General features: G+C 28.9%; 1 protein-coding gene across 1 annotated transcript; it reads right to left on the bottom strand.

Moving 5' to 3' along the window:
* Positions 1 to 14,148: 14,148 nt before the first annotated feature.
* On the bottom strand, positions 14,149 to 16,334 carry LOC112802789 (protein DETOXIFICATION 49-like). The gene has a single exon (XM_025846134.2). It carries the CDS (start codon positions 16,216 to 16,218, stop codon positions 14,572 to 14,574), a length of 1,647 nt encoding a protein of 548 aa, XP_025701919.1. The 5' UTR covers positions 16,219 to 16,334; the 3' UTR covers positions 14,149 to 14,571.
* Between the last annotated feature and the right edge of the window lie 44,614 nt (positions 16,335 to 60,948).

Raw genomic sequence — 60,948 nt, 5'->3', positions numbered from 1 at the left:
TTGGCTCAACACTTGTAAGGGAGACATTTGGCTTGACTATGTCAGCTTTACTCTTAGTGACCATTGGGTGAGAATCCACTGCTACAATTGGATGAACCGGCTCTAGATCCTAAATTGGCAGCACAATTTCAATATTGTTAATAGGAATTGGAGTTGGACTTGATGAGTCTGTTGTTGGCATTCGAGACCTGACTGGAGAGTTAGTAGAGGGGATGTCCATTGGCTGCTGAAGCATGATTGAGGAACTAACTTGAGAGGAGGTGTGATTAGCATAAGGCTATTGACTTGAAACTTGAATCCTGAGACTTGTTTGCTGAGGGTGATGCTGCCTAGCTTCAATTGAGTTTGACACAGTCCTTGAAATGGTTAGTTTTGGAATGGTTGGAATGATTGGGACATTAGGTGAGGCATCTTGATTTTCTGAGATAGTGTTACTGTGAGTGTGATTTGTTGCTTGTTGAAAGGGGAATTGATCCTCAAAGAACACAACATGAGGAGTGATAATGACTCTTCCATCTCGAGTGAGATATTTATAGCCTTTGTGAGAGATTCCATATCCAATAAAGGTGCAAGGAGAAGATCTGAAGTCCAACTTATACTTGTTATAAGCTCTATGATGAGGGAAACACAAGCAGCCAAAACTCGAAGCTGTTTATAGGAGTGCTTCTTGCCAAATAATTTTTCAATAGGATATATGCCATCTAAGACCAGTGTTGGCAGTATATTTATCAGATTTGTAGCAGTGGTGAAGGCCTCTCCCCAAAATTTTGTAGGGATAGATGGACCTGTAAGTAAGGTGAGTCCTATTTCAACCACATGACAATATTTTTTTTTAGCAGCTCCATTCTGCTGGTGAACATGAGGGCATGAAAACCTGCAAATAACTCCTTTGGCCTGCAACAGCTTTGATAAGCTCATATACTCAATAGCATTGTCACTTTGCAACATCTTTAATTTTCGTGTTTAATTGTAACTCAGCATTTTGTTAGAAGTGATTAAATACTGATTTTAATTGAGCTCTAGATTTAACTAGGTAAAGCCATATAAATTTAGAAAATTCATTAATAAATTTTACAAAATACCAGTGTTCACTATTATTAGCAATGGGAATTGGTCTCCAAATGTCAGTGTACAAGTTCTAAAGGAAGTTTGTATACAGTTTGTGAAAGGAAAAAAGGTAAATAATGAGATTTGCCAATACAGCAGGTTGAACAAGCAACTTTGGTTACAATAAGAGAAATTTGACACGTCTTTAGTATTTTTGACACAACACTATGATTGGGATGTCCTAGTCTAGCATGCTAAATTAGCAAGTCATCTTTATTTCCTACTGATGCAGTGAAAGCTTCTGGTGAGCTTTGAAGAGCTATAAACCTATAAAAACCTTGGTGAACAATGCCTTGAAGTACTGTCTCCTGAGTGTCTTTTGTTTTTATACAGCACCTATCATCATGGAATTTAAAGAATTGTCACAACAAAACTGATATACACTCAACAAATTCTTTGTAATCTCAGACACACACAACAATTTCTTAAGGTATAATATTCTAGAGGTCAAATCATATTTAATACACGAATTACCAAAAAAACAGATATGCAAACCTGTTCCATTACCAACTATAACTTGTTTATTGCCACAATACTCTTTTTTTTTTCTAACAGATTTTGCTCATTGTGAGTCATATGATGCGTAGCCCCTGAATTAGGATACCAACTTGAATTCTGAACTATGGCAGATGTTGCTAGGACATTGCAAAAATTGGCATGAGGCTGAGAAATCTGCTGAGAGACCTGATTGCTGTAGCCTGAATTGTTTATATCTCTACTAATGTATCCTTCATTGTTGTAAGCTTGGTTGTTTCCAATCTTGTATCCTTCATTATTGTATCTTCCATTTTCATAATCTCTTTCATAAGGATCTTCATTGTACCTATACCAGCAAGTCCTTACTGTATGACCTATTTTGTTGCAAACCTGACACTAAAGTATGTCATTCATATAACCTCTTGTGTTGTGCATTCTTCCTCCTCTATTGAACTGACCTCTACCAGCTGTAAATTGTCCACCATTTGACTGTTCCTGCATTGAGGGATCTTGAGCAAACCTTCCTCCATTGAAGGCACCTCTGCCTCCTCTAAACATCTTTCATCCTCTTCTTCGAAAACTGCCTCTGAAGCTTCCTCTACCATATTGAGCAATGTTTGCTTGGACAAATGCTTCTGGCTTTCTGAACTTAGAGAGCATGCTCTCATGTGCAATTAACAATGCTTCTCGCTCAGCCACTGTTATGCTTTGAGCTCTTGCTAACACAAAGGTGTATACTAAGGAATACTTTTTAGTTAATCCATGCAAAATTACATTTACATGATCACTCTCATTAATTGACTCTCCAACAGAAACTAGTGCATCAATTATGCCTTTAACCGAAAGTATATATTCTGTCATGGATGCTTTGATCTGAAGAGTACTGAACTTGTGCTTTAGCTGCATTACCTTTGCCTTGATTTGAGAGGCAAAGTGATCCTCAAATCTCTTCCACAATTGATGCATGTAGGTGCATCCAACCATTCGTATAGTGAATGGCTTGTTCATTGAGGCTAACAGCCAAGATTTGAGTAACGCATCCTGCCTTTTCCACTATTAATACTATGCATTCAACACTGCATCCGTTTCATCATCTATAACAACATACTGTTGAAGTTATTTTTTTATAAACTGTTATTGTTTCTAGCAGTTTATGACCTTAGTCAATGTTCACATAAATCTCTATACCATGTACTGATTTATATATAAATTTTGAAATTTATCTCTATATCCTATAGCGATTATATAAATTACAGAGTAAGTACAAGATCAAAATATTATGATTGGGTAATTTTAGTTTATACTTTATTTATTTATGTAATTTTTTCATTAAATTTGGCATCTTATTATATTGTATTTGTAAAAGCATTTTTATTTTTATTTCATTTTTAAGTGAATAGCTTATACCTCGGACATTATTGTCACATTTATATTATTGTAGGTCAACCCATAGGCCAACTAATAAGTAGTAGTTACTGTATATTGTTGCAGTTGACAAAATATATATTAGCCTAATAATAATGTGATCTATAATGGAGGTGACGCAATAGCTAGGATAATAATAATATTGACCAATCAATGCCACCAATGCATTCTTTTGTTGAGCTGGACAAGCCAAGCAGCGAAGTTTGTTAATGTTAAGATCATTATAATCTGTCTTAAGAACACAAGCAAGCAAGATTACTTAGGAGTATATGTTATATTCTTATTGGTGTTATCTGATTTTTTTGTGTGCAAAAAATCACACTTTACTTAGAAGTGATGAAATTAGAACGGCATGAAACCTTGATATTATTTGGAAACATAATTCACGTTTTTTTATAATAATAATAATATAACCACCTATACCAATTGTGTTAAAATAACAGAATTACTTAATTAATTAAAAGTGAAGAATTGTATATAAACAATGTAGCTTCTTTACTTCGACTTTCTAGGTAGTATCTTCATAGAGATTGCGATTATGAGGCAAGCAAATCCCTGCAATTAGCATCAACGAGATCCGTATTATTAATATTAATAATAATAATAATAATAATAATAAATTTCAAGCACAACATATACATTCGAGGTTAAATATATAACCATTTATTTGTATCTTTTTATTAATTTAAAGTTTTTGAAAAAATAGTTTTATATATGATATTAAATTTTTTTATTTAAAAGTTTAGAGTTCGATTTTTTTTAGTTTGAAAAAAAAATTAAAAAATTCAGTATAAAAACAAATAAAAAGTTTTTGTGTGAAGAGATATAATTATACATTCATATAAAACTTTAATATAAATCGAATATTTTTAGGATAAAATTAAAGCAAAATAAAATTTATAAATATTTTAAAAATTTTTAATAAATTTTAAAAATAAAAAATATTTTTTATCCAAAATAAAATAATAAATCATGCCGAAGAAACCAACAATGTACCTCAGAATTCGTTTAACACATTTTCAATGAGTGATTAAAGAGGTTTGCATATACTTATGATAAGATATCCATATTGGGACGGCTAGAGACATTTCCGTAAATTACTTTGTCCTCTTTCTCCAGTTTTATACATACTAATTAATATAACTCATTGTCTTATATGCTCTTAATTAAATTAAAACATTAAGAATGTACAATTATTTTTGTTGATGTTTAAGGATATAATTTAATATTATGTTAATAAAGCCATAAAAAAATTAATTGTTGACCGTATATAGGAGCAAGAAATGGTTAATTATTTATAAAATATTAATGGGTGCGTTCTTCCTTCAGCACGTGGGAGCTCTAAATTCCAGAATGTGAGGTTCCAAATGTTGAATTTAATACTTGAATCCTCTCTATTTTTTGGTGAGAAGTTTTATATATTAACTTGATCGTTTTAACGTTTGTTATTATTGTGATATATACAAGTAATTTTCAGTCTCTATTTTGACAAAAATTGACGGATGTAGATGTAATTTAATTATTCTCATTATTCATTACCCTTTTTCTTTTTACTGTAGAAAATATATAATTATTTAAATATTTTTTTACTAATTTAATTTTTTAATAAATATTTTTATGTATATATAAAGAAAAGAAAAGTTATGCAAAATATTAATCTGCGTAAATTCATCAAGAGAAAAAAAATATTTTGTACGAGAATATATATTTAAAATATAATCATTTTTTATGTTAACTTAAATTTTTTGAATAAATAATTTTATAAAATAATTATATTCTGAAAATTAAAAATTTATGAACTTAAAATTATTTTAAAAAATATAAAATATCTTTGTTTTAACTTTTACCAATTATTATAGTGTCATAAAATTACTTTTTTTTTCTAATTTAAACTGATAATAGTAGACATATAAATAATTATATATTTAATACGACCTTTTATACAAGCTAAAAGCCTCTTTTTTATTTTTGTAAATTTTTGTATATAGATTTTTCTTTCTCTTGTTTTTGTCTTATACCAAAATTCTTTCTTTTGTGATCATAAAAAATTAAACTCTAAATCTTTAAGTCATATAAGCTAACCCTGATATTGTATTATATAATTAATTCTTTTAATAATTTAAACTGATTAGATGAGAAATATAAATGATTATATATATCCAAAGGCAAATTTAGAGGAGGGCCATTAGTAGGGCCATTGACCCCTCAGAAAATTTTAAAATTTCTATATATTATATGATGATTTATTTAATTTTAAAATTGAGTTGTTAGTTTAGTGGCTAATTAGAATATTTCTTATCCCATAACCTAAATTTAAATCTCAATTATTATATTTTGAACATTAATAGTGTATTATATTTTTTTAAGCCAATCATTTTGATCGATAAATTTTTTTAAATTGTTCTTTCTATTCTTTGTTTTTTTATTAACCATTTATTTTTATGATTTTTTTTATTGTTCTTCTATCTTTTTAATTTGTTTCCCTTAACTTTTAAATTTATTATTGTATAAAAATATTTTAATTTTTATAACAAATTCTAATTGAATAGTAAAAAATATATACATAAAAATTAAATTATTTTAATATTTATTTTCTTATAATATTAAAATAATAGCATATTAAATAAATTATATATTAGTATGAATATTTTATTTATTTTATTTATTAATTTATTTTAAATACATATATAAAAAATATTAGAATAACTTATCTATATTATTCATGTTATATTTTTTATAATAATAATAAAAGATAAAAATCAGAATTTTAACTATTATGTATAAAATTATTACTTTTTAGTATAATTTTTTACTTTAATATAGCATTTATTAATAATTTTTATTAAAAATAATAATAAAAAACAATATCATCAATTATATAATACAATATTTAATTATATAAATATTTAATTTTTTATCCCTCTTCAAAAATTTTTTAGATCCGATCCTATATATATCAAATAGACAAATACATAATTTTTTGGTTAATAAAAATATCAAAATTTTTATTTGTATGCTAAAATTAATTATTAAAATTAATTACTAATATATTTGTGTATAAATATATATTATTTAATTTATTTTTAATATATATTTATATTTTAATATATATTTCATATTAACAACTGATTTTAATAATTAATTTTAGAATACACCTAGTATGATTGTAAAAATATATTTGCTAGCATAGTAGTATAGTATATTTATAGCAGGTAGGTCTTACATAAAATTTGTTTAATAAGTATATGCATGTGGTTGGTAAAGTGGATTTATATGCTACTAGACAAACAAACTCCAGAACAAATTATTCACAATGAATGGTTGCCAAACATCGTATCCACAATATTTGTATTTATTCAGGTTTGAGAAAGGTGTAATACCGATTTAATTATAGGTCAAAAAGGCTTTTTTTTTTTAACCTTTGAGATTGATTGAACTCTTGATATTTAGATATATTATTATTAAGAACTTGACTAATTTATTTTGATTGGTTTAAAATTTTATAGAAAAAATATGTTTCCACACAAAATGTTTTCACCCTAAGACTCAAATTATTTAAGATCATTTATAAATATATCAATGTAATTACTATATAAGTAATACATACTCATTTTAAACACTAAAGGATCAATATATATATATATATATATATATATATATATATATATATATATATTATAAGTTAGATTATTTTAGAAAAAAACAAAAAAAAATGTTGGGTATGTTGTTCTGTTTATTGGAGTTTGCATGTACTTATATTGGAGGCGAGGAATCTGGTGCTTAATTGCTGGTGGTGTTATTCAATATTGGCCAATGCAACCAGCGAGTATATTTATATTTAAAAATTTACATAAAAATGGATATATAAAATAGAAACACACACCCACCAAGAAGTCAACTGAATATAAAAACAGAAGCATTTCTATAGAATCTACAAATGATTATTAACTCTCTCTTGCATCGTACGGATACACATGCTCGTCACTCTCCAATCAGTTAATTCCACTCGGATCAGTTTCATTGACGAGGGATTTTACTATATGCTCCTCACTGTGGAATATTAATTTTATATTTTATTATATTACAACTATACATTCGTTTGTTTTTTAAATTATTACGAGGGAATACTCAATTCGGTCCCTGATAATTACTTTAAAATGGCTATGAGGTTTTTAACAAAAAAATATTTAATATAATGATTTTTAAATTTTATTTTTATGGGATTCATTAGTTTTTGTGCAAAAAAAAGAACAAAAAAAACATTAACACATAGACTAATCAGTCTCATAAAACTAAAATTCAGAGACCGAGTTGAATATTTTTTTTGTTGAAGACCTCGTTGTCTTTCAAGGTAATTGTGAGGTAATGTTTAAGATTTTTCTCAATTATTATTATTGTTTCTTTGTTTATTTTATATATATATAAAGAAATTACAAAAATAAATGGAGATGGCTTCTCTTATTATTAAACAATCTTACATTTTTATTATAATGTTAAAGGTAGGCTGCATTTGTTTTTTATTTTGATAACAAAATAGTTATAATTTAAAATTTTATAAATATATAAAATATATTTTTTGTGAGATTTTGATTATCTTTAAAAGTTATCTAATTACCAAATGTAATTTTTGAATAGAGAAAATTTATGCAGTGAATAATTCCATTTTTACTCTTCGTTGCAAAAGAAAATAAAATATATTTGAATAGTTGATTTTTTTATATTATAAAACATTTTTTTAAAAAACTTTAAGTTAATAGAAAAAATATATAAAGGATTATATTTTTAACATATTTATTTATTTATTACTAAAGATATAGAAATTCAAACTCGCAACCTCTTAAATGAATATGGAAAAACTATGCCATTTGAATTATAGCTCATTAGCATTTTAACACATTTATTTAAACAATAATTTCTTTTGACTTTGCATGAATTTTTAAACAAGAGTTTTTTTTTCGCTTTTTATTTGTTTTATACTAAAATTCTTTCTTTTGGTAAACAGAGAATGAACTCTAAAGTAAAAATAGAAATCATAAGACTTTTAGATAATTTTTACATAAAAATTTTGATGCTATATCATAAGACTTTTAGATTATAAAATCTCCGATATCATATGTCATAAAGTTATTTCTTTCAAAAATTTAATCTAAAAAAAAGACATATAAATTATTATATCTCTTATTTTTACATTAATTATAAAATTGTTAACCATATAAAATTACTCTTTTAATTTTATAAAACATCAACATAATCTCGCACCAAATAAATCTTTTTTTAGTCCAAAAACAACGGATAAGAATATGTTTCATAAGTAACAATTAAGTAATTGTTAGTTTCAAACAAGTGATGAGCTAGTTAATCTGATATAAGTCAAATCTCAATTAATTTGCTTAATCAAATTTATAACTAATTAACAATCCAACTAATGCAGAAAGCACCAAGCAAACCTAGTACAATTTTTAAAATATTACTCCTTAATATAAGAGGATAAAATGATACATGCATCACATATTTGTAATATAAAAAATTTAAATATTATTAAAAGTTTATTTTTAGAATATTTAATTTAATTTTATATTTTTTTATTTTATTTATTTAGTAAATTAGATTTTATGTTAGTGAATTTAAGATTTTTGTTATTTTATGCTAATAAGAGATTATCATTACATAGAGAAATTAGAAGCGTGTCAAAATACTTTTTAATTTCGTGATAAAATTATATTATAAACAAATAAGGTTGAATAAGTCTTTTTTCTATTGTATTAGAGAATTTGATAAAAAATTGAGTGCAGGTCTTTTCGATTTAATTTTTAAACTATAATATAGACATATTAGATAGCTTGAGAAATTTCTTTTTTATTATATCAAAAAATTAATAAAAAATAAATAGAGTGATTATTCAATTTTAATTTATTATTCTTTTTCAATTTTAATCATCATCCACAACAATAATCATTAAAACATTAAAATATATATATAATTTACATCGTACATATCCCTACGGTTTTACATATATATATATATATATATATATATATATATATATATATATATATATATATCATTTTTACAGAAAAGTCAACTCATTCCCCAGATTACTTTAAGAAAGAAATTTATTATTATTATTATTAAGTACAAAAACATATAACGTCAGAGATAAAATGTGTGATTAAATAAAATTAAAAAAATTTGAGTATATTGTTCCCCATAATGTCTACTATTAATTATATTATCATTCAATCATTTATTTAAAATTGCAAAGTATTCAATGTTATTTTATTATAATTATTGAAAGAATATGATTAATTGATAACATAAAGTATTTTACACAGATAAATTATTGATTTAGTCTCTTAGCTGTGTACCCAAAAGTTCCCTTAAGATATAAATATAAAAAGTATAACATGAATTTCAATTAAATAGTAGAAGTTATCAAGAAATAAAATAATATGCGTTTAAGCATGCATGCATTGCAGGTACTTAGTGTTGTAAACCAAACTGTGAACCAGAATTAATAAAACCTAAAATGGAAGCCTAATCAGATGACACCTAATGATTGACTTTTTTTTATAGACAATATACATTTTACTAAATACATGGCATGATTAGCTGCATGCCCAGTCTAATTAAATAGCACCTGAATTTAAGAATTATATATATATATATAGTTTGATTAATATTTTAAATTTATATATATTAATTTAATAAATGATATTATTAGATTAATTGGTGAAATAAAAAGGCATTTAGTTTAATATTGAATATTAAAAGTTGTTACAGTTCAACTTTCGATTAGGTATAAAGTTTTAGTCGGCTTAAATATTTTTTTTCAAGATATGTCAGCTCATAAAAAACATAATTTAAATCATATTTATGAGAAATCTTGTATATATTCTGTATACATCTATTTTAATTCTCTCTATCTAATTTAAAAATTGTAGTTGTCTAAATATTTTTTTCGCAAATAATGAATCACAAATAACAAAAGTATATAGCTTTATTGCTAGGGCTGCACACAGATCGGATCGGATCAAATATAGCCTAAAATTCTATCTGATTCGCATTGCAATTATCAGATCGAATCGGATACGATATCCGCAATTTTTCAAGCCGAATCCGATGCGGATCGGATCGGATCAGATATCGGGTATATCCACATAATTCAAGAAAAATGTTTTTATATTCCATTTGGCTATTTTTACAAAAGAAAAATTATTTTTCACCCGTTTAAATATATTTAATTCTAAAATATTATTAATAAAAGTACTTTTGAATAAAAAAAATAATAACACAAGATTTAAGTTTAATTATTCTAAATTGAAATACAATATAAAAAATAAAAAACAAGATATCATAAAATTCATAAAACAACACACCAAAATTCATATCACATTAGAGTTTATTTTCTTAAACTATGTTATTTATATGTGATGTGCGGATATGCGGATTTGCGGATTGGATCCGCGGATATCACTGCCAAATCCGCAATCCGATCCTATTGTAGTGCGGATTGGATCCGATCCGATCTAATGGCTCTGCGGATAGGATAATATCCACAAAATTCGGATCGGATACGATAATTACCACGGATATGCGGATATTATCCGATCCATGTGCAGCCCTATTTATTGCTGTATCTACTTTTGTCATTTATTTAGGTCCATAAATTTAATTATTCACTTAAGCATGTTTCTAATCTCTAATTAAGGTGTAGTATTTGTAGATTTCCATAGAAATTTTCCTAATTCCAAATGACACATATTCTTATCTCTCACTTAATTAATAATCATGATATGCCTATGGTATGACTCAGATCAACATGATGTGAGTCATTAACAACGAGTTAGATGAAACAAAAAAGTTATCATCATATATAATAAATAATAATAAACTTCAGTCTATTCCTTTTCAACATTATTAAAATTTCAATTAATCTTGGCTGACAAATTCTATCTGTCGGTTATGATTTATGACTTATGACTTGACAAATTATTATATAAATATATTATCCAACATCAGTTTAGTAGATAGATGAACTTATAAAAACTAAATTAAGCAACTAACTTTCTCTAAATTGTTTCTTAATCATCATCATGCAGCAGGGGATGCTCTAACAATATTATCTTGTTGACTTGGATTATTATGATTAAATGAGTAGCACTATTGTTTGATGCTAGAGCAAGCTCATATATATAAATAATATGAAAAAGAAGATTTGACCTAACTAAAAAAAAAAAAAATCAAGCCATAATAACAATGCACTTTTGGCACATATTCTTGGTCCAATAGCCTGTGTATCACTAACCAATTCGTTAATAAAAAGAAATTAAAGAAACGAGAGAGAAATTATGTCCATAGATATTTTCTGTCACCCTTTATTGAAACAAGAAATAAAAAGTGAAAAATAATCAGAACCCAAATGATAATTCAATTTATTAAAATTATCTACTTATCCTTTAGTATAAGGTCCATAGAAAAGGAATGTTGATTATATTGTAGCAGAATAATGCATACATTATTTCATCTCATTTTCATTCCCACTTTCAGAAAACAAAAGAAGGGGTCCTGGGTGGGGGACCAAAAAAAAATTTTATTTGATCCTGAAATTTCAAGCTTGTATATATTAATCTATGTACCTTAATTTTTTAAAATAAAAAAAATGAGTTGACTGATAATTAAATCCTAAACCAAACAAATATTAATTTGGTCTTTAATTTTACGATAACAAACGGTAGACATGCGATGTCTTTTTATCAATTTATTATATAAAACTTAACGGTAGTACTTATATATATTGTTATCTACTATGACGTATTTATTTATAAAAGATCGTCACGTAGATAATAAATTTTGGAACAAAATTTCACCTATTTTTTATCGGATTCGTGATAAATAGAGAACAATTGATGAACATTATATGAAAACTCAAAAGATAATAAATGTTTTACCGTCTAAAACTACGTCGTTTTGATGTCCATGTGACAGCAAAGAAACACGTACCACTGTAGATAACGAAATACATAAACAACTCTGTTTCGTTTTGCACTATCTACTAACGAAAGAATATACATATTTATCTTTTATTATCGTAAAGAATCTAATTGACACTTTTTTTTTGTCAAAAGCTAATTAATTCAAAGTCGAAATCATTGAAAATCTAATAATCACTTTACTCAGAAAAAAAAAGAAAAGGAAAAGGTGTCATCCTTATTATTACTACTTTCATTCAATTAATTAATAATGAAAGCAACAAAGCTAAGCAAAGAGGGTGAAGATTTTGTTGCCCCCCACACCTTTCAAAGTCTTAGAGCTGACTCCTCATCAGAATCTGCTTCACCCCATTAAATCAATTTTGCAACTTGTTGGGTGCAACTTGCACTACCCTTTATAATCTCCTCCTCCTCCTCCTTCTTCCTCTTTCTTTTTTTTTTTAAAAAAATCATCTGAATCTTGCATCAATTCCTCTGCTTATCCCCACTAAGAAAGTGTTTCCCTTTTCCCATTTTTTGTGCTTAACTAATGGTCATTTCTTTTATGTTGCATCATATTCTATTTAATAGTAAAAAGAACACATCATGCCCACCAAAAGTTTTGATACAGTGGTACCAAGATCAAATTAAATCCACCAAGCACATAAAAATGTCCCAATTAACCATAAAATCTGGAGAGGAGACCAAGTCAGACCACTTATGTTGCAGCCGGCCTTTAATTTTTGCAATTGCAACCAAATTAATTTTTTTTTGCTTTGATAATTATTAAAATGCTCTGCTAATTGATGATGACCTATACCAATGTGTTTGACCTAAGTTCTACTACTTCTAAACATTTTTCAATCCTATGAGAAAAAAAAATCTTAACTCTCTTGATGCTTGATTAAGACTAATACTCCCTTCATCCCTTGGTATACATTAAACAATTCAGGATTTAAAGGAGCAATAGTGTACTTGATAATTTTAAGACAAATCCCAATTCATTTTGAGTATTAAAGCATGCATTAATATATCCTTTATTTAATTTAATGTGTTCCTTGGAACAAAAAAAAAAAAAAGAATCAGTCATTACCCTTATGAGTGATCTTGTGATATAAATTGATAGCAATTCCATATATAATGCCAACTTGTAAAGATCAGAAGAGGGGAAAACCGATTTTGTTTTCTTATTTTTTGATTTTTTCTTTGCTTTATATAAGTGTAAAGAGAGGTGAATTTGATTAACATCACTGGCATGTTTCATGTTTAAGTGAAGGTGAGGACCATGAGATTAATTGTGGATAGTAAAAGGCACTTCTCTTTCAAGTTTCAAATAGTTGCCTAATCATATTCACAAAACAACCCATGTTTCATAATTTATTTGACACAAAAGGTTCAATTTGGGTTATAGTTTGAACTTTGAATTTCTGTGGGCGGTGCAGTCAAAAGACCAAAGATTTTGATTAGCAGCATGCACAATAAATTCAGAAGCTAAATAGAGACATTGGTTAGAGATTAGAGAAAGAAAGAAAAAAAATAATTCTGCTAGTAACTAGGTTTCAAATTTTAATATAGGTGGAGCAATATAACACTTTTTATTTTTTAAATAAATGAAAAGGTAGACTAAAATAGTTTAATACAAAAATATGGATAGAGAGAATTTGTTAGGAGCAAAAAGTAATTTTTTTGAGAGCAAAAAGTTCATTAATTCTGATATTATTACTCCCATATATACGTCAATTACATAGTTAGAATCATTTTTTTAGCATATACCCATGATTCTTTCATATTAAAATTTTTAGCCATGATATAGTACATTATTTTATGAACATTGATATGTAAATTTATTACATGTCCCAAAATTTTAAACAACGACTCTTGGGTCCTAAGTCCCAAAGTCAATTGATGACAATAAAAGAAATGTTTTCTGAAATCTGATTTATTTTTGAAACAATAAAAACTATTTTTCCCACTTGATAGTATTCACATAATTTGTAAAAGTAGTACAAGAAACAGATAGAGAAGATTGAAATTTAGTCAAGATGGTATATTATCTGTTTTGCAAGGCCTTGTGTTCTTGTTATAAGGGACACAAACAAAAGAGAAAGAAGAAGACAAAAACGTGAATTGTGTTGTGGTACAAAAACTAAAGGAACTAACAAATCAGCAATGATGAAGAAAATCAGTGTCTGTTCTTCTGAGTAAAGCTGAGAGCAAAAAAATAAAAGAGTACGTTACAGAAATAATTGTTACTCCCTTCCACAATCTCCTTTTACTTCTTCCCATGACATTTAATCAATGCACTGCAAAAAAATGCAGAATTTTCCCACCCTTTTTCTTTCTTCTCATCCTAAAAATAAATAAAAATAAAAATAAAATTCCATCAAATAAAAAAGTTATCCTCTGTCTCTACCTGCCACTCCCCTATACAGCTAAAGACAAATTCCCCAAATATTTTTTTTTTCTTTTTCACAATCTCTCACAAGAACCAAGCCATTGAGTTTGAAGATATCTTTAGATCTTAGTGAGCTAAATTGGTGTGGAACACCCTTAAATTCTATGTACCAAAAAAAGAAAGATAAAGGAAAACTAATTAAACCCAATAAGAGTGTTGGTGTTCATCTGAATTATTAGATGAGAAAGAATCTTCCTTGCTTTGAGGTTTGGGTAACTTGTTGTCTGCATCATAATGATGATGATAAACATCTTTGTTCTTATCATCATCATCATTGCAAACTCCTCCAACAGATGGTGATGAAGCTGTTAATTTCTTAGCCCTTTGAGCTTCTAAATCCCAATCAGTTCTAAGAAGAACAACCAACATGGACACAGCACAAGAGCCTTGAGCAGCAAGTAGGCCAAGCCACAAACCTTGAAAATCAAAGCCAGCAAAGAAGCCTAACCAAATTGCCACAGGCATTCCCACAAGATAGAAGCAACCCAAGTTGATGTTAGCACCTGTTTTAGGCCTTGCTGTCCCTCTAAGAACACCACAACCTGTGGTTTGAGGACAGTTACCAAGTTCACAAAGACCTATAATTGGTAACACCATTGATGTCAATGCTATAATCTCTTTGTCCCTTGTGAACATGCTTGCCCACATGTTCCTAACAGTTAGAGCAAAAGCCAGTGCTGATACACCGGAAATGAAGCTGCAAGAGAGTCCTACAATGGCCGAAAGTTTCGCCTTTGAAGGCTCTTGTGCTCCTAGCTTGTTCCCTACCCTTGTGGAAACACTGAAGCTCAGAGAAGATGGAAAAATGTAGAGCAGCGATGTTGTTTGGATGAGAATCCCCATTGAAGCTACGGTTGCTCTTGGATTCAATAACAGACCACACAGCAAGATCATGATCTCGTACCACCACCATTCAAGGCACACAGAAATGCAGCTTGGGATTGCCAAATTCAAGAGCTGCTTCCATTTTGTGAAGCACTCAGAAGAGAATCCACCCCATGTCTTGGAGTGAGTTCCTGAGAGGACTATATAGAGAAGCAAAGAAGCAACAAGGTTGAAATTTGTCCACACCCCACTAAGCGCAACGCCCTTGATTCCAAGGTTGAGGTGAGAAACAAGGAGATAGTTGATTGGTATGTGGAGGAGAATAGAGAAAGTGGCACAGAGTGTTAGAGGCAGAGTAATTGACTGTGTTCTGAGATAAATCCTCAAAGGGTGAAGAAAAGACTGTGCTATGAGGTCAGGGATTGAGAAGAGAAGATATGATTGTGCTTCTATGGCTATGGCCTCATCTTGGTTACAAAGAAGAAGGATTTGCTTCATGTGGAGCCAGAGGAGTGATATTGGGATTGAAGTCAAGAGAAGCAAGAGAATGGTTCTTTGTAAGGATAGGCCTAAAAGCCTGAATTTCTTGGCACCAAAGGCTTGTCCACAGATGGGTTCCATTCCCACGGCTAGGCCGGAGAGGATCGAGTAGCCGGTGATGTTGGCGAAGCCCAGTGCTAGTGAGCCTCCTGCTAAGGCTAGCTCCCCAAGTTGTCCTAAGAACAGCATGGAGATCATTGAACGGCAATACAGTAATAGCCCTGTCAGTATCATTGGAAATGCTATCTTTGATATTGATATTAATTCCTTTAATGACTCTGAGATGTTACTATTATCTGATTCTGATTCAGATTGAGATTCTTCTTCTTCTGCTGCTCCTTTGGAGATCAATGGTAGTGTCAATGTGTTGGTGTTCATGTTTGGAGAGTTGAGATCATGAGATGTTGTTACCTGACACATAGTTATACTTTTCTTTCTTGTTTCCTTTGTGAATGTGTGTAAAAGTGGGAAAAGAACGCTTTTTTGTTGGGGGGTGGGAACAAAGAAAAAGTGAGTTTTTTTGAAGAATGAATGGAGGGGGGTTTGGAAACCATTCTTTGTGGGGGGTTTTATATAGAGGGGCTTTTTGGACTCTTTCACCTCACTTCAACTCTCTTATACATATAAAAGATGCTATATTTGTATTTAAATACATATATTCTGTACTGATTTTTAATGTATTTTAATACAGTATATTATGTTATTTAAAACTTATCTGTTGCTAAAATAAATTGATTCTTTCTTAAAATTAACTGTTGGAATAGCTATTTAAGCAATTACAAATCCACACTATACACTGGAAAGAGTATTTAAGCAATTCTTTTGTTTCCCCTTTTGGAAGGGCTAAAACGTCAACAATTATACAGATATAATGAAGGGGTGTAGTGTAATATCCACTGAATAAGAGAAGAGGTAGTAATACTAATAATAAGATTAATTATAAATTATAGTATAATTACTTGTGAAGTGACTAAAATATGAGGGAGAGGGACAATATTATTAAAGTGGTAGAAACTGTAGACAAGGGTGTTGGAGTGTTTTCTCATTTCTGTTGTATTAAAGGGCCATGTTAAACACAAACACAAAGGTTGTCCTTGAACAGTTTTGTAGGTTAACCAACCAAAAAGCCAAGAAGCCCATTAGACACCATCAATGTTCATCACAACCTTAGCTTATGATATATATTATTTTTTATTGAATTGTTTTTGCTTCTTGCCAACCAACATTATTATTTGTCTCACACATACCTGGGCATGGTTGAGAGTTGAGACTATTGGGACATGGTCACTTATTATCTATAATTTGTTTGTTCAACAAATTAAAATTAAAAAAAAAAGAGTTTGTGTAACTCTTTATTTTATTGTTTTTTTATTCCTTCTATATTTATTATAAAATATAGTGTGAATAAGTGTATATGAAAGAATGAATAAAAAAATAAGTCATTTTATATCACTAATAATCTTATTAGATTAATTAAGTACGTAGTTTCTAAAAATATAGTGTGTTTTTTGTTTTGTATTTCGCCATTAGGATTAGGTGCAAATTCATGTGCGACGACTTCACGTGAAGTTGATAGTTAAGAGCGGTTAGATGATTTGATTAATTTGACTAAATTTTCATCTAACGGCTCATAACTATTAACTTCACGTGAAGTCGACTACAATTGAGTTTTCACCTTAGGATTAATCTCCAACAGACCCTCTTCACTCTTGTCCACAACACTCTACTACCTTCTTTTTCTCCAAATTAAATTTACGGATAAACTCAGGCGTATATTTGGTTTATTCCAATGTGTGATGAAAATAAAAGCCTAATATATTATTGTATTCGGTAAGTTTCTCAAAATAAAAATATACATGATTAAGATTTATGTCGGAGATAATAGTGTCTCTTCGTCTCTATCAAATAATATTATATTGGTAAAATTAATTTATATATTTTTTTAAATTTAGCAACGTATTTTACCGACACCTGAGGCGTCGCTAATATTAATTTAGTTTATCAACGGTTTTGAGCCATCGGTAAAATTTATACCAATGATCACACTTTTTTATTAATAGTTTAACTGTCGTTGGTAAATTTATTGATAATAGTCAATTTTTGTTATAGTGGAAGGTTTGTAATAAGAATAAGTACAGGGGTGAACCCATTTTTAATTAGCCATTAATATTAGTCAATTTTTTATTGTAAAACTATTTTTTTTTTACTCTCACTTTTTGAAAAGTTTAAGATTAGAATTCAAAATATAGAATAAAAATATTATGAATTATGCTACGTGTACACTAAAATCATTCACTAAAGTTAGTCATTAGTATAAAATACATACTGGAATTTAAATACACATTAAAAATAAATTAAATCATACATGTATTTTTACATAAATACATCATTAGTGACTGATTTTTGTAACTAATTTTAGTGTATAAATAACATTATTAAAATATAATTAAGAAAAGGGCTGGTATTGGCTAAAAAATAATCGATCGTCTTGTTGTACTCTTAAAATAATTGGGTCAAATACATAAATTTGTTTGTTATCTTTGTTAATTGTTTTTAGAATTCAACCCTAATCAGTCCTTACAAATTTGTTTTTTAATCGAGAGTTCAAAAATTATTACAGTGCTTTTGTCAAAGGTTGCAAAAGCTTGGAATTTGGATATGGGTCAGATACATAAATCTGTTTGTTGTTATTTTTCTTGATTGTTTTGAAAATTCAACCCTAATCACTAATCAGTCCTTACAACTTTGTTTTTTAATCTAAGAGTTCAAAAATTATTACAATGCTTTTTTCAAAGCTTGCAAAGTTTGGAATTTGGATAAGTACAACAACCCTAAAAGCTAAAAAGGTTATGCAAGTTTTGTACAAGGTACATAAAAACTAATTTAAATTTTGTTAAAAATTTCTGGCCTTTTTCGTATACGACGGTGTTACCTTGTATTATATGCTGCAAAGATACAAAAGTTATTGAGTATCTATGATTCCGAGGCATTTTATGTGTCTCATGCAAAAAAAGAAAAATAAAATGTCTAGCAAATTAAATCCCTTAGAATAGTGTGAAGCTAAATTACAACTTAATTTGCTCAAGACTCCTTTGGTTTCTTTATGTTTATAGTAACACATCTTAGTATATTCTTAAACCAATGTATGATAATAACAAGTAAAAGAAAATATATAGTGTACTAGAAATAATGTTATGCCAGGCTCAATGGTGACAACCACGTACAGAAAATGATAATGGATGGAAGAAAGCATATTTTGACGCATTACGAGGTGGAAATTGTTTGGCTTAATTACATTCTTGATTAGTATTAGGAATTTTATTAAGAGTAAAACACAAAAGGTGCTTTCAAATTATTTAAATACATATATACCTTTTATTTGTGATTATTAGAGTATAATTAAGATTAATTAGATCAATTAGTATTATTTAGTATATTTAAATATTTATTATAAGATATTACATCTTTATTATTTCAATTTTTTTAACACTTATAAATATCCTTTTATATTGTATCTTTCGATATAACTTAAATAGATACAAGTCATTTTTCTACTGTTCTCTTTTTTTTTTAACAATGATAATAAAAAAAATAGTGAAAAAAAAACATCAAAAGCTAAGACGGAAAACGATAATATTTATATAGTCGTCTCCCATCTCAGAATTTTTAAATAGTGAAATTTATATTGGATTATTTTAATATGTATATATTATGGTGGTTACAGTAGTTATGATATTTTAAAAAATATTATTAAAATTAAAATAATACTTTTTTATTATTTAATAATATTATTAAAAAAATATAATTTTAATTTTAACTATACTTATATAATGATCATAATTACCATAAATATAAGCATACTAAAAATTATTGTTTATGTTTATTTTATCAACATAAATAATCTTTTTTCACGTTCGAGCACTTTTAATACTTTTAAAATATTTTAAAAGTATTTTTATCGTTTTTATAAATTAGCGATATTTTTGCCTATGAATAAATAATTTGGAGACATTTTTTATAGCATACTATTTAATTAATTATGTGAAATTATCTGTGTGCATAAGATCACTAGTGGTGTTAAAAGGTGATTTTTACTTCTTTATAAGTAAACCAATTTAAACTCGAGTCAGATTATTAGTTAAAATCAAGTTATCTATTTGTCTAGCTAGCTGTAACCACACTTTAAACAACAATTGAGTATCATAAGAGATAATGACCATCATTATTGTACATAAGAAAGTTAATAGAGAAAGGAGAGGCTCTAGCTTTAATCAAATTTCAAATCCTATGAAGGAAAATATGTATGTTGTGCCAAACTACAAATTAAAATGTACATCTTTTTTCCATTATTAGGTATAGAATACAACAAGCATAGAATAGGCTTTGAATAGAAGTCTGTCTCAATGTAGCACTATATAGTATACCGGTAATATTAGGGAACAAAAAAAAAATCAGAATTTATTTTATTTAATATTTATTTATTATTATAATAATTAATAAATATTAAATAAAATAATTTTTTATTATTTTTAGTTTATTGTTTTAGTTACTAAATATTTCAAATAATATATAATAAAAGAGCCATTCAAATAAAAATATGTAAAACATTTTTTTAAATATTTTTTATTAATTAAAAATTTAATACATATAATCAATTAAACTTTGTTATTTTTGTCAAAATTACATTAGACAAATTGATTTAACAAAAAACCTGATAAATCAAACCTTGAACCAATTTAAATTAATATTTTTTATACAAAATAATTATAATAATTTTATTATAAAAAATAGCTAAAATATTTTTATTATATATATATATATATATTAATTTTAAAAATTCTAAATTCTAATCTTATAATAACACAAAAAAAAAGTTTACAGTTCTCAATATATATATAAAATAAAAATATTTTAATCATTTTTTATATAAAAATATTATAGTAATTTTTTATAAAAAAATATTAATTTAAATCAATTCAAAATATAATTTATTAATTTATTGGCTAAATCAATTTATATAATTTAATTTTAATAAAAATAACATAATTTAATTTATTATATATATATTTATATATTAAATTTTAATTATTTAAAAATATCTTTAATTAAAAAATATTTTAAATATCTTTATTTGATAAGTTTCTTTTTTTTTTTTGGTTTCCCACGGTATCCCCCAACCCGGCAGGTTAAGGACTAATCCGTCGCGATACTGAACTCCATTTAAAGGTTTGTCGCTGGCCAATGGATTGCTGCATGCACAAGGCGGGATAATAATTGTGAGGCACATATGAGGTTTTAGGATTTGTTGACAGAATTTTTTAGTATTTTTAAATATTTATTTTAGTATTTTAATATTTTTAAATATTTATTTTAATTTATATATATAATATTTTATTTAAAATCAATGGCTAGAATTACTAAAATATCGATACTTAAAATTTTTTTCATATTATTATTAAAAATAAAATATATTTTTTATTCTTAAATTTTGACAAAAATTTTAGAAATATTCCTAAATTTTATTTTATTTTAATTTTGTCTCAAAAATTTTTTATTTGTATCAAATATATTCCTAACGGCTAAATTTTTAAAAAATTTAAGATCAATTCAACAATAATTTCATAAGAACAACCCTCAATACAAACAAATCAAACATAATTTTCATGTATTATTGTTAGATTAGTCTTAAATTTTTTGAAAATTTAATCATTGAGAATATATTTGATGCAAATCAAAAACTTCTAGAATAAAATTGAAACAAAATAAAACTTAAAAATATTTTTAAAATTTTTGTCAAATTTTAAAAACAAAAAATATATTTTACCATTTATCAATAATTCATTTGATATTCATGAATTTAAATGTGGTGCATCGATTGTATCAATGGGATAAGGGACAAGTCAGTTCCTCATTGGTTAAGGGGTCCAGCTGGTACCACCAATTGGGAAGGTCATATATATCCATATATGGATTTCTAAAATTGGATATAAACAATAATTCAATTTCATATTTTTCCAATCTCAATAATATCTTATCTTTGATGTACAGTAGCACTGCCATTTGGCTGTGCTTTTGAGATATATCATTACTGCACATCATATCTCCAACATTATAAATATAGAATAAAATAACTACTTTGAAATCTTAAATATCTTCAATGTAAATACAAAGATTTTTTTCAGTTTTTTCGGCTATAGAAATTTGCATGCAATACACAAGGAGGTGTTTGGTATATATTGTTGTTATTTTTTAAATTATTTTTTATTTTTAAAAAATATCATAAATTATAACAGTTATTATATTTAGGGAAACAAAATAAAAATTATTTTTAGTGAGCAGAAACTATAACAATAATATTTACTAAAATTGTTTTTAAAATTCAAAATAAATATAATAAATTAGTAATTTTAATTTTTTTCTGTTCATCAACTCATAAAAATATAAATAACACATTTTTTTAATTAACATATGACTAACACACTTATCAAGAAAATATAAGAATAATTAAGGTGTAAAAGTAAATATGCACACTTCACTTTTTGTTTAATTATCCTCAAACAAAATAGGAGATAAAATAATTTTCCTCCCAACTACTAATGATCAACCTGACCTTATATATTGAATGTAGTTCACTCAAAGTGATCTTACAGCGGTGAAAAAAGCAAGTAGCCAGCCTTGTAATTATTCGATAAATATGAAAAAATAATAAAAATTAGTCAATATAATTTTTCAACTATGATAAGAGTATATTAAAATTAGTTATCAACATAAAATATATATTAAACTCTATATATATATATATATATATATATATAATTAATTTGGTGACTAATTTTTAATATACACTTAATTTTTTAATCAATTTTTTTAGATGTGTAGTTTAGATTTTAGATACGAGAGTTTTCAGTTTTAAATAAACAATCATGTTAGGTATACGTTAAAATTAATTATCAGTATAGAATATATATTAAAATATAATATATATTAAAAATAAATTAAACTACACAATACTAAAATACATAATAACTAATTTTGATAATTGATTTTAATGTGAAAATAATATTTTTATTAAATAAATATAAAATCTTTATGGTCATGCTAACAAATATAAAAAAGATATAGTCAATACGATGTTTTTTTTATCTTTTCAACACACGATTAAGATGTTAAGAAAGTATAATTTTTAATATATTTTATTAAGATGTTATAAATTGAATAAATTATTATTATTTTTAATTTGAATCAAATAAAAATAAAATCAGATATTTTATTATATTTAAATTTTAAAATTTTATAAGAATTATATCAAAATATAAATAATAATTTAAGAATTTTAGACTCTAATATATCAAAGTCCTTTGGCCATCTTTTTCTATCAAAGAAGTTGTTATTGAGTTTTATCATTGATACAAAATATTTTGATTGAGAGAGATTAAAAAGCCACAATTAATCAAAATCAGGTAAACAAATTAATACCGGAATCATCAATCTTTTGATTGTGTTTATAAATTTAGGCATGCTTCCTCAATAAAATTTATTGATAGTCTAATGCAAAAGTTAATAGCTGATTATATGAATTAATTCTATAACCTTAAGATCACAGGGATAAAATCAACTTAGCCGTAACTTTAGAACTCCCCTCAATAATTAAGGTTTTTATATGATTAGTTGCTTTCTATTGAATTAGTTGTTCTTGTAGACAATATGATTTTTTTTTAACCTATTAAAACTACTTTTAAAGGTGTATATGGTGCAGGTGCCCACAGAAAAAAAGAACTTTTCGATTCTTGACTCTACATATACAAGATTCGTTGTTCACGGGAGAATTATACCAATATCCATTTCACAAAATACCATTTCTTATATGTAAAATGCTTGATCGGTTCAAGAAAGGAATCAACTTTTCTTTTTCTAACTAGTAATCCACAAAAAAAATATTTCTAACCGACAAAAGAAAGAGAAGAAAAAAAAAGAGGAAAGGAGAAAATAACAAACCGGTTCTATTAGAGAATTAACTAGGAGGTAATTAATTAGAACCAACTAGTTGAAAAACATGAGGTCTGTTATTTAAAAAAAAAACAACTTTTTATTATTTTAATTTTTTGAATTTTAAAATTAAAAGTACAAAAAATTAGTTTGAATTGATTTATATTGTATTTGACTCCTTAGACTTTTTCATAGTTAAATTGGGTAAATCTTAGGTAAAATAATGGCTCTAAATATTTTTTAAAAAAAAATTAAACGACCTAGCATTAAAAAAATTATTTTCCTAACGACTTTACCGAATTTGGGCGAAATTATAGATTCATGAGTTTTGAATATTTGAAAAGATATTAAAAGGGGGAAAAAGCATACTACTGCTAAATAATCATTTAATACCTTACTTTGATTGACTATGACCAGATCTTTAAGTTTCCACACTGCTTTTCTTTATTGTTGAAGTAAATTAATTTGAGCACAGATTCTAATGCTACCAAGGTTTGGCATATAGTATATATATAGTAAAGATTGTATTGTATATGTTTCCACTTTTGTTTATCTTTTTTTTATTATTCTTCTTATATAAAAAAATATGTTTATAGATTAGATCTGATCTCAGCAATATTTTATTTGAATTTGATCTAAAAATTATGAATATTGAACCAATTTATAAGATTATTGGATCGAATATCCAATTCACACACTATTAAAACTAGATTGCATATTTTAAGTAGATATCCGCATATTCACGGATCTACAAAAAAATAAGTAAATAAATAAATATTTTATTTATATCTTATTTCAATTAATAATTATCATATATATTGTATTATTTTATTTTTATTATTTAAAAAAAATATGTTTAATAATATTTTAGGAATAAGCATGTTTAAAAAGATAAAAAAAGAAATCTTATATATTGATATTTTTTCAATCAAAATACATTTTTTAAAGATATTTTTTATGTTTTATGAATATATATGATATTTGATCCAATCCAAATTTAAAAAAATATAAATATTGGCCAGTCTGATAATTTTAGTACGAATTAGATCGAGATTTTGGCCATATATATCCAATCAAATTTGATTCCCATTCACCTTTGGCTACATGCTTTCGGTGTACTCTTTTATTGAAAATTAAGTTGGAAAATTCCATAATTAATGAGAAAATTAGGTATAATTGGGATTGGTTTTAAAGTTTGAAGAGCACTATACAAAATCATGACCCAAAAGAAAAGAAAAAGGAAACATAACTAAGTTGTTAAGTGTTGACGAGAAAGATACACACGAGTGGAACTTAGCTAGGTAGATAGATGGGGACATAATATATAATTGTGTGCGTGTATATATATATTATAAAATTAAGAAAACGTGATCGAGTGAAGAAATTAAAGAAGCACAACATACATAAGTTAATACATACAAATAAAGAAACAAAAAAAGAGAGGTAGATTTCTCTTTAAATAAAAAAGAAAAAAAAGAGAGAGAGAGATAGAAAAGCATGTTGAATGCCATAACTAATTCGTAAAAGACAAATTTGTGTTGTTAGTTTGAATTGAAAAGAGAGACAGAAAATATCAAAATAATGTTTGATGCATGCATGCAATATATATAAAGCATGGATCATGAGTCATGCATACCTGCGCGCTTAGGTAAGAACCATTCCGCTTTCATATCTTTCTTTCTTTTTTATTTATTTTTTCTTTCTAAATTTTTATAAGGGTTAGGTCATGCATGCATTGTTTTTCATGTAACAAAATTAGGGGAGTTCATAGCGCAGCAGCACTAATCAACTTACTAAGATCAATGAATAGTTATATACTTTTAAGTTAGGTTTTAAAATGGTCTACCAAATTAATTGTGTGTTTTAAAATAATTGTCAAGATTTTAATTTATTAGACATATAATTATTTATATATATTTTTATATCAGCTTAAATATTTTTAAAAAAATAATTTTATGACATGAATACAAAATTAAAAGATTAATATAATTATATAATACACTTTTGTTCGTAATTAATGCAATTGAAATATTGGTAGTTATTTTAGTATACTCGACCAATTTGAAAAACTACTTTGACCTTAATTAACTCTGTATACTTCTCGGTTCAACGAAGTTTTATAAAAGTGTTTATAAATCATCTATATAAAAAAAAATTCTAAACTCATATGTATTATTATTATTCTCAAACTACAATGAAACTAATAAGAAGCTGCATTTGATTTTACTTCCGGTGTTAAACTACTAAACTTTTCGGCTTGGTAGGATTTAATTAGGGATGTAAATGCTGAATTGAGACCGCCGGTAGATATAGAATCGTCAAATTCAAATTTGTATCACCAGTATTCTTCACCAGTCATATGTCTACAAAACTAATAAGAAAAAATCGAATCGATAACAATTCAAAATATAACTGAGTCAGAGTATAAAAGTGTTTATAAATATAATTACGCATATGTTAAAATAAATTACTTTGACGGATAAAGAATATATGACATTTTTTTTCTATAATATCCACCAATTTTATCTATCAAGGACAAATTCATTATCGATTTGAGTTCTATTTAAGAATTTTTGTTGTTAGTCAATAGATTATTATATGCATAAGGTAGGATTTAAATTTTCAACACTTACTTAAGCAGATGAGTGAATTGACCACTCAACTAATCTAAGTTGGATATATATGACATATTTAATTATGACGAAGGATATACCCTAATTATATACTGACCCCGCTACATATTCAAATATTTTTGTCAGCTAACCAAGTCTAACCAGATTAGTCCAAACTCACAAAAATTACATACTCACAGAAAATGCACGTGAATTATATATTTCTTTTTCGTTCACTACAAAAAAAATGCTGAGTACCGCCGGATTTATAGATGGATTTATCTTTTGAATCTGACGATAATTCGTTTACCGTCGAAATGCATTTGATAGTATAAACGAAGCCAGAAAATATTTACCGGCGGATTATTTCATCCGACGCTAATTACCGACAGATTTTGCGTCAAATTTTGTAATTAATACAACGAAAATAAGCAGTTGGTTACCGTCAAATTTTTTCAACGATAATTTTGGTGCCATATTATGTTTTGTGGCATCCATTTACCGTCGGATTTTTCTCCTAGTAAATCCGACAAAATGCAATTTTTTTTACACAATTAGTAGTCAAATTAATTTTTATTTTACAAAATTAGTGCACAAAATCTAATCTAAATACTAGAAATCAACTAATGATTTTATTAAATCTCAAGGATCTGAATATCACAAAAAGTCAAAGAAGTAAAATACAATGAAATATACATCAAATAAATTAAATCCCTAAACCCTACAGATCCTGGTAATTATCGTCGTCGTCATCTTTTCCCTACTGAGGCAACATATTAAGTGTTAATATCGGTGCCCCATCAGTAGTTCTATCACTGGTACCAGCAGTGTCGCTGCCTCCAGCGTGCATTTGATCATTGTACACTGCCATTTGGTCTCGCAAACGCTCTAGCAGCTCTAGCTTCTCCGTCAGCTCTGCCCTAATAGCAACAGTGTCTTCCATGCATGCAAGAAGCTCGTTGTACCTCTTCTCAGATTACTAAACTTGTTGGTGAAGCTCCTGTGTGAAGTTCTACACCTTCTGTCTTTCTCCTTCAAATCGACAACTTCCTCGGAATCGGTAAGGCTAGTAGCAGAGGCAGAGGCAGATGAAGTTGTCTGTGTGGAGGTGCGGAAGCCGCTGGTGAAGAACGATCCCAACCCATAGACGTGATTCTTGTAGGGCTCAGAGGCAATCTCACGCCAAACCCTATCAGGATCTACGACTGAGGCATCAGAGCCAGGGTCGTCCCCACTAGGCTGAGATTGCTGGGTCGCGACTTCCAATCTCTGCAGGTAGTCCTCCTGTGTATCATACACGTTGGTATTAGAATGACAGTCAATTGACTTTAAACCGAATACATTTTTAAACTTAGAATTAATTAAAACTCACATAATGAGTCCCAAACTATTTATCATCAAATCTCTCCATGTTGGTCTTCAACATATGGGTATACTTGAAGGTCTTCGCCAATATCCCTTCACTCTGGCTTCCAACGACTTAGACTACACGTATTGAAACCAACTAATAAAATAAATTAAGTAACAATTAATTCAAGTTATAATTAACAAAAATTAGCAAGCTACATACTGTCCTGCTCTTCGTCTTCATGAAAGTCACCGACCCACCGGTATACTTTGACAACTTCAGTGATATCTTGTTAGTTCTGTTCGTCAGACGGCAACGCTAAAACCCCTCATTAGTACTAAAATGGACGTCCAGTTTCTTCTTAATATTTGGACAAAGCCATGTCGTGAGATGGTCGTGTCCTTCATGAACGTCCTATAATATCTCCTAAAGTCACCTAGCTATCCGGTGGTCATAAATCTTCCTAATCAAGAGATCATATTTTCTATCCCATATAAAGTTTTTTCGGACAAAGTAATTCAACATTAGTTAGTAAAAAAACAATATAGTTAAAATACATTTAATTCAACAATATTGGGTTCTTACCGTCTACGTCTAAAATCATCACTCTCTAGTCTCTTAGAATGATGAGATGAGACAATATGGAGGAGATGAAGAAGAAAAAGAATAAGAAGATGACGACAAAGAAGAAGAGGAGGAAGGATGGAAAATTTTAAATTGTGCAAAATTTATCATAAAATAGTGTCAAAAATTTTTAACCGCGACACATAAAATTTCTTAGGTTAATTTTGACACAGAAATTTCTTAACCGTGACAAAAAAATTTAACCAATTAAAAATTATCAGAAACAAAAATAGCACCAAAATTTTTTAATTGTAACATAAAAAAATTTTTAACCAATTAGAATTTATCATAAAATTTCTTAGCTTGTGATTCTTTTTAAGACTTTTTGAGTCGTTTACCAAAATTTTATGTGTCATTTTTAATAAAATAATATATTTTTTTATTATTAAAGTGATTGATTGAAATTGAATTCATATATAAGATGTCTAGTCATATTCATGTATCATTTGTAATAAATTGATATATTTTTTAATTTCAAAAACATTTAACTGTATTTTATACGACGAATGAGTTAAGATTTTAGACTTATAACTTTTAAAAATTTGTTTTGCTATTTATAATTGATATATTTTTTAATTTCAAAAACATTTAACTGTATTTTATACGACGAATGAGTTAAGATTTTAGACTTATAACTTTTAAAAATTTGTTTTGCTATTTATAAAAAATTTATGTATTATTTTTAATTAAATGATGTGTTTTTATTAACATTGAGTCTATTGTGTTATATTAGACTAATATATAAGAGATGTAATATTTTGTGTCATTTGTAAGAATTTGATATATCTTTTGAATTTAAAACATATTTAAATATATCTGTTAATTGAGTGAGTCGAAGATTTAGATTTGTCAAAGATCTGGACTTATAATATTTTAAAATTTAAAAAAAAATGATGATAATTAATGATAATAAAAAAGAAAAAAAAGAAAAAAAATAACGAAAAAAAATAAAAAAGAGCAATAAGACGAAAAAAAATGAATGAAAAATAAAAAAGAAAAAAAATATTAAAAAAATACACGCATATAAATTTGACTAAGTTAGATTTAATTAAAAAAAGGTTTAATTTTCTAGTATTTTTTATTATATATTTATAATTACTAGCATTTAAAGTGGTGCATGAGTTGAGATTGTAGTTAACCACTCTCTAATTAATAAATATACACTCAATTCATCAGAAAGAATAATATTGCCTCTCCTAAAGAAGCATGAACATGAATTAGCTGCACACACAGAATCAACCAATGATGCATCGACAACAATATAATAAAATAGAAAATGAAATCATGAGTGACGAACGAGAGACCACGTGAATGTAGGTCCATAATTTAGATTATTCTGTGTCAATTATTCTTGATGGAAAAACTAGCTGAGAATTATATACAATTATACATATATAGCTATCAAGTTATATACTCTTTCTGTTTCCTGTGATACTATTATTTAGTTTGTTTTATTGACAATAATTATTGTAAAATACAATTATTTATATGTCTTTATTTATTAATTTGAATTTTCAAAATATATAGATATAGTATGAAAACTTTTGAGATAAAATATCTAGAATTTAATTTTTATTGATCTCAAAAAAATAATTTTATCAGAGCACAATAAATATTCATTCATGTTAAAAATAAGTTTCGTATATTTTAGATATGTTTAATTTTATCAGAGCACAAAGGAATTTTTTCTATTAACTCTTTTATGCAGGTCGTACAATCGGAGATTTTGGCGAACGAGATCACGAGTTATAATTTTACAAGCTCTATTTGGAGAGGAGTAGTACCACCGAGAGTTGAGCTTTTTGGATAGTTTGTGCTGATTGGTAGAGTAAATATTAAAAAAAGATTGAGTCGGTTAGGCGTAATCATTCAGACTGATAATATGTGTGTCCTATGTAACAAAGAGGTAGAGTCTATTCAGCACTTATTTCTTCGTTGTGAGTTAACTTGACAAATCTGGTGCACTCGGTTAAAGTCGTTTGGTAGGGCTTGGGCCATCCCTGCTGGAACCATGAAAGAAATGTTTGAGACATGGACTGGCTACCACTATAACAAACAAGAGAAAAAGAAGTGGTTGATTAGATTCTTTGCAGTAATTTGGAACATCTGGTTGAAACGTAATAACATAATTTTTAATCATAAAAAATTAGGTGTGAAGATCATACAACATAGGACGTACGTATTGGAGCTACAACGAATGGACTAGCAGTAATTCTTTGAGTTGTTGATGGCACTGTAGGATATGACAGCGGTTTAAAATTTATTATGTTATTTATCTCTATATCTAATTGTTCTTGCTCCACTTCACTTCAATGTGTTGAGTTTTCTTTATTTAAAAAAAAAAAACATAAACTTAAATTATATCTAAACACATTAATTAAAAAAGAAACTACCTGGCCTGTACAAATGTTTCCATTCGTAATAATAATCATGCATTTGAAAGACTTTAGGATAAATTATTAATGATTATTATATGCATGCACGGTAGAAATTACGAAACATGATGACAATACTCACCATTAATGAGATCTGCGCTGGTATAATAAAACAAGATAATGAAGGAGGAAATTTGTACTAAAAGCTTAGTAATAGTTTTCCAACAAGTAAATATATATAACCCACGTAATTCGTCGTATCTTGTTTTGTTTGGTACTATTAATTATCTCCAGAAAAAATATTTTCATCATTGTTATCACTCGTGCAAATAGAGAAATGACAAAAGTGTAAGCAGGGACGGACCGAGGTTTAGAGGAGCTTTTGAAAAAATATATATATTGAGAGAAGGGAATTTGAATCCTCGATAGTTTGTGTTGTGAACGATATCAGTTTTTAAGATCGAGACTATTAAGTATTAATCATTATTTAGCTATTTCTCTAACTAAAAAGTTTACTTTTATTTTATTTTTGTTTTACTGAACAGAACATATAGTTTTGAATTAATATAGTTAGTATATATATGAGGTTGAGATATCAACAATAAAAATTTATCTAAGTTACTTTTTTTTCTGTCCAAGTTAATTACTTTTTTTGTCTATTTTTTTTTTGGTCTAACTCATTTTCTTTTTTCTTTGTGAGTTTTTTGGAGTATTTTCATTCATAAATCCAAGATCCATATTTATAAATTGAAAGGCAGGTCTGAATGATCTACTCTATAATTCTATATAATATGTAAAAATATTTATTTTGTTAAATTTAATATCAAATAAATAAATAAATAAATTCAATAAAAGATTAATGAATAATAATAATATATTTATTGAAATTAATTAACTAATTTTTTTTATCAAATTAAATTTATCTCAGTTTTTAATCATGAGAAAATTATTAATATTTTTTTATCTTCAAAATTAGTTGAGATTAAGAAGAATAATATTTTTTTATTAATTCGTATTTTTTATTTTAAAATTATATAATATTTTTTAATTTTAACTCTTAAAGAATCTTACTTATAACAATTTTTTAGTTGATCTCAATTATTAGATTCCGAATCCGGATGATCAGAGAGGTCATTGAGCATGCAAATTAAAGACCGGTTGAATGTGATTGATTTATTGACTATATACATGATGTCCTAATAAGTGATGAGTACTGCTAACATTTCTACTTGGATCATTAGTTAGTGAATAATTAAGATCAAGTACAATCATTTGTGCTTTACATTCCCCTAGCTAGGCCCTAGGTACCAACTATCTATAGTATAGGGCATTTGAATTTAATCATTAATCAATCAATTATATTATATATATACAGAGTAATACTAGATGATCAATAAATATTATTATTTTTTATTAATAATAATTTATATTTATAAATATTTTATATACAATAAATATATATAATTTATATTTATATTTATTATAATTTTATACATATAAATCAATATAATTTATATCTAAATTTTTTAAAATTTATACATATAAATTAATAAAATTTATTTCTTAAAAATAATTTAATATTTATATTAATTAAATAATGACAAAAATATTAAAAATTGCTGATCTAAAATTTTTTTCATATATATATATATATATATATATAAAAATTATATATATATATATATATATATAAAATCAACTATTAATGAATCGTATAAAAATACATATTTGATATTAAAAAAATATTATTTTTTATAAAAGTTTTGATCAATTTATTATAATAAATTTTATTAATTTAATAGTTGACCATTTAACTAAAAAATATATAATTATTAATTTAATGACTAATTTTAAATAAATAAATATTATTTTTGTTCATCGAGGGTGATTTGCAGAGTAGTGGTTTGATTTTCGTCCTAAAATTAAATTGCTTTCATTGCAAGCATCTTGATGAGGATGTGCTATCTCAAATTCTCAATTTCACACATGTAATAAGTAATTTAGTTTATGATTTGTCCGTTGACTATAAATTGGTTCAGATAAAACTATAAATTAAAATTTAGTTAAAATTAAATACACATTTATTATATCAGGAATATATAAAGAATACGTATTTTATTCTCCTAACGGATTTATACTATAAAATCAATTAATTATGTATTAACTTAGATGGACACATAAATTTTTTTACAAATCTCTCTAAACAAGATCACTAAAACACAGTTACGAAATAATTAGCAAAAATTTCGTATACTTTTCTCGTATAATTAGTGTATGTAAAATTGAATGCCTAAATGCAGTGTATGTGTAATCACTAATCACTTTGTTTTTCTATGACAGTCTCAGTGATAGTAACTTAAAGCATATCACCACCGATTTTCAAATAATGATCATTGTTTGAAAAACCTAATAATGGGATAAGATTTCATTTTGTGTGTTTAAATTATTCAGAAATGCATGGGTAATATCAATTATAGACCAGGTTACAATCATAAGCTCCACCAATGTCTTATGTATCCTAAACGATAGGACAAAACAAAATAAACTAAATTCAAGCCTAGCTTGGACCAAGTTAAAGTAAATTTGGCTTCACATGTATGTTCAAATTTTTCTGCAAATTAAACATTAGGTTATCAATTTTAACATGTTACTCGTAATATAAATAATAGAATAATACTAAAAAATTAAATTTTTTTCAATTTGTATTAAAATTATTTTATTTATCTTAAATTAATTAATATTGATTAACTAAAAATAAGTTTTTTATATTTTTTAAAGAATAAATATAAGGAATTAATTTTAAATTAATTAATATTAATTAATTTTTTATTATTAAATTATATTTTAAAATTTACTTTTTGGAGATTTTAAAATTTAATTTAATATTTAATGTTTAGAATTTAAAATAAAAAATAATTTTAAAATATTAACTAATATTAAATGAAAAAAGTTAACAACCTAATTGAGCTCTTTTCTTATCCATTGTGTTAAACGTTGAGAAGGGGATAAAAATCAAAGATATTCTATGTAGACGATAAGCATAGTGAAATATTTGATCATTATATTACAAATTTATTTTGTTTAATCTAATCTTGCAAAAGGAACGGTCCAAGAGATAGTTAGGTTCTTTTGTGTCACAAATTCATAGGTCGAAAACAAATTAAAGCCAAATTAAAAAGGGATTATATCAAAGATTTAACTTCTTAAAGTTTCAGTCTTTTTGAATTGTCATCGTTTACATCATAATTTGGGGGGGGGGGGTTAGTTTTAACTTTTATCGTTTAGCTTTTTAATTAACTTCATAATCATACTAATTAAGAACCTTCAAGAAGATCGATGTTAGTCTGAACAACTTTGTTGACTTTGTCTTCTTCATTAAAGCCATTTTTCGTGCCACTTTGCTGTCTTTTGTCTTGAGAGAAAAATGGCATTCCCATTTGGTTGTTACTGCCGCAAAAGATACACGATAGCTTAGATTCAAATATATATTATTCCAAATCCAAATTGGTTTATTCGCTAAAATTTATTTCATATTAGTGATCTCTTGTCTTATACGTACTATATACTAGGAAGTACCCCTTTTTAAATTAAAAATATCTAAGAATATATAGTTAATTTTAAGGTTTGATTTATACAGATAAAATACTGAAGTAGAGACATAGAAACACAAAATTTTATTTGATAGATAAGATATGAATAGAGATATTATGTCCACCAAAGATACTGAATTAGTATATTTTATGTTCATCTTGACAAAAAGAATATAGATATACTAACAAGAGACAATTTATTTTTTTTTTTTCTTTCATTATTCTTGTTAATTTTTTATAATTATATTTTTTTTCTCAAATTTTTTGAATGAAAAAAAAAGATTAAATTTTTATAATTTGTTATAATTTATCACCGAACAGAATATATAAAAATACAAAATTTTGTATATGTGTTCTTTGTGTCTTATCTTATATCTTGTTTTCAGAAACAAACGTAGTCATAATTAGTATAAAAATTAACTATAATTTAGTGAATAAATTATTATTATTACATATGTATTTAGAACGCTGACAAATATTTAATAAAAAATAAATGAAATTAATTTTAGTATGATAGAAATATCTAAAATCTAAATGTTAATTTTTTAATGAATAAATTTGTTAATACTTTAAATTTTTATAGTAAAAATAATAATTTATTCATCTTTGACAAATACAAATTAAAGTTAGTTTTATTTATTATTAGATAATTAATTTATCAATATTTTAATTTTTTATAAATAAAAATAATAATTTACTCTAATTTAACGGTTTAAAATTATTGTGTGTAAAATTTATAACTTGAAAATATTAAATTTTATTTTTTACAATAGTTATTTTGAAATTACTCGCATTCAATTTGATTAAGCTTTCAGGGTAAATGGTAATGATCGAACAAACCTAAACTCAAAAGAGTTCTAAAAGAAGTTTTTTATGTTACACGTTTTTCTTGACCGGAAAATAGTTCTTTGATATCATATATAGATGCTCATTTTTTATGGATTAAGCTTTGGTGAATATGACACACACACATCACTTACTTATCCATATAAAAAACGTTCTCTTACATGAGAATTGTGAACACACTTAGGATTTCTAATGTAGATAATGTAGGTATAAGCCGCGCCATGCATAGTTATTCATTTGAAGTCATATATGTGAATCATTATATGTAGTTTGAATATTTAGAAGGCAACAAAAAACTAACTGTGGAGCCACACATACATACGTAGTATCTATGCTAAATCATATGATCTCTTTGTTTTTCATTTTATATACACTACTTTCTCGCCAAGATATTAGGGAAATTTTGCATTTATGTATCTGTGTGTTTTTTAGCAACATTCATTATATATAATTCCTGTGTTTTAAAATAATTTTGTCTATATATTCACCTTTCAATAAACTCAAAAAGTAAAAACAATAGTTATTTTTCGCGCAGAATGCCTATCAAACTACTGCCTTATAAAATTTCGCGCAAAACATTGTATGGTTTAATAATAAATACTATATTATTTTTTTAAATTATGTGATTTTTACAACTATATAAAATCTATTTTAATTTATAAAATTTTGCGCAAAATATTGTATTTATTTATTAATTTATGAAATCTATGTCACGGACGATCACTGGTATTTAAAGATTGCGTTCCGGCATACAGGTAAGCTGGCCCCTGAATCAGGAAATTTGCTTGCAGAATTGAAATTTTGGTTGCTTCTGTGCTCAAATCGGCTGAACTTGTTTTTGGAAGAGATATCTCTGATGCGGTGTTGTTTGGATGTGGATTTGAAAATCTGGATCTAAAATTGTTGATACCTTCTGCACATTTGTTGTTGAATTGTTTGTTGAATTTGAATTTACATCGAGTTCTTCTTCTTCTGCATCCATGGGTTTTGATGTTTGGCATGAATTTTGTTGTTGTTGCTGAAACTGTGGCACTGCTTCTTCGGCATCAATTACATAATCTGAACGTGTTGATTTGCACACTAATCTTGTGTAATTGAATTTGTGATCTATTGTTGAATTTATTGCTGAATTTCTTGTTGAATCTGCAATTTTTGTTGATTTTGATTGTTATTGCTGTGGTCGAACTCGTAAACTGAAATCTGATTCTTCTGCATCTTCTTCCTCTTCTGTGTGAACTGGAGTCATGTTGAATTCTGGAAAATTAGTTGCTGCATTCTCCAATGCTGCCTTCTCATAATCTGATGTTGAATTCTGAAATTGCAGAGCCGTAAGTGTTGAATTTTTTGCTTCTGAAGCTGTTGAATTATTGTTGAGTGGTTGAAAAGCTGAGGTTGATTTGGATTGAATCTGGCATATTGGAGGCAGTTGGAGTCGTTGATGATTTTGCAAGGTTGCACAAATTTTGGTGCAGGTTGCCTGAATTTCAGCAAGTATCTTGGATCGTTTTTCATATTCTGAATTCAAGCAATCTAAGCTAGTTTGAATCTGATCCTAGATTGCGTTATCATAGGAATTTGGCATGGTGTTTAATGAAAGCACCATTTGATACGAATTTGTATCAAGAACTAGAGAGAATTAGAGATAATCAAAGAGAATAGAAGAGAAATCTCTAAACATAGGGCCAAAGAGAGAAAGTAGAGTTTCCAATTATACCATGCCTCTCTTATATTATTACATCATACTCCTATTATTTATAGTATAATTCTCTAATTGGGCTAGCCTAATACTAATCCTATCATATATTCTCACATAAATTAAATGATCATAATAAATACCTTGGTTATATGTTACTTATTAAGTACATTTAATCTTAACTGATCAAATTAATCTAATGACTAAAAGTTAGGGATGGCAAAAACTTCTCGAGATGCAAAAATTCTCGCAAGAATTTCTAAAAATGAGATCTTACTATGAATTTTTTTTTCAAGAAGATAGGAACAAAGGATGAAATTCTTCCGAGACAGGCGTGGGACCTGCCTCGGGATGCCGTCCCATCCTGCTAATTTTTGAAATTAATAGATTTACTTAATTGTCACATATATTTTTTAGTCATTTCACATGTCACACACACACACATTTTTTCTATTTGCGGCATTATTCTTTCTCCTCGTCGAGGATATGTCCGTTCTCCTCTCCACAACTCTGCTATCGTGTCCATTCTCTTTTTTGCTGCTACGTCCCCCACCTCATCCACTGCTTTAGCCTCTATATTCTACCTCGCCGTCGCATCCTCCACTGCGTCAATTTAAAAAAAAAAAGTCGTTATCTGTTGTTTAGTATTTTTCTATAAAATTTTGCTATTTTTGTATAAGATGAATACTTGCATTTCTACTCTTATAGAAATTTATTATCAATCACAATTATAAGGTAGCGTTTGTTTTGCAGTACTGAGACAGAGACTGAGAGACTGAGACACAGTATCATGTTTGTTGGCTCAAAGACTGGTACTAAAATTTCTGTCTCTGTCCCCAAAATTTCAGTATTTCAGTGCCTCCAAAATGTAGGGACACAAGGGACTGATATTTTTAGAAACAGAGGCTGAAACTTTAATAATATTTTATACCTAAAATACTCTCATTTTAATTAATTAATTCCAATTTTATCATTTGTGCAAATTAAATTAGAGTTTTATTCTTGTTTCAATTTTTTTCTCTCACTTGACACCAAACAGAATACTAAAACTTATTTCAGTCTCTGTCTCTTAGTCTCTGTCTCTCAGTCTCAGTCTTTCAGTATCTGTCTCTCCACCAAACGCTACCTAAGAGACATGGAGAATGGAGTCCAGTAGAAAATGGGGATGGGGCCAATATTATCTACGACGAGGATTGAAAATGGGACATGGAACAAATCTGGAGGTGAAGACGGGAAGTAAAGAGACATTTTTTGTTCCCTTCTTACTTCGTTGTCATCCCTACTAAAATTACATTTTCATATTTTTATATAAAAATTTTATTTTTATAAAATATTATATATATAATTTAAAAAATTAATCACTAAAATTAATTACTATATGTCACCAAAAATGATTATATAATTCTTTTTATATATATATGTAAAATTAATTTTTAATATTTATTTTATATTTTAATATGTTTCATAATATGGTTAATATATATTAGAAAAAAGATAAGTTATTACCAACTCATAGACGACACATTTAATGTGATACAATCTTCTAAAGAAAATGTATACATGATAAAGGTATGACTAAAGCAAAAGCCATTTAAAAAATAAAGGGCCCAATCATGAACAATATATAGCAATTGTTGATTTGCAGTTGTTGCTTTTCTAAAGGACAATTTGGAGCCTATACAATCATCTTAATTATGGGAACAAAAAGAAGAATGCTACAAGACACAGAAGATATCTTTACATTGTTTGTTTTGATATTGGAGGAGCAAAAACAACCAAAAAGGAGTAGAGAAATTAAAGGTGCATATATAAATATCTGGATGAGGATATATAATACATCATAATCTTTTTATATTATTCACGTATATTTGTGTCCCTTTTCACATGCGTTCTCACGTTCTTTTAACATTTATCACTTGCTGGGGTTTCATATTGTATCTGGTTCAAAAGTGAGATCTCTTGATCAATTTACTATATGTTCTCACTATATAAGAAAGGAAAAGTATAACTAGACAATAATGTGAATAATGAGCTCAATAAAGTAAAAATATATTACACTTATAAATTATCTATCTAAATCTTAATATTAGGATAATCATCCATACACTTAGTGAATTGAACATTCGTTGTTCATATTATTCAAAAAAGTCATTGGTTATCTAACATTATCCTATAAAAAATTACTCATTGTGTATTCATTGGGTGAGCATCGCACTTTAATCGTCTTAAAAATGATTTATATCTTTAAATTTATACTGATAAATAAAAATATATAAATAATTATATCTTATAAATTTTTTTTATTCATTAATAATTTTTTTATTTTGTTGAAACTAAATTTTTGCATAAGTATTTTTGTTTTTTTTTTCATCTTATATATTAAAACTAAATTTATTTATAATATATTATATATATATATATATATTATGTGTATTTCAAAATCAGTTATTAAAGTTATCAGTATAAAATATATGTTAGAATACAAATACACATTAAAAATAAATTAAACCACACATGTATTTATACACAAATATATTGGTTGCTGATTTTACTGGTTGATTTTGGTGTATATAAATAACATTTTTGATATCTTATTATATACGTGGAAACCAAATAAAATCACTAACTCTAAAAATTAAACCACTAAGGATTAAGAGGATTATTGCACTGAAATATTAGACAACAAAGGTATTAGTACTATAGTTGAAAAAATATTATATAAGCATGTTAAAGCTTGAATTGAACACATACAACTTTTGTTCAAACATTTGTATTTTTCTGCACGATAACGCAACTATTTTTGCTTAGAGACGAAATGTTTAATTTGTGCTATAGAGTGAAAGAAACAGAATGCTAAATGAAAAGAAGGAAGTGATTGGAATCATTACTGAAATGTTGAATACAAAAATTCTACTCATGCCTAATAATTGATATGCTGCTTATATATATATATAGGACTCAAGAATGGATACAAGAATTGATCACAAGGCATAACAGATTTAACAATGGCATTATAGAGCACTAATCATTGAACATAAATCTAGTAAACAAGTATATATGCATGCCATAGGCGGATTCAACATGAAAATTTTAATAGTGATGTTGAAAAATAAAAGATTGGGCACGTCGAGAAATACACACAAATGAGTCCGTAATTCGTAGTTGGAAATGAATTCTTTTTATTTTCAATTTTTTTAAATATTATTTTATATATTTTAATATATATTTTATGCTATAAGTAAGTAATTAATTGATAATTGGTTTTTAATGTATATATATTATAATTATTTTTGTAAATTGATTTTATAAAATATAATTTATATCATATAAAATTTAAATGAAAAAATATAAAAAATAATTTATACGATATAAGATTATATTTTATAAAATAAATAAAAAAAGTAAGAGAATTTATTTGCCGGTAATGCATGTATGATGTATGATGATTTGAAGAGGACAAGGGTATCCATGAACTGAAATTCGACACGTGTGAACATAGCCGTATATGCTTACTGGTAGTTGGGAAACACGGACCCTGCACCAAGATGGCGACACGTGTCCTCAATCGTACGGTTGAAATTTTGTGTCCTTCCAGTTTGGTGTTCCCTTTTCCGTGACACCTTTGATGAAAATGCGTCAGCTACCCCTACTTCTATGTTCTCTGTGTTTTATTCTTTTATTTTACTTCAGCTTCGTTCAATATATATATATATTTAAAATGTTGAGTTTGCATATGATATTGATTTTAGTTGCTGCATTTTCTTGCAGAATATTGCCTCATTTATGGTTATTTATAGGAACAACATGAAAAATTGAAAACCAAACCAAGTAGAAATTGACTTCGTATTTTAATTAAAATGTAAAAGTAATATGATTTTTTTTTTGTTTTTGGTCATGTATATGAATTGCTTATATCTTCTTCTTCTTCTTTTGTTTGGTCTAAGTTTTTTTTTGGTTTTTGGTCTTGGGCGGACTAAGACTTGAATGTTGTTCTGACTCACTAACAAACCTTTTTCTGTTGGTTTTTGTTCGGTATACCTTAGGGCCATGGCCCATACTACTTTTTTGGTGAATAAGACCAACAAAATTTATCAGCCCAAAATAAACTAGCCTTTTTTCAATGGAGAGTATTTAGATGAGATGCTTATCAAAATCAACCTTTTCTCCAGCAGTGGCGCTTCAACTCTCCAGCAGTGGAGTTTAATTTTTTTCGATAAGCGAAGCTGGTGATCTCATTAATACACTCAATTTATATTTCTCGTAAACACTACAAGTTCATTGTCCTGTATAAAGAGAGTGCTAACAATCATTACAATGAATCATCCTTTTAGAAAGAATCATGAAAGGTATGATATTTGAAGGCATGGGAGGAGATGTTGTCCACTTTGATGAGCCCCCAGTTCAATAGAAAGTTGCTGCCAATTAGAAACTGGTCAGGAGAGTACTCACAAAAAAATCACTTAACATGACTATAGTACGAAAGACCATCTTTCAGATGTGAGGAGATCCGCAAAGATTGATAATCATTAGTGCAGATTTCAAGTCTTTCATTTTGAACTTTAGAAGCCAAGATAAAGTAAGAAGAGCTTATGAAGGTGGACTATGGAAAATAGAAGGCCACATGCTTAGTCTTTAATGGTGGAATTTAAAATTTGTCCATTGATGAAATAAATTACAATCAGCTTTCTATTTGGATTCAAATATATAGACTACCATATAATAAAATCAATAAAAGCAATGCTAAAAAATAGGAGTAATATTGGGTAGAGTTATAAATGCGAAAGACCCTTTTGTTGAAGGGATTATGTTTAGGCCTTTTTTAAGAGTTAGAGTTGAGATTAATATTTATCTTTCATTAAAAATTGAATTTTGGTTAAAAAAATTTGTTAGAAGTCACTCATAGACATCGTTAAAATATGAAAAATTGTATGATTACTGCTATAAGTGTGGGATGATTGGTCATGATAAAAGGACCTGTATTGAGGAGATGGTTATGTCTATAGTTAATCGTAGTATGCCCAAATATAGTTCAGAACTCACTACTCTAGGTTTGAAATTCATAGATGTTGAAGCAAGAAAGGCTGGGATTAAAAGACAAAGGGAAGAACAAAATAAGTGGATGGTGGAGTTATGGGAGGCTGGTGAAAAAAGCCAACAGGAGAGCATATGGAAGAGAAGGCATCGAGAGAGAGAAGAAGAGTCTAGTCAAGGGTGGGTAAGGAGCTCTCAGGCTAGTATCTTAGTAAAATCAGTGGGCAGAGTAGATGGTACACAAGATCTATCAGTAAATAGACAAGTGGCATTGTAGAAAAATTCGAAACAAAATGAAGGGACTAATATGAAAGAGCTAATGGGTGATGTAGATACTGCTGTCTTGGAATTAGGTAAAAGGGCTCAAACAGGAAGGAGGATTGAGAAAATCTCTCCTCTGGTACAAGGGATAGATTGGGGGGATAAATCAAACCATGATACGAATGCCAAAAAATTATATAGAGAGAATCATTGGAGGCATGAAGAGAACAGACATAAAAGCAAAAAAATGAATAAAGAAGGAGCAGGCCAATAGAAAGAGAAAATAATGTACAACCCAACATGGTGTTCTATCAAAATGATACAGTGAAAAGCCCAATACACCAAACTACCAATGAGAAAATGGGTATAATCAGGAGAAAAGAATTTGGCTCAAGTGAGAGTCATGTTACAATTAGGGACTATATGATGTTCAAGGAATGTAAAGAGGTTCAAGAGAAGATGGACTAAAGATGAGAAAAGACTAACTATTGAAAAAATGTTAAATCAGTGGGGTAAAGGGTCCCAAAAAAATAAAGACAGCAAGGTGAGTTAGCAAAAGAAGCAAGGAGTCATAGTAGAAAATAAAACAGAAGGAAGAGAGCACGTGAAAAAGAAGAAAATATGTTGGAATAAAAAAAGGTGTGAAAAATCAGCAAGATTGGCACAAGAAAGACAAGTACACATGTCAACTAATGGAGATTTATACTTTGTGAAATTGGTTAAGGAAGATGAGGAAGAGGATAGCAATGACAACCAGCTACTTACTATAACAAAGGAGAGTGAGGTGAAATTAGCAAGATGCATAAGGGATAGCTTGAAGCTGAAAAGAAAAAGAAAGGACGAGAATGCTGCACATGTAATAGAAGTGGAAGAGGGTGAAGAGGGGGTGAACCAAAACATCAAGGCAAGAAAAAAAGGCAAGGCAAAATTGGGGAAGCACGAACTAGGAATGAAGGAACAAAAATTGCAAACCAAAGAAACTGTCATGAAATATTTTATGGCTGAGGAGGCGGGTCTTAACATGCCCCCAACTTAGCCATTAGTGTGATAAGTTGGAATTGTCGTGGGTTAGTAACTCCCGCGACAGTGTAATTTCAGAGCTTCAGAATTTATGCAAACAGATAAAGCAAGCGATAGTATTTGTAATAGAAACTAGAACAAAAGAAAAAACTGTCATGGAAAATAGGAAAATGCTACATTTTGATGAAGCTTTTTGCATTGAACCTCAGGGATTGTCTGGTGGTCTTTGCTTATTTTAGAATGGAATATATAATGTTAATGTTCATTTTTGGTGTGACAATTACATTAAAGCTCGTATTGAAGACAAAAAAGGAAATATATAGTATTGTAATTTTGTATATGGTAATCCTCTTTTTAGGAGAAGAAAGGAGTTGTAGAAGGATATCACATCAAATAATAATCATAGAGACATATCCCAACTATTTATAGGAGATTTTAATGATGTATTAAAACAAGAGGAGAAGGTGGGATGCACCCGAAACCACAGAATCAGGTAAGGGAGTTTGGAAATTTTGTTGATGTTAATCCTCTAATGGATATAGAGTTGAAAGGAGGTAGATTTACTTGGTTTAGCAACTGGAGGAATAGAGTGATTATTAGGAAGAGAATAGATAGAGCGTTAGCCAATTAGAATTGGAGAAGTATGTTTCAACATGCCTCTTTGACAGCCATGCCAGCCATAAGCTCAGACCATTGTCCAATCATTCTGAATTTAGAGCCAAAAAATGAATCATGGAAGAGCTTCAAGTTTGAATCGTATTGGGTCAATCACAAAGACTATGAGAAAGTAGTTACCAAAAGCTGAAATAAGGAGGAATCAAATGGAAATAATTGGAGTAAGATGATGGAAAAAATTAAAAATTGCAGAGAAGAACTCAAGACACGAAGCAATGTGACCTTCAAAAGGGCATATAGAAAAATTCAAAAAATGAAAGAGGAACTTAGAAGACTGCAAACATCAAAAATTTCAGAAGGGCAACAGAAAATGATTCTAGAGTTAAAAGAAGAGATAGCAAAACTATGAAAGCAAAAGGCAAAATACTAGGACCAGCAAGCTAGAATAAAATGGCTAAGGTGGGGCGATAAAAATACGACATTCTCTCACGCGACTGCTATTCAGAGAAGAGACAGGAACCATATAGAGAAATTAAAAGATAGTGTGAGACAATGTCTGAATGGAACATAGGAGATGATGGAACATATTGAGAGCCATTTTCAGAGCCTTTTCAATTCAACAAAATGGCAAGATTTTGAAAAAATCATCAATAAAATTTCAAGAATGATAACTAATGAATGAATGATGACCTATTAAAAGAAGTCACAGAGGTGGAGATAAGAATGGATGTCTTTAGCATGGGAGGTCTTAAGGGACCCAGGCCTGATGGTTTGAACAGATTGTTTTATCAGAAATACTGGGAGTTCATTAAGAGCGACGTGTGTGCGATAATAAAGGAATTTTTTTAATAGTGGGTACATACCTGAAGAGGGGAGCGAGACAACAGTGGTCTTAATTCCTAAGATCAAGAACCCAGAGAACCTCAACCAGCTACGACCCATAAGTTGTTGCAATTTTGTATATGAAATCTTAGCAAAAGTCCTAGTATAGAGAATGAAGAAGATGATGAAAAGAGTTGTATCGCCGACTCAAAGTGCGTTTGTGGGGGTAGATTCATACAAGACAATATCATTATAGTACAAGAGGCTTATTATAGCCTTAACAGAAAAGAAAAAAAAACAGTTCTAAAAATATAGCAATTAAGCTAGACATGAACAAAGCTTACGATAGGTTTGAATGGGACTTCCTAGAAAAGGTCCTCACAACTTTCGGATTCCAAGTCAGGTGGGTGAAGTTGATGATGGCATGTGTTACAAGTGTTATCTATAGATTCAAAATTAATGGAGAGCTATCAAGGAAAATCAAGTCATATAGGGGATTTCGACAGGGCGATCCCTTATCACCGTATTTTTTTATAATGGCAGCTGAGGTGTTGACAGTCCTAATGAGTGAGGAACAAAGAGAAGGCAGAATTTCAGGATTCAAAATAGCACCAACAACACCTACTATTTTTTATTTACTTTTTGTGGATTACTATATTATTTTGGCAGAAGCAAAGGAGGAAGAAATTTTTCAGATCATTACAGTTTTGAATGAATATACTGAAATTTCGAGTCAGAAAATCAATCTAGACAAATTAGGAGTTAGTTTTGGATATCAAGTGCCTATACAGACTAGAGTGAACATCGAGAAGAATCTCGGTATGACGACATTGGACACTCCAGAGAAGTATTTGGGGCTACCAGCCAACTGGAGAAGGTCCCAAAATAAAGCTTTAGCATGGATCGAGGAGGTCATAAACAAACTAGAAGGTTAAAAAGAAAAGCTATTAAGTCAAGCAGGGAAGAAAACTTTAATAAAAGTAGTTGTGCAAGCAATACCGTCTTATGCAATGAATGTGATTAGATTTTCAAAAGGCTTTTATAGAAGGCTGAGCTCAAGAGTGGCGAGATTTTAGTAGGCTTCATAAGGAAAAGAGCGAGGCATACACTGAAAGAGCTGGAAATCTATAACAGCAAGTAAAAGGGACGAGGGGGCTGGAGCAAGCTTGGATAACTATAAAAGATCCGAAATGCAACATGGGTGCAAATCCTAAAGGCTGTTTATTTCCCGAGAAAGAACTTTTGGGAAGCGATGGCTTCAAGAAATGTTTCGTGGGTATGGAAGAGTATTTTATAAGGTAGGGAGCTGCTCAAAAAACAGGAAAAGTGGTATATGGGAGATGGTACCCAAGTTAGCATAAGGAAGGACAATTGGGGATAGCAGAGGATAGAAAAGTAAATGAGCTACTCAATAAAAATGGCAAGTGGGATAGAACCAAAATTACTCAATATTTTCACAAGAGGTAGCAAATAGCATAATGAGAACACAATAAGTACAATAAAAAGGTGTGACACTCTATATTGGCCTTGGAGAGAAGATGATATTTATACAATCAAAACTGGTTATCAAGCAGCAAGATTAGAAGCGAAAAAAAAAACTCAAAATGGTCCTTCAACAAGCACATATAGAAGGGGACTATGGAATGAGATTTGGAATATGAATGTTTTTCCAAAAATTAGAATGTTCTTATGGAAGGCAACCCAAGATATCCTGCCTGTAAATGCTAACTTATATAAGAAAAAAATTTATAACTAGTCCTATTTGCCAAGTGTGTATGTAACATGGGGATTGAAACTACAGAGTATGTCCTGCTTCTCTGCGAATGGGCGTGAGCCACTTGGTTTGGGGTAGAATGTCAGTGCACACCCTCAGCAGACTTAGTAAAATCGTTTGGGGTTTGGTTCATGGAATGTATAGAGAAAATAAAAAAAACAGAGAGGAGATCATCAAGAGATGAGAATAAGTAGAGTATATTTTCTAGCTTGAGAGGTATGGAAGACAAGAAATTAAAAAATGTTTCAGCAGTAGAATATTCAACCAGAATAGACAATTAAAAGAGCTAAACTGATAGAGAATCTATCTTAAAATACAACAGACCAGCAATTTATAGAAAAGAAGAGCGAGAAAAATAGAAGAGCACACCTGATCAGATGGAGCCATGGAGGCCTCCATTGGAAGATTGGTTAAAGGCTAATGTGGATGTTACTTTTAGACGAAAGATGGAAAATGAGCAATATCTGTAATAATTAGGAACAATAATAGAAAGATTGTGTTAATATTTTCTGAAAAAATTAGCACACATTCAAGTATAATAGCTGAAGTTATAATTATTAGACAAACCCTTATTATTAATATTGATAATTTGGATTGGAGAAAACATTAATTGAATCAGAGTTTAAAACTAATCCAAACCATAAAATCAAATACTTCTGTCGGGGAAACTGAAGCAATACTACAGGATATTAGAGAACTAATAAAAAGATTACTAAATTGTGGTCTAACTTGGACACCTAGGAAAGAAAACCTGCTTGCTCACACAGTTGCTAAAATGGCAGCGTCAGATTGCCTTCGTCAAAGTTGGAGTATGCAACTACCTCTAGCGATGCAGCGTATTATCAACTTGGAAACTCAAAGTTGACAACAACTCTTGAAAAAGGAAAATTAATAAAAAAAATAGAAAAATAATAATTTAGAAAATTCAACAACCGAGAACAAGAGTAATTGTTACATGTAGAACAATTTCAGAGACAAACATCAATCAAAATCAATACCAAATTCAGGGGTTTAAGGAGGAACCAACATGAGCAAACTTGACCTAAGAAATCACATGTCTTCCATGACCTTGTTTAAAGTAATTGGAAATGAAGAAACGATAAGGGTGGATTTCCAGCGGCAGCAGCAATTTGAATTGAGACAAGAGATGCAACCAAACTGAAGATGCATGTTGGCTACAAGAGAAAAGGGAGCGGGCTCGATTAGGGCTGGAAGTGAGTCAAGCTAGCTCATAAGCTAGCTCGAGCTCGATTCGTTAATAGTTCGATAAGCTAAATTCGTGAGCTAGTGAGCCAAACTTGAGCTTGGAGTTGAGCTCATAAATTAAATGAGTCAACCTTGAGCTTGGATAAGTTCAACTCATTAGCTCGTGAGCTGACTCGATTATATATAGATAATTATTAATACACATATCCTATATGCATTTAATCTATATTTTTAATATTATATATATACATATGAAATAGTACTATATAACCATATATATTAATGATCTTAATTATTTAAAATTTAAAATTTATTTTTTACATATAATTTTGATGTAGGACATAAATAAAAAATTATAATTTATTGATAGATAACAATATATAAAATTGATCTTTTTAAGTATTTTTTAAAATATATAAGTTATAATTTATTGATATAGAATTATAGATTATGTATTTATGTTTCTATTATTTGAGCCAACTCGTGAGCTCGAACCAGCTCGTGAGCTTTCGGTGAGTCGAGCTTGAACTTAAAAAATAGACTCGATTGTTAATAAGTCGAGCCGTGAGCCGAGCTCAATTTTTGTGAGTCGAGCTTGAGCTTGGTCTAGCTCGGCTCAGCTCGCCTCACTTCCAATCCTAGGCTCGGTGTAGGGAACGAGTTCAAGAACAAATAGGCTGGAACTTAGAAACAACTTCATTGAAATTACAAATTTAGAGGAGAAGAAGCTGAAGCTTCCATGTTTGTGCACCTTCGGCGTCAGAGCTTCATTCAAAGCGCAGGCAATAGAGGAGACCTAACCGAAAGTCACATCCACACTTACAAATCGCTATGGGTTTTAGATTTGTTCAGTGCAAGGGCGGCACCAGAGAGAACACTAACATTGCAATGGCCATGAACACACATTATATTTAAGGCCTCTTTTTCAAGAGCGTAATGATAAGGGAGTCTAGATTTCGGGGCGGATGAGTTTCGGGTAGAGTTATTGGGCTTAGCTTAAAACCAAAAAAAAAAAAGTTGAGATACTTGCACATCGCAAGGCTTGATTTTGTGGCCATTATGTTTGCTTTGTTAAGAGGTACACCAAATTCAAACTTTAGTTATGTCTAAAAAGTTAATATATAAAATCTATTAAAAAAAAGTGTGTAAGAGTATTTGACAAAAAAAAATGTTATACTTACAACTTTTTTGCTCAAATTATTGAAGCCGTAATTGAATAAAGTCATTTAAGCCGCTCCCCTCCCCCAAAAAAGAGAAACTCATTTTGTTCATAATAATGACTTGAAACTAGCAATCTAGCATTTTTTTCATTAATTAGATAACTAGAAGAGCTTTTTTTTATTATCTGTAAGGTTAGATATTTAAATCATAATTTTCTTTTTATTTTCAAGAATAGATAGTATCATTAACTACTTTAGGTCCTACAAAGATTTAATAGATTTTATTTTATTTAGAGAAAAATCTAGATATCTATTATTCTACAAATATATTATAACGTCTGGACACCAAATTAAAAAAAAAAACTATAATGTCTTGATTTGATGAATGTTTTTATCCCGCATCAATATGGTTTGGGAATATATTATATACATATAGATCTAGTTATTTACTATTTGCAAACAAATTAGATTAGACTGTTAAAGTGTTACCTTTATTTACTCGTAGAAAAAGTATGAGGAGTTAATGAAATATTTATACAATGTGTACAATAGAGGTTTATGGAGTATTAGAGATATAATCATTAGTGTTACATTTTCCTATCAGCTGAAGCTTTTGGGATGAGTGATATCATGACATGGTATTAAAGCACTAAATCCAAAAGGTCAAGAGTTTGATCCTTTCTAAATAGTATAGGGGATGAAATATAATCAATTTAATCAATTTATTTTCTTAATTCTAAACTTTTTAAATGTGAGTAAAATATGCTTTTTTTTTTAGATGACTTAATTACACTCTCTTCTCTCATATTTTTAATTGAAAAATTTTAGATGAATCCCAGAAATCATGAAATATATATTTGTATATATTTATACATATTTTACATATACTTTTAGTAATTATATTATGTATGTACAAAAAATCAATCACTCAATATAAAATATGTGTTAAAATATAAAATATATATTATAACAAAAAGCATAATGACTAACTCTATTTTAATATGTAAATAATATTTTTCTACTTTTAGTAAAATAATTCATCACCAAAGTTATCAAACATTTTATAACAAAATTTCACGAACGTAAAAGATTAACTGTGACTGTGCTTTTTTTACTTTTATTCGTATTTTAATTACAAATATAAATATAATTTGTTTATATTAGTTCTAAAATTTGATTAGGATCATTCAGTGTTCGATGCAAGTGATTTATTGTTAATATTCATATAGCATGATATTCACTAAAAAAAAATCCAAACAGAGTTTCTTTTATCTTCTGTTTTCAAAAAAAGAATGATATGACAGAAAAAAAAAATAATTCAGAAATTCTACAAAATTTTCACTAGAAAAGTAGAAAACACTCATTGTTGTTCTTGAACACCAACGCTAGTTTCTTGATCAGTAAGGGACAGAAAAGGATTCATGGCTCTTCAACCTCCACCACCAGATTGCATCTTTGCTCGCTATTTCCTCAATGATCCTGATTATAAGTAATAAAAAGATTTTTTTATATGATTATATCTAAATATAATTCATTCACAAATAAAAGTTTTTTTAAATGGGTTATTCAAATATAAAATTATTTTTATTTTTTTATAAAATCTTTTAAAAAAGATAACTTAAAAGAAGATATTTTCTTAAATACTCACTCAAACAAATTCGTAAATCATATTTTAAAAATTAAATCAACATTCTGTCTAGCAAAAAGAAACCCAAGTGTTTGGCGTCTCTTCTGAGGTCTGAAATATGGGCGAGACTGGACGATGGGCAGTCATCTATCCAGATATGTTGAACGAAATCAAGAAGCGGTTCCATTCATTCAAGGATCATATCCCACTTGGATTGGTTTGCAAAGAATGGAACCTCAAACTTGGAAGCAACGAAATTCCGTGGTTGATTCTACCTGAAGAAACTTTGAAGGCTAGTTTTGATGAAGAGGAGGAGGAGATCTACAGTCTCATGCATTTACCTGTTGCTGACGAAGACGCACTTGAGACTAAGGTTCTTGAAGAGAATGGAGTCTACCATGTCATGCTTCCAGATATGCAGATGTTGGACATCTTCATCCGTGGTTCCTGCTATGGATGGCTGATCACCCTAACAATATCCCAAGGTAAGATGCAAATGCTAAATCCATTTACAAAGATGCATTTTGATCTTCCTCCACTGTCAACTTTTCCCAATATAATTGAGTATAGTCATGAATACGATGAATATATTATGTGGGATTTTAAGGACAAAATCTCTCGCCTAGAACGCGATCGTATGCACAGGGTCCAAATTTGGAAGGTTGTCATAAATTCAGCTCCTAACAATGATAACAAAGATTTTATGGCGGTGGCTATATATGGACAGCTCAGAAGATTAGCCTTTTACAAACGTAACAATAAGAGATGGTCATGGTCAGGCTTGACAACAGACACAAGATTCGAAGATGTCATATTTTTTAAAGAGAAAATATATGCAGTAGACTTTGATGGCCAGCTACACAAATTTGACACCAACACTGAATCAGGGACTGTTGTGGGAGGAATCCATGCCCCACCTCCAATTGGGTATACCACATCCCCTTATAAGCTGAAATATGTAATTGGATGTGCCAATGGAAACATATTGATGTTGGTAAGACATTATGCTTCTTTGAGGGGAACAGAGAAGGAACATAAGGAACTTGAGACCATGAAATTTGAGATCTATGAATTGAGAAAAGGTTCTAAAAAATGGTCAAGATTACATAGTTTAGGAAATTACGTAGTCTTGATCGGATTCAATTCCAGCGTTCAGATGTTACCTACTAATTTTCTAGGCAAAGGAAATCAAATTTATTACACGGATAACTTAATAGAGCTGAAATCAACAGACTTTGCTTCTACACGTGACATGGGCATCTTTGACTTGAAGGATACAAGTTTCCGAAGAATATTACGGGATGTCAAGTTTTTCTGTCCTCCTGTTTGGTGTTTTCACTGTCTCTCTTCTCTGATGTAGTTACTTTTGTGAATTAATGTTTTTCACTAGTTTTATTTAATTGATTAAGTGGTTATAATAGTTTTGTGTTCGTATATAAAATATGGTTCTATAAATAATTTTTTTTACATATTTTGATTTATCGTCGTAATAAAAATTTTTTTTCTGGGGTAATAGTCATTTAAAAAAAATAAATAAAAAGTTAAGATCGACTAACAATTTTATGCATAGAAATTTGGTCAATGTTAGTTTAAAAATTAAATTATATGGTTATGTTAGGTTGTGATTGTTATAATAAACTTTTACTTTTGGATAATTCAAGGACTAATGTTTAAGAACAAAATAACGTATATGTAATTAACAAAAAAATCCTTAATTTGTAAGTAGGGTCAACTACATAAACTAAATGATATCATTGCGCCTAACTATTAGTATTACATATTTTTAATCTATTTACATTTTTTGTTATTAATATATAAAGATTTTTTTTACCAGTCCCTTACATCTCAAACGAGTAAAATCGGAAAAAATATATAATTTTTGGAATTAAATTTTGATACAGTGGATGATGTAAATAAGTTTTATATACGCGTTTAATTACGTATTATTACGTTGATAAAAATAATTATTTTCGGATCTATTATATATATAAAACATAGATATAATTCTAACGGTATAAAAAGTTATAGGATAAAGTATTTTTATTTTCTTTAAAAAATGCTTAACGTTTAAATTTATTTAATTTTATTTTTAATATTTTTTTATTTATATTAAAATTATCCTAAAACGTTAAAGATAAAAGTAAAAACATATAAGAATAGCTTTGACATAAATTTTTTAAAAAAAATATTAAAGATAAAATTAAATAAAATTAAATGCTAAGATTATTTAAAAAAATAAACTTATAAAAAAATTATTTTACCCAAAGTTTTAAGTTGTAAATGGACTCTTCATCATGAATTCAGGGAAACAAACTCTTGTGTCGATAAATTGACATTTTTTTGTCATAGTTTAAGCTATGGTTGTCATTTCTTTTTTTCATTACCACTTTGTATTTTCTTGTATTTCTTTATTGACGCTGTAGGAACGGTTCACTGGTTAGTTTTCTCCTTTTTAAACGTTTAGTCCCATTGTTAATCAAAAAAATTTGTTCCGGTTAACAACAAATTTCCTTGCCAAAGAGAAAAAAATGAGGAATTTTTACATTGAGCCAGGTCCATTAAGTCGAGCCCACTGTGAAGCAACTCTACCTTGTGGAGTTCTTCATCACCTTCTTCTTCTCCTTCTTTTTCTTTGTCATTTAGTGACCTAAGCATTATATTTTGTTCACTTTTATTGTTTCTTTTATTTTGTTGGATCACTTAATGTTTCGACTTGATTAGAGATACTACAATTGATATTATTATTATTATTATTATTATTATTATTATTATTATTATTATTAAAAAAGGTGGATTTTTTTGCCATCATTATTACTTCTGATTTTTATGATTTTTTATGATTTTTATGCTAGTGGTGCTCATTATTATGCCATTTAGATGTTACGATTGATTTGATCATAATCAACAGATTTAGAACCAATACATATTAGTAAATAGTAGTTTTTTTTATATATGATTTGCTTTTTAGAGAGCTAATTTACCTTATGCACTAGAATTTTGAAAAGCTTTATCAAGGCTGCTTGACATGGAGCGGTTGTTTGCCCGCATCTTATCCACTAGGTAAAAGATATGGGAGTGGATCCTCTTAAATACTCACTTTTCTTTTTCATGAATGTAGCGAAGCTAATGGAAAGGATGCTAATAAAGTGATTCTGTATGATGATGCAAAGAAACAACTGCTGGAGTTTATTTATGCTCTTCGTGGTTGTGAACTAATGTCACATGCATGTTCTTCTCCTGGCGTTATTATGAATATTGTTTGGAGACACACCTTTTTCTGTACTCATTTTTGAAACACAATTGGTTGGGAATTTCTGAATGTAGGAGGGTGTTGAAGCCTTGACAGAAGATGTTCCAGCAAACGAGCAAAGTCTGTACCTTCCAGGAGTTCATCAAAGAGGAGCAAAGTAGAAGTTCATAATTTGTCAAAAAAGGTTTTTCTAAATCCGTGGCTTTTTCTGGTACTTGGTTTTGATTTCATTCAAACTTATGGTAGTTTTTCTTGTTGAGCAGAGAAGGAGTAGGATCAATGAAAAAATGAAGGCCTTGTAAAATCTAATTCCGAATTCTATCAAGGTAACTTTAGAGTTTCTTTCATGCTTTGATATTAAATGGTGCACTTCATTAGTTTCATTATGAAAAAAACAGGGCGGTATAGGCAATATATTTTAGCATAATTTTGCTTACAATTAATAACATTATAGCATGAATTCATAGGGGGATTCTTGTGATGAAGAACTCAAAGTTTATGCTTACTTAGATTATATATTATATCAAGTGGCCATAGAAAAGGCTTTCAAGGAAGATTTATTCTAAACTGTAGGGAAAGTTTATGAGATTTCCCGAAGGATTGCAGCCTTTACAATTCTCAAGAATGAGTATAGAGTTTAGTGAAGAAAACAGGGCCATCCCTGTAAACATGATAGAAAGTCTGCGTCTACACCAAGGCAGCCCTTTGCACTACGCATTCCTACCTAACAAACCAACCATGCCAAATCAGCCATCAGTGAGTTAACCTTCATATCTGAACAACTCAGAAGCGACTTTTGGGCTGGAACCGCCAATCCTAACACATATAAAACACCTTCAACCAGGAAGATTTTCTGAGGTAAGCTCAACAATGTGGAATGGATGTCACATCTTGCTAAAACTATAGTACTAGTCATTGTTACATGTTCTCGTTTGAAATGTAAAAACAGGCGCATAGGGAATTCACATTGCAGCAGCAGCAATCAAATGCAAGCCATTCAGAGGGTTCTACTATGCCAATTATGAATTGAAGCTTCTGGACAACCTAAGTGCAAGATCTTCCTTAGTTTGAGTATTACTTGTTTACATGAAAATATGATTCTCCTTCCAAGAAATAATCTGTTGCACTTTCTTGCAGGTGTGGAGGCAATGGAATGAAGGAACTGCTTTAGAACTAGTTTATCGATCCATTGGCAATTCATACACAGAATCTGAAGTTCTAAGATGCATACATGTTGGTCTCGTATGTGTCCAAGAACGTGCAGAAGATATACCAACAATGTCCTCAATAGTTTTAATGTTGAGTAGTGAAGCTGTATTAATGCCACGTCCTAAGGATCCTAATTTTTCTCTAAGAAAGAATCATCGAGAGACTGATTCATCTTCAAGTAATCAAGATAAAACATGGAGTGTAAATTAAGTCACGGTCACAATGCAAAATGCTAGGTAGCTAAAGAAATTTGAAAATCATACAATATTTGTATATTCTCAAAAGAATGAAAATTATTCTTAATTCATTTTTCCTGTTTTATAGTTGCGGCTTCTTCTAGATCTACTTTGATAGCCAATTAAATATAAGTATATTACATTCTAATTTAATGTTACTTATTAAATTTATTCTTTTAACCCTATTACTTCACATTATTCACATATTATTCAAAAATGTTATTAGTTACCTATACTTTTTTTTATAAGTATTGGCAATTGGCGTTCGGCTAGCTAATACCATTTTTTTGGGTTTGGCCAGCTAACACCATTAGATTTATAAACGCTGTTTTATTTAATATTGAAAGGCCCAAACCCCAAAACATAACTATAGTGTCCCAAATATGCTGGTTTCGTCTCGAAGTTGGAATTTTTTTTTTTTGTTTGGTTTTTTTTGGTTGCCTCCTGGAAGTATTTGATTATTAATTTCAACATTTTTGGAGTTATTATAATTTTATTTTCAAAAAACAATATTAATTGATGTAATAAAAGCCGAACTTATGTTTGCAGCTTTAGAAACTCATACTCAAGCCTGTGATCTTATCTTACTCAAAAGCATTATGGTAATAATGAGAAAAATTTTGAAATATTTTTGAAACACTCATATTTCACTAATTTTAATAATTGATTTTAATTAATATATTATATATATTTTTTATAATAAAAATTAATAATTAAAATTATTAAAATATTAATATTTTAAAAATATTTAAAATCTTTTAATATTATACAATTTTTTTTCTTCGAAAAAGTATAATATAATATAATGAAAACAAGAAGAAGAACATGAGTTGCAAGACATGTTTTTATACTATCAGAAAACAAGTTATTACAGACGGATATTTTTGATGGATTTTATCCCACGAAAATACAGACGGAATTTCAAAAGAATTTTTTTGTGGAAAAATAAAAAAAATGAATTAGCATAAATTACAGACGAAAAAGAGAATTCGTCTATAATTCTGTCGGAAAAATTAATTTTTTTCGTAGGAAATGGTTACAGACGGAAAATTCATCTGTAATTAAATAGACAAAACAATGCGTTTTATTAAATTATTACAGACGAAAAATCCGTTTGTAATTTAAAATTTTTCGTCGAAAAATATTAGATTAAACCTAATTCTACCCCTACTCTTTCGAGCTCCATTCACACTCCACTCAATTAAAACGAGCTTCTTCCTCTCTCCTTCCACGAGCTTCTTCTTCCGTCGCTGCCGCCGCCCCTTACGTCGCATCTTCTCATCGCACGAGTTTCAGTCATATCCAATTCGAATCAATTCAACAATGGTTGTCGTGACTTTCCCTTCCTCCAAAAACCAGACGCCGTCCTCCTCGTGCTCCTTTTTCCACCCCTTCGCTTCATACACCTCCGCCAATTTTGCTCCCGGAGCCTCCCCCTCGTCCCCACGCGCTTCTCCTCTTTCTTTGGCCACCGTTGGTGTTTTTCTTCCACCTATTTGCCACCGTGTCCAACATCGTCATCCGTGAGATTCTCTTCGGAGTAACCACCAGGCTCCCCCAGACAACACTCCACGACTATAAAGAGGTATACTCTGATTTTATGATTCTGTTGCTTAGGGCTCAATTTTTCTGTGCCAATTTAAGGTTTATCAATTTTTCTTTTCAGTTTCTATCTTCTCAAAATAATTTAGGGTTTTATTACAAAGACAGAGATGGCAAGCTTTCTGTGAAGGAACTCCAATCCTCTGATTCCATTAGATGAATATATGAATATTCGCTTGCTGTTATTGATTTTGTTTATAAGTCTAAGTTATAATTAATTTCCATTTGATGGACAGTTTTTAAGTTTCTTATTGGTTTTCTTAGCCAACCATATATCTATCTTGGTTTGGCGCCATTGATAGTGATTAAGTGTGATCTAAGTGTTAAAATTATGGATCCGATTCAATTGTTATTCACCTCGTTCTTCTTGTGCTAATAAGATTTTGGTGCTTTTCATTTAGTTAGGTCAAAATTTTGCAGAGCATACTCTTTTGGTGCGGTCGACCTCAGCTGGAAGACCGGCAGTTTTGGTTCGCTCTGCGACAGCAGTAATACCTTTGCACTCCATGATGAAGTATATATTTGAATACATCAAATTTTCTATTTTCAAAAAATTGAATCTTATAATCTTTATACTGGTGCTGATTTGGTAATTCATAAAGTATGTGCTTTGAAGCTGATTCATCGTTTATTTTGCAGCTGGATATGCTACAAGAGGAGAATGAGGTTATATTAGAAAAGGTGGTGCTCTTCTGGCCTAACACAGTTGGTTTTAAACTCAAATTATGTGATATTTAACATATTTGCTTGATTATATTGACAGTTAAGAGTTGTAGAGAAAAAACGCCAAGAAGTGGAGGCCAGAGCTAGGGAGCTTGATAAACAGGTGAGGGTTCCCCCTCCTCTTCTCCTTTTTCCAAACCAAAAAAAAAGATATTAACTGAGTTTTGAAACCTAACAATATTAATATATAATACCATTGTTTATATTAATGTATATCTAAGTTTGATTTTTTATTTGCTTAATACTTACCAATAGAAACTGCTTTACTCCTTGTGCTGCCTTTGCTGATTTTTCGTATCTTTCTTCATTTTAATTTTGGCAATTTGCTTTTCTTAGAGAAGGTGTATCCCTAGAAACTAAACTTCTGAGCAGGTAAGTTCTGGTGTCAGTTTATCTTTGAAGTTTGTCAGGTTATCTGATGACAAACACAATTCAGTTAAGTTCACAAGGTCGAAAACCAACTTTGGAATATCTCCATGAATTTTGTTGCCGCATAAATTTAAGTACAGCAAGGAATAATATGAGATTGCACTTAGATTTCATGTGAATTGGTTACGTGAAAGGTCTAAATGTTTCAAAAGCGGTAAAGATAAACACCAAGAAGGAATTATCCCATTTAAATAGCAGTTGATTGTTACATGCTTGATGTAGCTTTGTGTAATGTATTACTTTTTAATAAGATCCATGCACATTTCATTGGTTATTTTGATTTATGTTCTTCACAAGACTGGGATATTTGTAGAAATTCCTTCTAGAAAGCCATTGTTTAAAATCTGGTTCTCATTTTTCTGTCATTTACAAATTTGTTGATTATTTCATGAACCTAGTTTCTTAACTGGAATGCTTGGTGGTAAAAAGTATTTTATAGCAGAAATCTGACATGTTCACTTTCTCTGTAGATTGAATCTATTCGCAATTTTTTTGCTGCTCTTTTCCTAGCCAACATTGGAACGTTGATTCATGTTCATTTTTTCTGGAACCATGTTGACATTCTGGTAGCATTTGGAACTCATGTTCATTTTCTCTGGAACCATGTTGATTCATGTTCATTTTCTCTTCTCAGTCGTGCTTCTAATCTTCATCTAGTTGAGGTTTGACTAAAATGGTTGTGACTATACTGATGAATCCAGTCTTTAATAGTTTAACGGTTTCTAATCAAAAACCATCCCCGATGTTCTTATTATATAGTGATTTTGCTTTATCTATTGAACCCAAAAAGACAGAAATGGTGATATAGATTGATACTTAATTATTGCCAGTCAATAAGAATTCTGATATTTTATTAATTTCAGAATAAACTATATTTGCTGCTTCTTGGGACCACAACTCTTAGTCTAGTACGAAACATTTTTATATATTTAAATTAACAGCTACAGGGATCCATAACTGATCGATAATTGGGGGTTATAGTCTTGCAGATTTTGAAATGCTGTGAACATGACAATATACACATATAGCCGATAAACTTGGTGCAAAGAAATGGATAGGACAATAAAAACTTTTCCGTCTTTCAAAGAGATTGTTCTTTCATTAAAAAGAAAGTTTGAATTGAATGTCAATATTAGACAAGCTTTGATGTGAGAAAAATTATCTATTTTTCAATATTGAAGTTTACCAAGAAAAAGTATTTAAGTCTGAAAAGCATAAAGTATATCATAAGCTGCCATCAGTTTCAATGCTTTGAATTTAGTGATACTGCTATTAATTTATTATGAATGCATAATCCCATCAATAATTTCTCATCTAATTTCTACAGGTAACAACTCCTTTACTTTGCTAATATGTAGAAATTATAATTAGATATTCAGTCATGTTTTGCTACATTTGTAAAAGTAGTTGTGTTCATGCTTGCTACTTGAATGGTTTGGATAAAAGATTGGATTTGATAGAATAAGAGAATACTAATGTGGGTGTAAAATTATTTTTTAAACTGACATCTAATTAGATGTTTTATATAGTTAAAAGCAACTTCTTTTTGAGATATTTGGTGTGAAAATGAACTGTTTTTTTTCTTTTTTAATTTATCTGTAAGATCTGATTTGATGTAATACATGGAAATTAAATTATTATTCCCTAATGTCATCCATTTTCATATCTTTTTGTTTTGTATTAAATTTTTGGATTAATTCGTCCCCCGCCTCCTGTATTAGTCAAGGGACATGTATTTCCTGCAAAAGCTTCTGAATTTGAAAGGAGATGATGATTTCAGAATGAATGAAGTGCTTGTGTCATTGTGGTACATAATAGGTTTGTGGTCCTTAGCCTATAGCATGCTGCTACTTCCTATAGGAAGGAGGTATTTCACTCTGAATCTGATATTCCCTAAAAAATTAACATAGTTTGTTAATGTTAATTGCACTCTAATTGCAATATTAATTCTGTTATTACTTTCCATGCTCTTGCAATGTTGACTATGATGTTCTACAGCTCAAAAAGTAAAGTTCCTTTTTGACCCTTCATTTTACTTTCATGTTTTGGCGGTGCATATGCGCTTTGGTGCACGAAATTGTGATCATCAATGGCGCCATCAACATGGTACGCTCAATTGCAATCTCAACTCTTTATCACAACTTCGCACAACTAACCAGCAAGTGCACTGGGTCGTCCAAGTAATAAACCTTACGCGAGTAAGGGTCGATCCCACGAAGATTGTTGGTATGAAGCAAGCTATGGTCATCTTGTAAATCTCAGTCAGGCGGATTCAAATGGTTATGGAGGATTAATGATTAAAAGATAAATAAAACATAAAATAAAGATAGAGATACTTATGTAATTCATTGGTGAGAATTTCAGATAAGCTGTATGTTGGGCATCACCATTGTCAATGGCTACAGTCCCGTCCTCTCAGTGAAAATGTTCAACGCGCTCTGTCACAGCACGGCTATTCATCTGTCGGTTCTCGATCTTGTCGGAATAGAATCCAGTGATTCTTTTGCGTCTGTCACTAACGCCCCACAATCGCAAGTTTGAAGCTCGTCACAGTCATTCAATCCCTGAATCCTACTCAGAATACCACAGACAAGGTTTAGACCTTCCGGATTCTCAAGAATGACCGCCAATAGATTCTAGCTTATACCACGAAGATTCTGATTAAGGAATCTAAGAGATATACATCCAAGCCTTGTTTGCATGTAGAACGGAAGTGGTTGTCAGGCACGCGTTCATAAGTGAGAATGATGATGAGCGTCACATAATCATCACATTCATCAAGTTCTTGGGTGCGAATAAATATCTTAGAACAAGAATAAGATGAATTGAATGGAAAATAGTAGTAATTGCATTAATACTCGAGGTACAGCAGAGCTCCACACCTTAATCTGTGGTGTGTAAAAACTCCATCGTTGAAAGTACATAAGTGATAATGGTGATCATTGGCTTCAGCCCCAGTGAGGAAACCAAAAGAACCAAGATCTAGGCATGGCCGAGAGGCCAGCCCCCATGATCTAAGAACTAGACATCCAAAGATAAAAATACAATAGCAAAATGTCCTATTTATAGAGAACTAGTAGCTTAGGGTTTACAAAAATGAGTAAATGACGT

This window comes from Arachis hypogaea, chromosome 5 (genome assembly GCF_003086295.3).
Source record: "Arachis hypogaea cultivar Tifrunner chromosome 5, arahy.Tifrunner.gnm2.J5K5, whole genome shotgun sequence".
NCBI classification, from domain to species: domain Eukaryota; kingdom Viridiplantae; phylum Streptophyta; class Magnoliopsida; order Fabales; family Fabaceae; genus Arachis; species Arachis hypogaea.
This window is presented reverse-complemented; position numbering and strand designations above follow the sequence as displayed.

Coding starts and splice junctions, on each gene's coding strand:
- LOC112802789 (XM_025846134.2), bottom strand. CDS start 16,218: ATGTGTCAGGTAACAACATCTCATGATCTCAACTCTCCAAACATGAAC.